Raw genomic sequence first — 72089 nt, 5'->3', positions numbered from 1 at the left:
AAAGCAGAATATAAACTGGTGCTTATAGATTGCATCACGGAACATTTAATCGAATGCGCAAATGTGTGCGAATATTCTTCTACTCTGGCGTAATCTGAAGCAAACCATTTTTAATGATCATTCCATGCGACAGCAGAATAGAAACTGAGAGAGGTTCGCTTCGACATCATGCCTCAAATTCAGTCCAATCGCGACTGAAACGATATTTCAGGTGATTGCTATATTTATAGTGATTTCGATAGTGTTTTCGAAGCAGTTTTTCAGCTATTGAAACGATTTTTTTTATCAATAAGTAACAATCATATAAATATTGGACATTTTATATTTCGAATGAAGTGTTTTTCAAGTGATACCTACGCGGGCGACCGACAGACCGTGGACTATCGTTTGGCCATCCCTGCTCTATACAGTGCAAATTAGTCATCACACACTTTGCTTTTATCCAAAATCAAACTTAGAACAGTTCTGCAATTTCATGATTATTTGGCTCAAAATAGCATGAACTTGTGAGTGTTTTGAACATTTCCTTGTTTTTCCATATAAACTGCATACTCATAAGTATTAGTGACGACATAATTTTTTTCGATTACCAATTCAAATATAAGTTACGTGCTATCATACCCCTATGTGTGCCACTGTGTATTACAGCCGGTTTATCGCGACTCTCGTGTGTGTGAGCGAAATAAGCAAAATCATACTGAACTTTGTACCGTACTTCGATGAGACTTTCTCATAACTTCATTATTTTGATCGGAAGGTGTGCGGTACTGCGCCAGAAGAAAGCTAGAAGTCATCATATGTGGTGTATCGTGCAATTTTTAAGTTTATTTATTTGATTTGATGTCAATTTTTTATGTGGTCGAGTTAGTTTCATTAGTTTGAACCAAGTTACAGAGCATACACAACATGATTAATACAGGGTTTGTATTTCTTATCGAACATGGGATGGAATGTATTATTACTCCTTCGGAACCTTCTTTTACATTGAAAATGTTATCATGTAATATATCATAGATAAAAGTGCTTTCTGTTTAATAATCAGTGGGAGGCACCGTCGATTTGAATATATTTCAAACTTCTGATCCTCTCGTTTCGTTTTGGTTTATTATCCAACAGCTTGAATATGTGACACGTCATATACAAAATATGCTTTGAAAAGTAAACATAATTGTTTGTCTTTGGGGTTTGCCTCTTCGTTTCATTCATGTCACGAAATACAAAGGAAATTCTCGAATTATAATGGATACCTACCATTTGGCAATCGTTTTAGGAAATTGGCTGGACGCACTATTTTCATCACCGGCGCTTCAAGAGGGATCGGAAAAGCAATTGCGCTCAAAGCGGCACAGGATGGGGCAAATATAGTTGTTGCAGCTAAAACTGCCGAACCGCATCCGAAACTGCCGGGAACAATATACACTGCTGCAGCTGAAAGTAAGTAGTTTCAATTTTAATGTTTGATGAACAATCTAGTAAATTTACAACGAAATTGAGCCATTAATCAATTTGCAGAACTTGGTGATGTATCTTTGTTTTGCGTTTTGAATTTTATGATTTTAAATACAAGACAATATTATGATATTCTTTCAGTCGAAGCTGCCGGTGGCAAAGCATTGCCGTGTGTGGTAGATGTCCGCGATGAGAATGCTGTCCGAGCGGCAGTCAGGAGCGCGGTGGATAAATTCGGTGGTATTGATATTCTTGTAAATAACGCCAGCGCTATATCGCTCACTCCAACCGAACAAACCGACATGAAACGTTATGATTTGATGCACAACATCAACACGCGCGGTACCTTCCTGGTGTGGGTATTCACAAGCAACCTATTGTACTTAACTCATTAAGCAAATGAGACAAATTTCAATTACAGCTCCAAGGAGTGCATTCCATATCTGAAGAAAAGCAACCACGCTCATATACTCAATATTTCTCCTCCGCTTAATCTGAATCCCGTCTGGTTTGGCAATCACGTGGCCTACACAATGGCTAAGTATGGTATGTCGATGTGTGTCCTGGGCATGTCTCGTGAGTTCAAAAACGATAACATTGCGGTGAATGCCCTGTGGCCAAGAACAGCTATTTACACAGCGGCTATGGAAATGCTCACCGGTAAAGAAAGCGATCAGTTTTCGCGCAAGCCAGAGATTATGAGCGATGCTGCGTATGCAGTGCTCTGTAGGGAACCGAAAAATTGCACAGGCAATTTTCTTATCGATGATGAGGTTTTGAAAGCGGAAGGTATTGTCGACATGAATCAGTACGCTTGTGTTCCCGAAAATGCTGACAAGCTTATGCCGGACTTCTTCCTGGACGTCGGTCCAGAAAAGTTAGTCGAATTCGCAGCCGAAGGAAGCCATGCTGCGTCGCTCAAGCAATCGACTGCTGCTGTGGGGAAAATTGAGGGCCTGTTCCAGAAAATCGAATCATTGTTGAGTGAAGAAATTGTTAAGAAAACAGGAGCAATCTACGAGTTCAATGTGAAAGGGGACGAAGCAGGGTTGTGGTTTGCGGACCTCAAAAACGGAACCGGGAAGGTCGGAAAAGGTAAATCGCCAGTCAGTGTGGATGCCACGCTCACCATGGACTCCAAACACTTCTTCGATATGTTCAGCGGAAAACTGAAGCCGGCTAGTGCATTTATGACAGGGAAGTTGAAGATTTCGGGCGATTTGCAAAAAGCGATGAAGCTTGAGAAATTAATGGGTGGTCTAAAATCTAAGTTGTGAATTTTTTGTTTTTCTGTTTTGTGACGGGCAAAATATTGAAAATAAATATAATTTTCCATAAATGTCATGTTTTATTGAGTAAATCCCCCTTATTCCACGCGGCGAGTGACGTTAGATAGCAAAGTTTCTCGTTCCATTGTGGAAGCTACCTTACTTTTCAACATCTTTTTGATACCCGAGTCGATAACATATGAGGACACGACTTCAAATCTCACCTAGTGATAAACTATAGTCACGCCATTCGCCTACGAGAATGCAGTGACTTGAGCCATCTCACCTCATTCGCCGCGCGGAATAAAGGGGAATGTTATTACATCAATTCGTCTGGGGAGTACGGAGGATACTCGAACACAGTCCATTTGATTTTTTTCATTTGCTCTTGAGTTACGCGAGCAGAATGGGGCCGCGCATTATCGTGGATGAGGAACACTCCTTTCGTCAATAAACCTGGCCTTTTTTCTTAATCTCGGTTCTTAATCGGTCCAAAACTTCACAATAGTACGGTGATGAAACAGGCGTTCGGCGGTCAACGATTCGATAACACTGAAGAAATTCGTGACGCAGTTACATCGTACTTGTTGGACAAAGTTGGACGCTACGCACTTCGCGCTCGGAATAGAAAAATTCGTGCCACGCTATGAAAAATGCCTGAACGTCACGGCGGTTATGTTAAAATAGAAAATAATACATAGATTACGAAAATCACCATGTTTTTTGTCCTAACTATATTTTTCCGCGATTTCTGAGGCACTGAAACTTATTTTTTGAACGACCCTCGTATAATAGGAGTAATGAAAATATCAAAACATATCGTCGGTTTAATTGATTTTAAAGGAATTTCTTAGGTGACCAGGTTGAAAAATATATCGTTGATTTGAGTAATGTTGAAGCAGTGTCTCGGAGACCTTCTTAGAAAATAGCCTCAGTCGTCGCGAATGAATAATATTTTGAAAGATAATACAAGTGACAAACTTCGAAATACATAGTTAATTCTAGCGAGTTTAAAAAAAAGTCGACGATTAGAATATATCAAATAAATTCTCAAGTTAAGAATATATCGCCGATTAGAGGAATACTAAAAGGGTTTTTCAGCGACCTTCTCAGGTTGCCAAAATAACCTTGGTTTCCGCGATTGAATAAAAATATACAGGTCGAGAGTTTTCATATGAGTTTTTTATGACCTTCTCGATCAGGAAAAATATCTATGTACTACGCATGATGAAAAACGAAATGCTGACCGATCCGATAAGAATGTATATTTTCTTTAAATCTGATTTCCCCGAATAGTTCAGAGTTCACGTTTTTAGAATCACATCACTTATCGCAGTGAATCCTGATTTTTCTTAACCATTCCCACTAGCAACTATCCCTTCCATGATAAACGCTAGGGAACCACGCTAGCCTTCGGGCGGCGAATATCATACTAAAATTCCTTTCCTTCCCCTGTTGACTGTAAGGACGTGGCCGGCGCCGTTATTGACCATTTAAAGCTCGAATCGCCGAAAATTGCACAACGAGAATGATTTGCTAGTCCCAAGCGTCATTCTGTGTGTTCTTTGTACAATTTGGTTGGTTCAGGTCAATCACGGAGAGCAACTACGAATTGTACAGTCTACCCAAGATCAAGCTCAAGCTCTAGCTTCGCTTGAACTTCTTTTCAAGTATATCAAGTTACCGGCCTACACATAATCCATCAGCGAGTTGCAGTTTTGTGTCTTAGGCAAGGCGCAAATTGAGACGCGTATAGCGCGAGCATCTAGACGCGATCTAGCACCTGTTTTTGTGGCTAATGAAAATAGATAGAACGGCGCAAATTGTCCAGATGACGCGAGGTGGTAGAGCGCTCGTGAGACACGATTCGCGTGACGCTGTGGCTGAACCACAGTTTCTCGTGCTGGTCGTGTCAGTTGTGGTGGTTGTGTTGGTGAACAATCATAAACCAGTCAGGTGGTTGAATTAGTAAATAAATATACCGCGCAACTCTGTGTGAATCAGATATTGTAGACGAGTGGCACGTTATTTACACCAAACTACGACTCAATATGCGCTCCACCATGCTACGTCTGTGGCACTTATGAGTCGTGTTGGTAGTCTCGCGTTCGCTTACGAGCGCTATACGCTTCCCAATTTGCGCCTAGCCTTAGACCGAGAACATAGTGGGGTCTATTCCGAAAGTCGCTTCACGACGTGACAGTCAATTTGCGCACGTGTTTGTATTCTGAGAATCGGGGTAATTTAAAAAATGCCAGGTGCAATGAACTCTTTTCATTTCTCATTGTACTTCCGAGTCACTCGACTCTTAGAATTGGGTGAGAATTGTCATAAAACTCCGAAGGGAAAAATGTCACTTATACCGACTTGACTCTCAGAATAATCCCCAGTAAACGCGGTGCGGTGCGATGCGAAGCGATTAATTGGAGTTCACCGCATACTACACTCTGTCCAACTTCTATAAAACCACCCTGAATCTATTTCGTTGCAACACAAAGAGTTTGAATTTCAACAAGATACATTCATACTTTTTTTTTTATCCAAAATATATATTTTTATTAAGGCTCATATGGCGTCAACCGGACGGGGCCGGGAGTTCAATATTTCGACAATGTTTGCCTTATAACTATGTTAGTAATATGTAACCGATTACTCGCGGTTGGCTCGAGGTTAGTATTACAAGTGTTTTCGTAATTGTGATGTTGCTGTATCCAATGCTCTGTACCTGTGCCCGACACGGGATACTTCCTTTTGGGATGCAGCTGACCATTAATCAGCAACGCCCCCTAGTCTGTACCCCATATCTAGCGTGGTGCGTCTTCTCGACTCGAGGAATCCAGGATAGAATGGTCACTAGCCGGCGCAATCATCAGTTCGTGTAGAGTTGTCATGAGCGGTACAACCTTTGGCTCTTGTTGAATGATCAGTGGACTGCACAACCTTTGGCCCGTGTATCTGTAAAGAGTGTGTGTATGTATTGTCGCGACTAAGTAAAAGTTTATATATCGGATAGGAGGGATATGAAACAGGGACACAACGAAGGAAACATCATTAAACGTTGACATCGGCGTTTCTGAGGAACAGGTATAGATGAAGCAGAAGATCAGGATCACGGCTACCTAAGATATCCCGGACGGGGATATCCAATTGTCTGCCTTTTGCTCTCAGTGCTCTAGAGAGCTGAGAGCGAGCAGCATGGAACCGGATACACGACCAGACAATATGCTCGATGTCGTGTCGTGTCGTGAACATTCATACATTGTTGAATGCTTAAAATAAAGTATATTTAACGTCAATTTCGTTCAAAAGAGTTTAATTATTGTGCTTAAATATGACAATTTCAGCTGTCCAGTTTCTATAAGACCATTTAAAAAATCATAAGTATTATCAATGAAAAATTCAAAACGATCGGATGATTTACTTGTCTATAATTGGCAACCTTTCGTCTGATGACCAGGAAAATTCGTGTTGGAATACTATTTACCAAATGCTGCTGAACAATTTTCTCGATATTGTTTCCATGTTTCCGAAATTGCGACCTTGAGCTCTTCAATCGTGGTATAATGAAAAATTCAAAACGATCGGCTGACTTACTTGTCAATAATTGGCAACCTTTCGGTTAATGACCAGGAAAATTCGTGTTGGAATACTATTTACCAAATGCTGCTGAACAATTTTCTCGATATTTTTTCCATGTTTCCGAAATTGCGACCTTGAGCTCATCAATCGTGGTGTACCGTTTTCCCTCAGTGTAGATTCTGCGTACAAGGATCCCCTAAAGATTTTCAACAGGATTAAAATCTGGAGGGCGAGCCGACTAGTACAAAAAATTAAGTTTTTGATCTTTAATCCATTGCTTAGTTACATTGCTGATATGAATATGGTATGATATGTGATTTTTTTGTGACGATATCCACGCAAAAACGGTAGGAGAGGGAATTCCAGAACATGTATGTCATCCTTGAATGATGTGAAAGCTATCTTGAACTTTCCAGTTACACAGAATCCCACCCAAGCCATGCACGAGCCTCCACCAAAAAATCTGGTTGGAAAATACTTTTCCTGTTCCGCCGCCTAATGTGCGATTCACATTAGGATTGGGCGATCTCGGATCGATTCTTAGAAGATCGAGAAGATTCGATCTTTTTTTTTGTACTCGAGGAAATCGAGAAAATCGATTTTTTTGCTTTCGATCTTTTTTTTTGTAAATTTGTTTTTCAGTATATATCGATTTTTTATCTCACCAAATGTCACCTAACATTAATTTTTTTTTTAATGTCAACATTTGGATTGCTTCTTCTACGATTTATTTATGTTCAAATGCTGACAGAGACGGAACTAGTGGCAGCTACTGAGGGGATGAACTGTAAACGATTGCGCATAGGATCACTGTACCTGATGTTGACATCAATTACAGATGATGTTGACTAGAAGACAGATGTATGGCACGATTGGCTCTTATTGTCAGCTAAGTTTTGGGCGGTTCAAATCAAATCAAATCAAATCAAAACAAAAGCCCAGACACAAAGCCCAGACAAAAACCCAAGGAACCGTCCCTCTCCGTCAATTATTCTTTTCTACAAATCCTGCCGGTCGTTTTCGTTGAACGGTTGCCGACGGGTCGTTACGTTGCCGGTGTTTGTGAATGTTTCATAAGAATTGCATGATAGATTAATTGACGTAACGTGACGTTGTATGTGAATCGCACTTAATCCGACTTTTCCTCAGTCACGCACACAGGGGTGCCAAGCGTTTTTTTTTTCACCCAATCTGGAAAAGGTGAATCTAACAAAAAAGGATATTACGGAAAATCGTAATTGCGATATATGTTAATATATATTATACGCGAAATTTATTTACTTAAAATGCAAACAGTGGAGAAAGCAAAATAAATAAACAATTGATCGAACAAAATGTGTACTTGAAGTGAAGTATAAAAAAGACGGGTGGTAATGTTGGAAAAAGACTGAATTATGCCAAACATCTTGTACTCTGCTGTAACACCCATCAATGCGAATACGCTGATGAGTTTGGCAAGAGCGACCGCCTTCACCACCAGCGTGGGGAGCTTGATTTTGGTTGCTGCCTGGGTAACGACGTTTATATTTTCGACCGACGCGCCGAAATCGCTTATTTCGCTGTTGTGCGATGCAGTGTCACACTCGCGAAGGCTCGGTTCAGCGCGAGCACTTTTCACTGCACCAACATCGCGTGCATCTTTAGATGACGCTTGCCTCGAAATTTTATTACCCCTGACAATGCGTTTGTTTTTTGCAGGGCTCGAGCCTGTCTTCCTCGTCTTCTTGCTCATCACACACTACGCGAAGCGTCCAATTTATAACGCGGGAAGAAAAACACACGATACGAATAACGCAAAAAACGAACAGAAAAACCAAACGACGATATCCAAGTTGGATTACCACTGGTGGGGTCCAATCTTAGATCGAAGCGCAGCGAAAGCAAAGTGAACTGGATTGCTTAACAGTCCGATGCCGAATGAAAGTTTGCCTCAGCGAGATCCACTGTTTATACTCTAGGCGAGTATTCCCCTTCATTCTTGTACTTTTCCTTTGTACAAGTTTAAATCCTACGATTTCCCCTTCGTTGGTCGTCGATAAGTTGCTCGTTGTTGACATCTCTGTTCGGAAAAGCACACAAATGGACAGAACAAATGTATGGGAAAATGGAAACGCTTAAAGTTTTCATGGATTTTAACCATTTACAAACCAGGGGATTCTAATGTATAGCATATTGAACAAATTTTACGGAATTTCCGGTTCGTTTAGTATGTAAATCGCCAAAATCCGTTCACGGCAAAAATAGTTATTAACGTTAACTTTATTTCATAAAAAAGTGACCTGTTTTCTGATTTGGCACCCTTAATGAAAGACGTAGTTCTACGTGAAAAATCAAAATTTGTCGTGCAAGTGTCGTGCGGTGCAAATGTCATAAGGGTTATTGTTCAGCCGGCAACGAACACATACTTGATGGCAAGCATATCGTAATAGGTATTTACCATCTGGTATCGTGACATAATTGGGCTTTGCATTCCTTATGAATAACTGTATTCCACTAGTCAAGTCCTTCATTTGATACCCATATTGATGGGGTTCTGAAAAAATATGTAATCCACTATTTTGTGGTGGCGGCCATTTTGGATTTTCAATATCATGAAATACCCAGTTTTATAATGACTGCAGAGATAAAGGTCAACAGGAAAGGGGTCAAATTTCAATTAATGTGGTACAGCGTCATAGACAAACATGTTGCATACAAACATACAAATATGTCACAGCTAAATAAAACCGTTTAAAAACTCTAGCATTCTATCAACTCATTCACCCGGCGCGACGCTTCCGCCACTTTTAACACACTTCGATAGGCTCTCCTGCTCCACATCTCATTGAAACTCCTGCCTCTCACTCTTGCGGTATCGCACCGCATACATCCCCGGCAAATGCAGCGATATCTTTATTTCTTTATTTCTTTTCTTTAAACCATCTGACTCACACTTGGTCTTAATGATTTTCTTAAAACTAAACGACACTACTAAATCAAAATACAATGGTCCAACAAAATAAAACAATACAAAGATTTCATCTACGAGTGAGTCGTCTGTAAAAGGTGTCCGAAGAGATATTAAAGTCAAATAAGTCGAACACATCATTGAAACGGACTGACATAAAACGAACAGGATTGTGCAACGCATAGTTCACACTGCGTCCCTCAAGATACAAAAAGTTTCTGGTACGAAGAATACGTTCAGGCGCATACATATTAATTTGCTCCAACAGTGCAGGGCAGTCGATTTCTCCGGTCAAAAGTTTGGCGACAAACATAGCCTGAGCGTTGAAACGTCTCCTTTCCAGCGTCTCCAGTCCCAAGAGTTGGCAACGAGCCTCGTACGGATGCAAGTTTAGTGGATCCCGCCACGGAAGATTCCGGAGAGCATGTCGCACAAATTTCCGCTGAATAGACTCAATCCTACAAATCCAGTTAGTTTGAAACGGGCACCAGACAACTGCACTAAACTCCAGTGTAGATCGAACTAGCGAGCAGTATAGAGATCGAAGACAGTGTGGATCACGAAATTCACTTGTAATTTTATGAACGAATCCCAACTGCCGGTTGGCTTTAGCAATAATTTCGTTGAAGTGCAGTCGGAAACTGAGCGCATTATCAAGGGTCACTCCAAGGTCACGGATGTGGCTCACTCGCGACAGAACTTGACCAGAAATGGAGTAGTTAAACACTATTGGCTTGAGCTTCCGGTGAAACGAAATAGTGGTGCATTTCGAGATACTGAGCGACATCATATTCCTCAAGCACCATTCTTCAAAGCGGTTGACCAGATCCTGAAGCCTATGGCAATCTAGTGCGTTCCTGATTGCCATATAAATTTTCACATCATCAGCATAGAATAAGCGGCACCCAGTTGGAAGTATCAAGGATACTTCGTTGATGTATAGTGAGAACAACAATGGACCTAGGTTGCTTCCATGAGGCACTCCCGAAGGATTAGAGAATGTCGCAGATTGTGCAGGTCCGATTTTGACACACATCTGTCTATCTTTCAGATACGAGTTCAACCATGTCGTTAGTCTTGATGAAATCCCGAGTTTGTTCAGCCTTGCTAGAAGGATTTTGTGATCGACGCGATCGAAAGCAGCCTTGAGGTCCGTATACACTGCGTCCACCTGTGTACCTTGCTCCATATTGCGCAGACAAATGGAAACAAAGTCGACCAAATTGGTTGCGACAGACCTTTTTGGGAAAAAACCGTGCTGATCCATTGACAGATAGTTCTTGCAACAGGAAAACACAGCATCATTGACAATGATTTCGAAAACTTTTGAACAGGCGCAAAGTGATGTGATTCCTCGGTAGTTTTCTATGTTACGTTTGTCTCCTTTCTTGTGTACTGGAAACATCACTGACTGCTTCCATAGCGAAGGAAACATACTCTGCTGTAGAGAGGTGTCGAATAGAACCGATAAAGGGTAGGCAAGACTTGACGCACATTTTTTGAGTACACAAGAAGGGATACCGTCCGGACCGGGAGTCAAAGAATACTTCAATTTGCGGATCGCAGCCTCCACAACATCGCTGGTGACTCGGAAGATGTCAAGATTCAATACGTTGGTTTGAGTGTCTCTAACGGCGGCAGCAACTTGCATTTCGGAGGACGAACGGTAATTGAATGCTCGCTTGAAGTGAGTAGCGAAAAGATTGCATTTCTCGAGTGCAGTGTTAACCGAGTGGTTCACCAGAAACATGTTCACGGGCAAGCCTTTTTCCATTCTCTTGGAGTTGACAAAGGACCAGAAAAGTTTCGGGTTTCTACGGAGATTTTTCTGCATACGCCTCTGTCGTGACCAGGTTCGCAATACTTAGAGGCCATCTTGGTGTATTTTTCTTTTAGCTCGGGAGACACCTCTCGCTCCAGAAATCGTACACAGAATGAACTCGATACAATGCATTATCCAACATCTTAATTGGAGAATCCCAATATCTACCTTTCAATTCTCTCTCTGGCCTCTCATTCTCTTGAAGTGATGCCATATTCATTTGCGTATTCCGACACTGTTATGTAAAGTGCACCAGAACTGGGTTGATTTTAGTGCAAATTAAATTAATCGATAATTAAAACATAGCATATAGATGTATATTTTCTCATGCCTGCTTTATATCCCACAATACTTCCCTTCTCTACTCTCCCCATCAACGTTCAACAAGTTATCATTGAACACTAAAAAAATCAATCATTGATGATTACTTCAACAAGTAAATGAGGACTTTTTCGCACATCAAACATCTTACAGATTTTCCTTTTGATTAATTTTTTTATTCTAGGATCAAGCGATTTATTGCTCCTCGCTACATCAACGCTCATCAGAAACTCCGCATCTCAAGTACATTTTATTAGCTCCCTTTTCCATAATTGCACTGAACGAGAAATGTGTAACCACTGAATTGTATTCGCTAAGTGCGCTTCTTTTGTCGCACTAAAAACATGTTTCCATTCGGTACAAATCACAAATCATACAAATCATCGCATTGGCGACCTTCAACTGAAAATTTGTGTGACCTAGCGGACTTCCAGCTAAAGCATTTGTGGTAAGCATCTCCCAATAAGCGAATATCTATATATATAAAAATGGAGTGATGTCTGTCTGTCTGTCTGATTCTTATAGACTCGGAAACTACTGAACCGATCGACCTGAAAATTGGTATGTAGGGGTTTTTGGGGCCGGGGAAGGTTTTCGTGATATTTTGAGACCCCTCCCCCCTCTCTAAGGGGGGGCTGCCATACAAATGAAACACAAATTTCTGCATTACTCGAAAATTAACCAAGCAAACGAAACCAAATTTGGCATGTGGAGGTTTTAAGATGCAATAAATGTTTCTATGATGGTTAGACAGTCCTTCCACCACTCAAAGGGGGGGCTGCCATACAAATGAAACACAAATTTCTGCATTACTCGAGAATTAATCAAGCAAATGAAACCAAATTTGGCATGTGGAGGTTTTAGGATGCAATAAATGTTTCTATGGTGTTAAGATACTCCTTCCCCCTCTCTTAGAGGGGGCTGCCGTACAAATGAAACACAAATTTTTGCATTACCCGAGAATTAATCAAGCAAATTAAACCAAATTAGGCATATGGAAACTTTAGAGTGCAATGAATGTTTTTATGGTGGTTAGATACCCCTCCCCCCTCTCTTAGGGGTGGCTGCCATACAAATAAAACACAAATTTCTGCATTACTCGAGAATTAATCAAGTAAATGGGCGGGACGAAGTTTGCCGGGTTAGCTAGTCGCATATAAAACCATAAATATGTTTTCACAACTTTACTTTGACTCTGTAAAATCTTGCATCCATTAAGGTATCCCATTTTGGAGAATTATTTGTCTAGAAAAGAGTAGCTCCTTTTTAAGAAATATCAGCTATTAATCGTGTATCTCTATTCTTGTCTTTATTTGACTCGTATCGTATTGCACCAACAAAGCCCCGAACCAACTGGAAATGCATCGACAAAATGTTCTGTCTTGTCAATATTACTAAAGTACTTCAACGTTGACGTGAACTCAAACTCGGCTCCCTTAACATCGATCCAATGGAACTCCGCAGCACTGGTCAATCTCCTTAGATGTTCCGTTTTCGTCGCTCGGTGGATGAAAAATTTGTCAACAAAAGTTATTATTCCTAGAAACTTTTGTCGGCACAGATCGGAAGCCTGAATATTTTGATAACACTTAGACTCTCCCGTTCAATCCTCTAACAAGCAGTGCTTCATTCGAATCTGAGAAACTTGCCCTTTTGGCTCCTCAAAGCGCATTCATAGTTTGTCAGCCCTTCCGATCTCTCAGTCTGATTTGAACTATTTCAAGACTCTGACCATGTTCTTTCTCTGTTCTCCCAAAAATCAGTGCATTGTCCCTACAGTTGCACACTCCCTCGTATCCCACCAAAATACTTCGATTCAACACCTCTTGAAAAACATCCAGAGAACTGCATAGTCTAAAGGCAGATTAACGTAACGAAACATGCCGAACACGGTCATGAAGTCTGTCAAACGTCGCGACCCTTCATGACCTCTGACCTCTGAATGCTTTCTCACTCCTTCGTGTTTCCCCTTCAAACAATTTGGACCGATTCGTATACTTAAACGGAAGTCGTTGGAATGCTTCGGATCAACGAGCGTTGACGAACAGTAGGAGATGTCCATCGGCTCCTTGTTGCGCTCGACAACTCCTACTGCTGTTAGTTCATCTAGTCGTTGGCCGACCTGGCACTGTGACGGAAATGCTCATAAAAATGACGAGACACAATCACATAGAACTTCTCTAAAAATACCTGCCGATCATCCGACACGTACAAGAATACCAATTCCCTGCTGAACATTCCATTATCCTTCACTGTACTGAACATTCGCAATCAACCGATCAAATACAAATCCGCTGACTGTGTTGACTTTGCACTGAAATTGATCAATCCTGGCACTCGAATCAATCGAAATCATGGTTCATTCCTGCAACACTAGCATTCACGACACCGTTATCACCTTGCGTACATATCGCAAAAATTTCAGTGTTCGAGCTGCACAAGTTGCAAACCTATTGAAGTTCACCTGGATGGGCCGAATGGCAAAGAATAATGAAATTGTCAAACATATCCGCGAAGTAATTCCCTCAAACATATCCGCTTAATTGTTGAATTTTAAAATACCGAGTGCAAGAAAACTTAATTCAAGTGAGAGATTCGGACTCAGTTCCATGACATGACAGGTATCTCAGTGTTCTCCTTGTAGATATTGCATTTGGTTTGGTGTTGACTACCGCTACTTTTGACGATTCACTTAATCGCTTCCAGGAATCAGACAGTTGACTGGACACACTCTCAGTAAACGACCCTTGACGCCGCAATTGATACAGAACGTTTCGATTAAAAAACATAGTTCAACAGGATGGCAGGTGGTGCTGTTTCGCCGCGTCGGATTTATATTTTTTTTTCTTTGTACCTTACACATCAATTCTTCGGGTTCATACATATTTTCATTCGCTGTTAACGGCCATTTTGTGATTGCGGTGTACCATAGCAAATGCAGTTTCTCAAAAGGCTTTCCCATTTTTTTTTGCCATTTTCTCTTCCTGTTAGGCTTATCTTGTTTTTTTTGCCTTCTATGCTATGCTGGTGAAACTGCTCTCTTTCGGCTTACCTCAATTTTTTTGCCGACTACGATCTTGGCTTGCCATTTTTTTTCCAACCTGTATTTTTTGATTAAACACAAACTTGTTTATCTCATGCTTGTAAAAAAACTGCACCGCAATCATAACCGTGTCACATTTTCACTATTTAATTCCATTTCCTTCCTATACTTACTTCGGAGGAGCGTCGACCACGCCATTGTCGTGACCAGGTTCGCAATACTTAGAGGCCATCTTGGTGTATTTTTCTTTTAGCTCGGGAGACACCTCTCGCTCCAGAAATCGTACACAGAATGAACTCGATACAATGCATTATCCAACATCTTAATTGGAGAATCCCAATATCTACCTTTCAATTCTCTCTCTGGCCTCTCATTCTCTTGAAGTGATGCCATATTCATTTGCGTATTCCGACACTGTTATGTAAAGTGCACCAGAACTGGGTTGATTTTAGTGCAAATTAAATTAATCGATAATTAAAACATAGCATATAGATGTATATTTTCTCATGCCTGCTTTATATCCCACAGCCTCGTATACTGTTTATACAGGAAGCGATTGTACAAACGGTATTCGTTGCTCGTTCGGTTCAGCTCTTGCTTAGCAAACGGACAGCGCAACCTACAGAAACGCCGGAGAGCAGAGGATCGCAATCTTTTGAGTTCTCCCAGTCGTCTATTGCCCCAGATTGGTCTCCGTGCAGTCCTCCGCACAGGAACGCAATCAACGATGATACGGGTCATGACATCAGAAAACATGGCAACGGCAGCATCCATATCTCTTATGCTGATAATCAATCTCAAGATAGCGTCTTTCCTGCTTGGCGTCCGATGATAGAATGTGGCCAAGCCCCACCATCGCTCACTTCATATAGCCATATAGTTAAGGTTGTAACGACCGCCTATATTTATTTATAATCTCTTTTTTGTCTCCCTCCTTCACCTTGTCTATACGTTTCGCCCGTACCCGTGGTTGCTTGTAATGAATAGCTGTTTGCTGCGGAAGCGCAGACAAAATGAATGGGAAAGTAGGGAATTCTTTCTTCCAATTTTTCATCAATTTGAACTGTATATGAGCTGGAAAACCGTAATGTGTAGCATATAAACAATTGCTGAGGATATTTCCTATAAACGTGTATATTTGGAACCAAAGTTCATTCATTAATTGAGGAGGTATTAGCGTTCAAAAACTGAACACTTTGTCACACCGAAATATTGAAATGGTATAGGGGCCCATTGAAAGGTTAGACGTAGTCCTACGTCAAAAAGGGGTATACCACAATAGTTCAAAATAATGGACGCAGTGGTTCACACCCAACAGGGGAAATGTGTATGTTTTCTCAATTCTACTCGCCGCTCGGATTTTCCCACAATGGAAGTTGCCACATTCTTGCATATAGTTCGCGTTAGCATTCATGATACAGCTTCTTTCTTAGTTCTTTATTTTGATATAATTTCACAAAATTAAATATTTTCACAGTGAATAAAATGGAAATAAAATAAAATCAAAATGAAGGCCTGTAACCAAATGTAACGACATTTGGCAACCCTCATCGCACATGCACGCAGTTATAAATTATGTCACTACTACATACAAACATATGCAAGAGAGAAATGGAGAAGTACAAATATCGCCGGCGTGGAGTGTTTTCGTTTGCACGCCAGCAACACGCCAAAAGATGGTGTGAACACATCGGTAAGAACACACACGATTAATCTTTAGCGTCACACGTTCCGCTCAAGCCACGCTGACGCCCCGCTGTAGTGAGAACATGGCCTTAACGTAACGTTTTCATTATATGCATAAAGTTATATAATTCAGCGAAACAAAACGAAAATAATAATTTAACAACTCAACTTTGTTTTCGTTCGACGAGTTCGATTGTGAAGATATTTATGAAAATCGTCTGGCAACAACCACTTGCGTTCTCTCGCGGCAAAACACTCCACACAAAGTTGCGCCGCATTGGAATCGCGTTCGCATCGCGTTTACTATGTCAGGTCCGGACGGTTTGCATTTGATTTCCACAGTCATAAACAAAAGAGTTTCCCGCAAACAATCCCGCACCCACGCACGCATCGCATCGCATTCACTATGTCCTCGGCTTTAGTGTGAACGAACCCTTAAGGTGAAGGTGGAAGGAAGCCTCAAATGGCTGACACAATGGCGCTCATTTCTTTCGTCGCCTTCCCTCATCCTCTCATAAAAATCAATAATTTTGCGAAACAGTGTGAAAAAAATGATCGTTTTCGCACACTCCCCATCAAGTAATATCAATCAAACTCTAATCGATTACTCACAAGATATTAAATTTTCATCTGCCGCCGCAATGTATAGCGAAAAACGTCGGAAAACTCGAGCTAGTGCTCTGAAAGTTAAATGTTCATTTTTCAATTTACCGCAATGGTTTTGTTTGTATTGGTGACGGCATCGTTATTTTTTCGACACTAATGTCATACAACATCATCGAAACAGCTATAAAAATCACTCCATAAAATGTTATTCCTGATTGCGGTGGAACAATATTTAAACACGTTAAAACTTCTAGAGAAACACTGTATTGCAACCAACCAGAGATGCCCATATTTTCATATTTTCAGGATTTCCCAGACTTTTTGGCATATTTCCTGATATCCTCAATTTTGCCTGATTTTTCAAAAATGATATTGATTTTCCCTGATTTTTGTACTTTGTACTTACTTTTTCAGAATGAAAGTTTTCCCAAAAATATCCCGAATTAAGTACGATTCACATACAACATCCACGTTACGTTCATGCCACGTCACGTTACGTTAATTATTCTCCCATGCAATTCTTCTGAAAACATTCACATACACCGGCAACGGAAACTTCGACTTGCCGTTAATGGTGTATGTGAATGCTTCCATAAAAATTGCATAGAAGAATAATTGAACGTGAACGTGACGTGGATGTTGTACATATGTGAATCACACTTTATGCTTTCGTTTTCCCAAAAATCGACATGAACTTTTCGGACAACCCAATGTAAGATATCCTGGGGTGGCATTGCGCATTTCGAAACGAGTAACTCGTTTCGAGAAAATTCAAACTCAAATCGAATTGGATTTAGTATTATGTATCTTTTTCAAGTTAATACTTTCAGTGTACTAGATTTAGAGCAAAATTTGTTTCGTAGAGAAATGTAAAATTTTTGGGTTCGTAAACAAAGCTAAACTAAAGTGGTCGAAACGAAATCACTCTTTTCGAAATGCGCGATGTCACCGCTGATTTCTTCCTGATTTTTGCTTTCATTCTTCCTGACTTTGAAAATTGAAAATTCTACCCTGCCACCATAAAACAATATTTTTTTCGTTTTTTGGGGTTAACGGACCGTGTCAACTAAAATTCTGTTTCGGATAAAACCATAAATAAACTGAGTCCGAGTCACGAAAACATTCGTTTCTTCGATCGGAGAAACATTGACAGATAGGAGGTATGGCTATTAAATAACGAGACTGCGCGCCTGGCGCCCTAGAGGGGTGGGGGGAAAACGAATAGTGCGTTCGATAGCTTGAAGTGTCTGCTATAAAAGTACGAAAACACATTTTTGTCACTATAGTAGTTTGCAGGCAGCAGTGGTTTGAATGGAACGTGGTTTGTAGTGCGCGTCAGAAATCATGTGTGACGAAAAACACGAACAACAACGCACCTGCCCATAACGCGCTGTCGGTGAAGCCGATAAGGGCATTCCAGTGCTCGAACATGCCCCGTACTCGCCAGATCTAGTCCCATGCGACTTTTATCTATTCCCCAATTCGTCGACTCCGCATGACCCATCTCAATACCAAAGATATTAATAACACAGACCAATGTACCGACAATTCAGCAGTTTGTGGTCAAACTTACTAAGATAAATCCTCAGTGTATGGAGTGTTGACGAAATGTTACCCTTTTTATCCGTGATCTGAAAATCTGACAAGTGGCAATTGTGTGTTTGTTGTGATTCGCACAGGAACAAAATATTCGGACGGTGGTTCTTGAGCGGAGAATATCGGCATATTCGGTTGATTTTGGGTTTCGCCGTGGAAGTTTCAATATCGGTGTTTAACAACTGTGTCGTGGCATTGAATATAGTAAAAAAAGTGTGGCGTTTTGATGTTCTAGTGGATACTGAGTGAATAGTAGTGGGTGGCTGGATCTCCATCAGTGCAATACTATTCTGTATGTTGTGTATGGGTGTTTTTGATATTCGTTCAGATTAAACAACGAAAATGAGTGGTGATAAATTGTTCATACGCAGCACCAGTGAAGAGGATTCGATAATCGGAACACCAATTAGCAAGTCTCCCTCGCTGGCATCAATACGAGAGACATTCCAAAGAGCGGAAAGCTTCTCGTCTTTGTCGGCTTATGTTTCTCCTTCAGGAAACGATCGTGGATGCAGGAAGCGGTCGGGTAAGTACTTGGCTTTGCGTGTAGTTTACTATCCAAACATTTTGAGGATATCCGAAAATTGATGACTGTAAGAACTGAACTGAACACATATGTTATACTTAATTATATCGTGTTCCCATGTGTATTAATTGTAATCACTTATTAATATAAATTAGCATGAATCATTGAGATAATTGTGTAGGCAAAATCATGTTTGAAATGGGTATAAAATTCTTCTAACGTGAGCCTTATTGCTATATATTCTGGTAAGTCGTAGATTAAATTTAAGTTATTCCAAAACCGAAAGAAAATCATACATATCATTATAAATATATCCCTAATAATTACATTTGGAAGAACAATTCAAATTTTGTTTGTTGTTCGTCGCGTTCGAGAGGGACTTGATTCTATTAATACTAGGGGGCTAGTTTGTCAAATGTTACCGAAATTAATTTGAAAAATAGGTTCCGTATGAAACATATGTAGTCTAGGAAATGCGAACATTGACCCTCGACCGATTCTAAAGAAGAGGCTAACAATATGCTAGTTATCTCAGTTAACTAAAAGGCTTTTTTTGCTCGTTTTGTTCGAATATTCTACTTGCGATTCAGAAAATCAATGTAACTTCGAGGAATCGAACTTCATCAGCGATCTGAAACTTGGTACACATGTTGGAAGTCGCTCAAAATCACAATTGTCATTATCAAATTATGTTATGACTGATTTTTTTTTAAATGGCGTATTCAAAATTATTGATCTTTCATACAATGAATCGTAATTCAAAATCCAGATGTACGATTAAAATATGATTTTTGACAAAGTTGTTAAAAACCAAATGAACCATTTGGGAAAAATGCTTGCTTACAAATTGAATTTAATATTGAAAATTTTTATATCTCAAAACACCTCCTACAATATTTTTTTTGTATATTTTTATCACAAAGTCTTTCCAATTTAACGATTTTTGACGTACAATGGTACCGTGGTTATTTCACCAAAATTAGAGGCGCATGAACTGAAAAGTTTAGAGCCTCTTATAAACAAAGAACTGAACTCACCAAAATTTTCGAAACTTTAATACTTTGTGAAATAGTGACCATTTAAGAAAAGTAACACCAAAAATGGAATCTAAATGGGATTCCACGTGAAAAACTATGTACAGGTCGGACTCGATTATATACAGTTTTTTTTATCCCATTTGTTTATTTTTTATTTAGGCTCATTAGCATTTTAGGTGTAACAGAGTCGGATTTTAATCGTGAACATGTAACATGTTTTGTCGTATCTATAAATAGCACATTACACAGTTTCCGTTTTCATTCGACCGTGGATCGATCTCCATCGCCGATGATTGTTGCGTGGACGTAGTTATTCTGTAACAACACAAAGATGATCAATTGAGGACCCTAAGGGCCCTCATGATCGATCGCACACTAATAGCGAATTCGTTTTTGTTCAGTTTCAACCCCAGTGCCGCACTAACTGCTGTCAAAACGTTTTTTTATTCACTCAGTTTCGCACTCAGTGTCGCACTAGTTCGCCCCGAAAGCTGTTAGTTTCGCACTGAGATGTTTCACGGGTTGGCACTCGGGTCCACCAATACAACTATACTGAACTGTCAAGTTCCGAATATTGTTTTGGAAAATCTAAAAATAAAGACTATGAAAATGGAAAACCTGCTGCTTTTGCTTTTGTATTATTGGAATCGTAATCCAATTCGGATTCTGATTTTGAAGAGTAGAGTAGACGGCATTAAGCTACGTATGCTTTCATTGGGAGGTGAAAATAATGATGGATATTCAGGTGGAATAAATTTCAAAATCAAAATTATGAATGAAAATGTACTTTAACGTATCGAATATTTATTTTATGTGATTAAATAAAAGTTTTTTTCCGATATCGCAGAATATTGAACGAAAACTGTGTCTAATGATGGTTTTATATTATAATAGTAATTATTTGTGGAACAAACAGGAAATGCATCGACAAATGGTTAAGTGAGTGTCAGAACTACATGTGTTAGGTAATCAAACAATATTAAGTAAAAATTTTCATTCAAACTTTTATATGTTTACACTGCACTTGGCCCTTCTGATCTGATGGAGAACAATTTACCTCCCAAGCACTAATATCACCACCAGACGTCGACACTGTACATTTGCCGTCGTAAATATAAACAAATCAGACTATATAACGCACACCAACAAACCACCGCATTCGTGAAACTGAAAACGTTTTTTTATTACAGAGTCAAGCCGGGTTCAGACGGTGCGAGTAAGCATACGAGTAGGTCTAGTCAGTTACTGCAGTGCAGCTACTCACACCGTGTGAACACATCATGCCAGTTAGTGTCATGTGTAATCCGGCGTGCGAGCTACTTCAAAGTTTTTTGAATTCACTCGCACTCGCAACTCTCAAAACGTCAAAAACAGAATTTAGCCTCCGAATCAGGGATGCCAAATGTAAAGACATGTCTCTATTTTTAAGGTATTTGAAAATATGCGAAGATATTTATAGACTTGAAAATTATTGGAAAAACAAATAAAACCCTCATAGTTTCTAAACGAAATCGTTGTTATTTTGATATGCACGCTGGCTGGGCACGCTTTCTTTTTGAGATAGCTTTCTTGAGAATCTCTAATATAGAATCATTATCAGGCATAATTTTAATTCAAAATTTACTCACAACTTGCAAAGAAAGTATTGTTCTAAAAACATAATACACATCCGATTTTAAAAAGTACATTTTCATTCATTATTTCAATTTTGACGCGTATTTATTCCACCTGCAAATCTACCATCATTTTTATTTCAAAAATTGGTACACGAAGCTGCTGGCAAGGCAAACTAAATAAAATTTAAAAAAAATCTTTTAGGTTGTCATTTATAGCATCACATACTTCCGGAATTATCTTAGCTATGAATGCTTTCGAGATTCTAAAAAATATCGACAACAATCTGAACGATATTCCAGAAGCAAGGCACATCAATGTCGTTTTTTAATTTCACTCTTGCAGGTATAGCATCCCTCATGAGTGTATCTTGGCGTTGTATTTTTGGACCAATGGAATCCAACAGTGTTTCCTCTAATTCAGGTGTTTTTCTCAACACTGCTCTGTACTCCAGAGGATCATCATCAAAGAGTTCCTTCCATATTTTTTTTATTGCTCCTTTTCCTTGCATTCAATTCCTGGCCCAAATCATTTCGCCTTTCTGCTTTTTCGGATAGTACCTTCAGTTCGAAGAAATTCAGCACAAAGTATTTTTATTATAAAATTGTGCAACTAAATAAAATATATTCATCTGAAAACCTGAGACGAATACTGCCTATAGAGAAGTCGAATTCAGATCAATCATCTGTCAAATTCGGACCTGATTGCTGTTTCTGACTATTTGATGGACATTTCAAAAATCATCTGGCATCCCTGGTAAGCCAATGCTGCAGTATCTAGTTTCGCGTCAGCATCTCACACTGTGTGAACGGACAAGGCGAGTCAACCAATTGTCAAGCGAGTTCACCGGGTCAGTAGCTACTAATTCTCAAGTCAGCTACTAGCAACGTATAAATGGGCCTTCAGTTTGGCACTGACTCAGTTTTAAAAACGAATTCGCTATAAGTGAACGCGCAACCAATGTAGCTACGAAGACCCCTACATACAGTAAAAAAATATTTTTTTTATATTTCAAATATGATTTATTTCAAGCGATATTGGAATGTTTCAATTTATTAAGTACTGTATGAAAAAATTAAAGCTTGAAAACCACTAAGTTTGAAGTTTTTCACTTCTAAAATACTTAAATCCACTAATTTGGAAGTTTTACAACTGTATCGAGTATAAAATTTTCTCATCTTTTAAATGGAAGCAACATAATTGTTCTATGTAGCGTAATTTTTTAATTAGAACCAGTTTAAGGCAAACAGAGCCCGAAACAGGAAAAAAGTTGATGGGTCTGAGCCTAGGGGCACGGACGCATTTGGATTAAATTTTCTCATTGTTCAAAATCTGCAATTTTTTTCTATTTTGATACATCAAATGGAAGCCCTGAAAAAAAAACCGTTTCCTGTATGAAATTGTATCCTTTAACGGATTAGATGAAATAACATGCTAGAATCCGGAACTAATACACACAAAAATACCATTAAAGCCATTATTACCCTTTTCTTCTTTTGACTCAATTGTGCAAAAGAAGGCGAAGATCTAACAAAAATATAAGCCTAAGTCAAATAAATCTATCACTACAGAAATATATTATAAATAAAAATAGTATTTTCTCCTTCGTCGCCACGTTGTCCGGAACGTTATTTGTAATAGACGAATTTCAAGCCAACTCGACTGGCCGTTGGCAGCACAATCTCAGACAGAAGCGAAACGTTGTGGGTGTAAGCGCATGGGTCTTTTAAGCAACTTTGCATACTTGAAATATTCAAAAAAGAATTAGACTACTTTTTTAGAAGGGCCAATTTTTTTTTCTTAATTTTTTACAAAAAAAAAATAACTCAAAAACTATGATATCTAAAAATTTGGGTCAGAGAATGAAATGTTCGGGATTGTTCGAATTTTCATAAAATAAGCTAACATTTTTTGAAAAAAAGTTACGCTGAAAACTAATTATTTTAAAAATTAAAATTCATTTTTCTCAAAAACGTATTTTTCTGAAATTCTCAAAAAATTATATGAATAATTTTTACAATTTCCAACCCGTCGTCCATACATCGGAAGAAGGGCACTTTTACAGGGGAAATTTTTTTCTAATGACAACTTTTTCATGATTTTCTTTTTTTTAAAAAAAATTACAACCAATCCTAATTTTGTTGAAAGTTAAGATAACAATATAGTGTATTCGACAAAGTTTCAGATCTTATTAAAATATAAACTTTCGTCGAAGACGTCAATTTTCTATCTTATCTTTCTTATCTTTCTATCTTTTATATATCTGCTGGAATATAGGGCATTTTGGTATGGAGACCCCTGAAAAAAAATAATGTTTTCTCGTTTCATTTTTGTGTGTAAATTCTCGTGTTTAACATGTTTTTGACGTGTTTCTGAATAGAAAAAAATCAAAAAAAAATTTTATAATTTTTTTATACAAATTTACACAAATCTCTCTTTCATCCTTTGACCCGAATTTTGTAGGTATTATAGTTTTTGAGTTATATTTTTTTGTAAAAATTCAATTAAAATTTTTTGGCCCTTTTAAAAAAGTAGTCCAATTCTTTTTTGAATATTTCAAGTATGCTAAGTTGCTCAATGAACCCATGTGTTTACATCCACAACGTTTCGCTGCTATCTGAAATGGTGCGGCCAACGGCTAGTCGAGTTGGCATGAAATTCGCCAATAACTTTAAGCCCGGTGATGTATATTAAGTATTCCATGAGTGCTCTCTTGGGAAGTTCGTGTAGCTGCTGTAGTGAATTGATTTCATTGGGTGTCAAGTTTTGTTTATGTATAGGTAAGGGAAGGCAGAATGGGCAAACTTTGAAAACTCTTAATGAATCGTTACATTTTTCTTAGAGTGACCCTCCCATATAGAAATCAAAGTCATAGTCCTATGTCAAAAGTTCAATAGCTCTGTCATCATTGAAATTCTAACATATGCGTATAAGAATTTTTTTCATCAATTATGATCCTCTGTAACCTCCTGAAAGAATTCGGATTTTCTCTATGAGAAAGGTATTTTATGACTTTAAGGGGATGAATCGAAAATTGAATTCTACTTTTATATTCTAAAAACGAAAAATATGTGTATGAAAAACAAATAAAAAAAAATTTTTGACTCGATTATATACAGCAGGGGTGGCCAAACTTTTGGGCATTACGGGCGACTAATTGTGTCATTACATCTAGAACGGTAACGGTATTGAATTAAAGAGACTTTAAACTCTGAGAGTTCATTCGTCTCTTATTACATCTAGAAGTGCGATGGAAATGTTTATATACAGCCATTCCATTTCAAACCGATATAGTAGTTCTCAGATTTTCGTGAAAAGTGATGGTTTTCTTCTTTATCGCAAAACATTAGACCCTTATTTTTTACCATTAGGGTGATCATTTCCATTTTTTTTTAAATTCATAACTTTTAAACCACCGGGCCGATTCAGATGATCGATATATCAATTTGAAGCCACATGAAATACCACATATGCATGAAAATTAGATTCTAGTCGCATAGATGTTGTCTAGTCGCATAGGAATATTGAACGAAAACTGAAAACATGTTAACTGATATTCGGTATTGTTATGTAGAAAAAACTCAGCTTTCAAAAAAAAAAAAATATAAAAAATATGGTGACCTTAGTTCCGAAAGCATGTAAGCTATGAAAAACCATTACAATCAATAATTACGAAAACAAAATCTGTTTTTTTACGTGTAAAGTTTTTCAAACAAAACTAGCGTATTGGCTTTAATTTGATATATCGATCATCCGAATCGGTCCAGTACTTCAAAAGTTATGAATTATTGAAAAAAGTCATTTTTAGAAAAAAGGGGGGGAAAGTTGATTTTTCGCCGACCACCATAAAATGATCAGTAATCAGTAATCAGTAACTCATCTGGCAAGATTTGAAAGAATAATTCTATCCAATGTTTACAATTTCAGTAGTTCTGTGTAATGCTAGGCATGAGATTTTTTCTGAGGTGTTATTTGATGGCAGACACATCAAACTTTGATGAATTATTAAATAATAACTATTTGTACTACAGTTAAGTATTATGCATTGGAAGTTGTGGGATAATGTCTGTATTAAATGGCTCACAGCTTTAAGAATATTCGCAATATTTGTCAAGATATTACTAATAGTAACTTTCTTCATTTTTGACCCATAACCCATTTTCACTCCCATCGACGGTACTTCATTAAAACTACCATTCACAGTCTTCAAAGGCGAAGTATCTCCATAAATTTAGGTACTCTTTATTTTCGAAACCTTACGCCGGATGTTTCCAGCATTTTAAATTGGTCATTTAGCAAATGATATGCCTGGAGAAAACATTGATGAAATTGTTTCTAGTGACTATTTTTCGCTTTATTACAAGTTATGATCGAACAACTGGAATAACTAACAATCTTAAAAAATATTAAAACGGAAACTTTGATGAAGAAATATATGCTCTTACAACTAATATATTTTATTGAAGCTAGCACAAAATCCATTTCATTTTAAGGTTGACACTGTCCTAGAACAGTTGGCGAGCGCCTAGGAATACCTACGTGGGCGACCGGTAGACCGCGGACTACCGTTTGACCAGTCCTGATAAACAGGATTCGATTATATACAGTAAAAAGAAATCGGAAACTGTATACACCTAATCCCCTATTTACACGGTACCTGTTTTACACGATTTCGCTTTTACACGTTTTACGAAACAGATAATTTAAAAAAACTTGAAAAATGTATTTATGTAGTTCATATGTAAGAAAGTAGAATAGAATCATAGTTTTGACTACGTACGATTTTATGTTCCTGAACTGGCAAGTTATCAATTTACTATCATTTTCGGAGTCTTGATGTGTAATTTGTGTCAATTTTTCAAGCTCTTAGAATGCCAAGAATATCGATAAAAATGAAAAGTAAAGGAAAGTTATATATTCAGCTTTCGGCTGGAAATATCTTCAAGAAATTTAAGGATAAATGAAGCAATTCAAATCTACACAGCTCTTAATTGAATCTTTTATCACTAAGTCTGCAGTCGAATCTGAGATCTTCCCCAAGTCGTCGACTGTTGAACCAGAATCGCATCAGGAATGCTCAAGTGATAGGGATGACTTTATACTAATCAGAATAAAAATACTGGTAGTTCCTAAAATTGGTGATAACGAATAAACTTATTGCAATTTAGTTTCTTGAAGAATTCTTTGTTTATTTGTATCCAGAATCTATAGTGAATTTCATAAGTACATTTTTATAATTGTTTTACTTAAATAAATGATTGAATATATTATTGAATATATTATATATTGAGAGTTTATTTCGTTTTACACGGTTTTACATACACGGCAAATTCGGAAATTTCATTCTACACGGTTTTATCGGGAACCTATTTTCAGTGTAAATCGAGGGATAGGTGTATAATCAAGTCCGCCCTCTATAACATTTTGTCCTAGGACTAACCGTTCATATTTTTAAATTGAAAATAATACTATGTCGGAACCTTAGTCATAATGTCCAGCAGCAGTATGCATTTTGTAATATTTCACGAACATGATTTTAACTTTATTAAATTGGTTATATCTCGAGAACGGTTAGTCATAGGATAAAAAATTATACAGTGTCGTCTCGATTATATCACTGTGCGTTTTTATTACGTCTCGTGTATATCACTCTTGAATTTATCACTGAAAATGTTTCATTTATATCACGTTTTTCGAAACATGAGAAATAATGTGAAAAGTTCAATTCTTCGTTAAATCATAGAACAAAACAAGAGAATTAAGCAGAAAAGAATAGTTTTAAGTATTCATTCCAATTGTCATGTTCAGCCGTATTACCGGTGCTTATGGAAAATTTTCTTATACCACCTTGTATCAACAATACCACCAGAATCAACAAATAAGAGTTATTTTGAGCGACTTTCTCTTCGATTGTGTCAGGTGAGAAATGCCGTTTCCCAAATTTGATCTGTGTAAGAGGCAGTACTGGAGTTGAAGTCGGTCGTCGGTGATACATTTTTTGTGGCAGCTATTCATTACTGTATATCGTCAAGTAGACAAGACAAGTTGGGTAAAAAACACCATAGCGCGAATAGGATTAATCGGTGGATTTTTTAAAATAGTGCTGTGAGTTGTTTTTTAGCGGTGTCCAGCTATTCGAATGTTACAGGTGACCACCTATTGGCCAAGATTTACTTGACCGAAGTAGAGGTGAGCTAAACGATTCACTTTAATTAACCGTTCAGTGTTCAACCGTTCACTTAAGTGAACTAGTTCTTTTGAGTAATTCACTCACTTTTTCGTACAGTGGAGGCCCAGTGAAAAATAACGACCGTTCGTTCGCTTTCTTTTTGGTGAACTAGTTCTTTTGAACAGTTAATCTATCTCTAGACAACAACATATTTCTACATCATTAACATTAGAATTAATGAAAACTGTTTATATGTATTTGTAACAACACAGATAGGAGTTTGGCTCCTTTAAACTTATGTAACTGAGCCTGTAAAAATGAACGATTTAATAAAGAAAAACAATTTAAAGAGCGGACTCGATTATATACAGACCCAGATTTTTTTTTCTCGAGTCAAAAAAAATTTAATTCGTTTTTTATGCACATATTTTTTGGTTTAGAATAAAAAGACGGGTGGGTAATGTCGGGGACATAACCGGAGTGACGTAGGACTATACAAAGGGGACAGCTTTTGTTAAATATATATTTTAAATATATTGTTTTATTTTCTTCTCCTACGTGAATACCTACCTATCTACCTGAAAAATGGATTAGTTTACTGTTTACTCTTTATGAATATGTTGATGGTTCTGAAAAGAACCTTTGGTGTTGTGTTTTTGTTATCACTCGATATTCCCATCTTGTTCGGTTAAACCTTCCTGTTTTGCTATTGCGTTTGCCACTCGCCACAGCTTTCACAGTTGGAAAATTTCTTCCCATCCAGCTTGTGACATGTTGTTCAGTAAATTACATTTAATGCGACGTGCCGGAGAAACACTTTGCCACTCACTGAAACTAATTGTTGCCTTGATGAGCGCCGAACCGAAGCTGCTCTGTTCTTGATGCGGGTTTTCTGATTGTCGTGAGCAGCTTTGCAAGCCAACTCGAGCACTCCGAAGGCCGAAACTCTATAATCGCTGTTAGGTATACTGGTGCTCCGGCACCAATCCGTTCGGCCTAGTTACCCTTGCGGAGCAATCAGTGAATGCGACCAACAGGGAACTGGAGACTTGCACGGTTCGAGTGAGACTTTGCCTTTCCCTTAACTTGTCCTCCTTTGTTACGTCCACGATGCCGATGCCTTACAACCACACGGGTTTACGGTTTGAAAGAAAATAAGATATTTTTTTGGGGTCCGCGTGTTTTATACTCTAGCGGTACACACTCACAGGATAGAGACAAATTGGCAGACTCAGCCAGAGGGGCGAGTCCAACGAGACGAACGAATGAGCGTTAAAAGGGAGCGATGGCAAAAAAAATACATTCATTACGATTTGTTCGCTCGTTGGACTCACATGCAGGCTAAAAAGGGTCCTTTTCAGGATCACAAAATTATCTTCAATCTAAAGAGTTTATTGTTTTGTTTTCACTCGATATCCCCATCTTGTTCGGCTAAACCTTCCTGTTTAGCGATTTGTTGCCACTCGCCACAGCTTTCACAGTTGGAAAATTTCTTCCCATCCAGCTTTGTGACATGTTGTACAGTAAATTACATTCAATGCGACGTTCCGAAGCGCCACTCAGTGTCGCACTGGAGGCGATTTTAACCTGTAATTGAACATTTGCGATGACAGTGGTACAGTGTTACCTTTCAATGTGGGGTCATAATTTGGATCTCTATGTTTACAAAAATGTCCAACTAAATAAGTCGCATTACATGTCCGTCCAATTAGCTAAATGTCGAACTAATTGTAAATTACTGTACTTTCAATCTGGAAACAATTTAAGAATTGGTGAAAGTTGAATAATCAGGAAAGTCCCCAACTATCAATAAGCTCAGAACAACTGCCAAATTCACATACTCGTCAGATCCTGTATTTCGTAAACTCTTTTTTGAAAGGTTTAATGGCCCTGATAAGCGCCGTGTTTTATGGAATGGTTCCAATTTTGAAAACTTAGTACTCGTGGTTTTGAAAAAAACCATTTCAACGCCCTCGATGCCGCCTTGTTCTGGATTTGCCACCAAAGCAGTTTGTATAAAGAACAAACTTTTTTCTTCTGCTACCTGATGCCGTTTTGCGATTGCGTTTGCCACCCGCCACTCGCTGCAACTGCCTGTTGTTGTCTTGATGTGTTCTGTTCTGAATGCGGGTTTTCTTATCGTCGCGAGCAGCTTTACCAGCCAACTCGATCACTTCGGCGGCCGAAACTATATAACGCCGGCTAGGTGGACTGGTGCACTGGTACTAACGCGCTCGGCCTAGATACCCTTGCGGGGAACTCCAGATCAACACGGTTCGAGCGGGGTTTTGCCTTTCCCTTCACTTTTCCTCCTTTACCATGTCCAGACATGGCTGCTTGGGTTGGTTTGTTGATGTTCACTTTTTTTTCACTTAAATTCTTTTTATTTCTTAATTTGGTTTACATTATAATAAAGTACTACATATCAAGTGATCAACCTAGGGTTCTACATCTTTAAGTTGCAATGTCAAGTTTTGTAATGATTTGTATCATACACATTATTCGATTGTTTCATATTCCTATTGTAAAATCATGCCTAAACTTTTCTAGTTTTTTGTTACCTTTTTTTTTACCTAAACCTAACTTATAAGATCCCCAAATTATTTACATTACCCCAACTTACACTACTTATCTAACTGGAAATAAATATAACTACCCAAACCCAAAGCCGTTACCTTGAAAGGTAACGACTATGAAGTCAGGTAGCATAATCATACAGATTTTGTATTATTCCGTGTGTTGAGAGAGCGCAACTCTGTTCAAATTTCATAAAATTGTTATTGATAATTTCATCCAAGGTTTTAATCCCGGCCAGCTGATGTATCTCCGAATTTCGCGTTCTGGGTGGAGAGTTTAGAATCATACGAAGAATTTTGTTTTGTATGCGTTGAAGTTTTAATTTGTGAGTTGGAGCACAGCACTCCCAAATGGGCATCGCATATGCGATAACTGGAAATATTATTTGTTTGTATACTGCAAGTTTATTCGTTAGAGATAATCGAGAGTATCTATTGATCAGGGGATACAATGACCTGATTAAAATGTTGCATCTTGTGTCTGTTTTGTCAATGTGTGCTCTGAAGGTAAGCTTTCGATCGAAAGTTAGACCCAGATACACTACTTCTGAAGACCATTCAATACTATTGCCATTAAAGGGTGTGTCACATCAAATTGCATCACGGAAAAAACGCTGTAGAAATTCGCCCAGTAGACCGATCCTTTTGAAAATTTTAGACAGTAAAATAAAAACTATTAAATAACTTTTGGCATTTTCTTTTTATTCATACTTCGAGCCCAAGCCCGTATGCTCGCACCTTCCTCTTTACCCCGTCCATAAGGTTCTGTACAACATCAGGTTGTAGTTTTTTTTTGAACAGAAATCCATTTTCTCTTGAAGTCCGCCTCCGATTTGACAACTTTTGGGTTCTTCCGGAGGGCCTGCTTCATAATCGCCCAATATTTCTCTGTTGGGCGAAGCTCCGGCGCGTTGGGCGGGTTCATTTCCTTTGGCACGAAGGTGACCCCGTTGGCTTCGTACCACTTCAACACGTCCTTTGAATAGTGGCACGAAGCGAGATCCGGCCAGAAGATGGTCGGGCCCTCGTGCTGCTTCAATAGTGGTAATAAGCGCTTCTGTAGGCACTCCTTAAGGTAAACCTGCCCGTTTACCGTGCCGGTCATCACGAAGGGGGCGCTCCGCTTTCCGCAAGAGCAGATCGCTTGCCACACCATGTACTTTGTAAACTTGGATAGTTTCTGCTTGCGAATCTCCTCCGGAACGCTGAATTTGTCCTCTGCGGAGAAGAACAACAGGCCCGGCAGCTGACGAAAGTCCGCTTTGACGTAGGTTTCGTCGTCCATTACCAGGCAATGCGGCTTCGTCAGCATTTCGGTGTACAGCTTCCGGGCTCGCGTCTTCCCCACCATGTTTTGCCTTTCGTCGCGGTTAGGAGCCTTCTGAATCTTGTATGTACGCAGGCCCTCCCGCTGCTTGGTCAGCTGGACGAATGAACTTGACAAATTCAGCTTATTGGCGACATCCCGGACCGAACTTCTCGGATCACGTCTAAACTGCTTAACTACGCGCTTGAGATCTTTTTCACTGACGGAGCATCCATTTTTGCCGTTTTTCACCTTCCGGTCGATGGTTAGGTTCTCGAAGTATCGTTTTAGTACTCTGCTGACCGTGGATTGGACGATTCCCAGCATCTTACCGATGTCCCGATGTGACAACTCCGGATTCTCGAAATGAGTGCACAGGATTAATTCACGACGCTCTTCTTCGTTCGACGACATTTTTCCAAATTTACGAAAAATTGACAGTGAAGCATGGCCAACGTGATCTATACACTCTTATCTGATTAGAAGCGAAAGTTGAAGATATAATTCCTAAAAATTAAACTTCTACAGCGTTTTTTCCGTGATGCAATTTGATGTGACACACCCTTTAAGACTGACTGTCATATTTTGAGGAGGAACAAGCTTTGGAGTGTTCTTGTGGGGAAACAATATAACTTGTGTCTTTGCGGCATTTATGCATATTTTCCAATTATTGAAATATCCAGACAAAGTGTCTAACCCTCTTTGAAGTTTAGATCTTAGTTCTGTGATACTTCTGCCCTTGTAAATGATGGCAGTGTCATCTGCAAATAGTGACAGCTTCCCATCAGATGGGAGTGCGGGAATATCTGAAGTATTGAAAAGAATTGGTCCCAAGATGGATCCTTGAGGAACACCTGCATTCACAATGAATTTCTCTGATGAAATATTGTTTATAGAAACATTGAACGCTCTATCAGAAAGATAATTTTTGATAATTTTTATCAAGTATGTAGGAAAACCAAAGTTCTGAAGCTTGTAAATGAGACCATTATGCCAAACATTATCAAATGCTTTTTCAACATCAAGAAGTGCCATGGCAGATGATTTTGAAACTGACTTGTTTCGTCTGATTATGTTGTATACTCTACGAAGCTGGTGAATGGTAGAGTGGCCTTTTCGGAATCCAAACTGCTCATCCAAAAATATATTGTGCTCATCTGCAAAAGCAAGAATGCGCGTTAATATAATTTTTTCGAATACTTTCGAAAATGCTGGGAGAAGGCTAATTGGTCGATAGCTCTTTGAAGAAGAAGGATCTTTTCCGGGTTTTAGTATCGGGATCACTTTTGCCAACTTCCAACTCGAGGGGAAGTAGCCAAGTGATAGACATCTGTTGAAGACAGAAGTCATAATTTCATATAAGTTGTTACTAAGATGTTTCAACTCAATGTTAAATATACTATCGAAGCCGGGGGCCTTCATATTCCTCAACGAGCGTATAACCGAGATAACCTCTGCAGTCGAGATGATTTCATTCTCTTGAGGTACAGAATGAATATTGTCAATAGCCCTTACAGTATCATTCGCCGAAGCTTCAAATGGACTTGTATTGTTCTGGCCAAGATTGTGTGAACTAGCGAAATGGTTGCCAATTGCATTAGCCTTTTCGGCAGGTGTTATCAATCGTTCTGAATTGTCAGGTTGTAGAAGAGGAGGAATAGGATTAGACTTGGTCTTGAGAATTTTAGCGAGCCTCCAAAATGGCTTGGAGTTATTCGGAAGTTTACTTATATCTTTTGCGAATTTTTTGTTACGGAGATCAATCATTCTGGTCTGGATAACCTTGGTTAACTGATTATACTGTTGTTTCCTCTCTCGAATACCAGTACGTTGGTACTGTCTTCGATAGAGGTTCCGAAGTCTAATCAAATGTTTAGTAATTGGATCAATTTGAACAGAGTCACTCACCAGAATCGTTTCTGGGATGTGGTTTCGGCGAGCCTCAATAACAAGCCTCAGTTTGAATATAGCTGACTGTTGTTTCGATATCTTCGGGAGATTCAAGAGGCTGATCGAGATCAATATTGTTGTCAATAAGCTGCTGGAATTCCACCCAATTCGCACGATGATAGTCTCGTCTACATTGTGGCCTCCTGACTACGACATTCACTCCCAATTCAACCATCACTGGGAAGTGATCCGAACTCAGCTCGTTAAGGGCAATAGGATCACCGATGTGGTGATCCATGTTGGTAATGAAGAAATCAATTATGGAATGTACTCCAGAACGAGAAATGCGAGTGGGGGTTGCTGGGCTAAGAATCCTGTAGTGCCCACACTGTAGATCATCATTTAGAGTCACTCCATTTTGATTCCTCCTTTGGTTTCCCCAGGACTGATGTCGAGCATTAATGTCCCCGCCGATGACGTATTTCGACTGCCTTCGTGTTAGCTTGATGATATCGTTTTTAAGAAGTAACGCCGAGCCGTCTCTGATTGACGTCTGTTTGGGATAATAGACCGCAATCACGATAATAGGCCCAATCGATGTTGTGATTTCGTGATTTAGTTTCGATGATGTTAAGTTTGAACCACAGCAAAAGTCGATATCTGATGTTATTTCTGATGGCTAGGGCAACACCTCCTCCACCAGAACCAGTACGATCCATTCTCAATAGACGATAATTCGGAACTCGAAGGTTAATATTCGGTTTAAGATGCGTCTCGGTAACGATAGCTACGTCGATGCTGTTTGTCACTAAGAAGTCAGTGAATTCGATGACCTTACTCTTGAGAGAGCAGGCATTCCAATTAATTAGCCTGAGAGATGACCGATCCATGATTATAATAAAAATGTAGCATGACTTGCACTTGTTCCTGTTGGTTGCGACAACTTCTAGTCTGTCGATCTAGTTCAAGAAACAGGGTTGCAAGTTCTTGCATGCTATAAAGATCCTCACTAGAAGAAGAGTGAGGTGAAGATGTTGGCGTAGGTGGTAAACCAATAGCTGCAACTTTACTATAGCTCGGTTGCTCCTTTTTTGGCTTTTCGCTAGAAGAGTCCGTTTGGGGGCGACCTGTAGGAAGTGGAAGAGGAGGAAGAACAGGAATCGTACGAGAAACCATTGGAGGGAACTCTTTGTCAGTAAGTTCTGGAACCTTCTTCCTATTCTGCGTTTTATCAGTAGCTTGCTTCCGGATGCGTTTGAAATCCGTACGTTTTGTACAGCTACGGCTAGTGGCTTGGTGATTTTCGCCACAGTTGACACACTTGCGAGATTCTTCCTCTGGAAGGCTACAAGCGCTTGTTGGATGGTCAGCAGCACACTTGCCACAACGAGTTTTCATGTGGCAATTTTTTGTTCCATGACCGAAACCAAGACAATTAGTACATTGAGTGACGTCCCAATTTTGGGTTTGTATCGGTCCCATTGTACCGTGATGTTAAAAATGGTCTTGATTTCCCTCAGACGCGTGATGTTGGTCGATCCTTTTTTAATGTGGATCAGATACAAAACATTGGAAAAGCCATTGTCTTGTGATTTGTGTCTTGTCATCCGATGTACAGCCAGCGGTTGTAGACTATGGGATTGCTCTAGTTCCTTTTTGATGTCCTCTGTTTCAATGGCAGGAATACCTCGTAGTACAACCTTAACTGGTTTTTCAGAAGGTATATCATGAGTGTAAAACTCATGATTGTTCTTTTTCAGGTACGTTCCAACGATCTTGTATTGTTCCAAATTGGGACAGGTAATCTTAATCCCTATGCTGCACATTTTGAACACCGGCTGCAATTTCTGCGCCAGTAGCTCGGATCTCAAAGTACCGATGTCCTTTGATGTAGTGAAATAAGGCGGTACCTTCACCTTTTTATCAACATTGACTGGTTCCTCTCCAGTGTGGCCATCCAATAAAGCATAGCGGTTTCTTTCTAATATTGGCTCCTTGCCGGTATCCGATCGATGTCGTTTGTTGGTTCCATGTGGTATGCCTGGGTCGGTTGACCGTGTTTTCCCCATTATCGCAGTCCTCAAGGGCAGACAGGTGGTTGATGAATCGCAGGTAGACAATCTGAAAAGAGAAATAAATAACTTTTAAAAAACAGGTAGTAAATAGAGCTCCAAACACGTCCGTCTCTGTCGACGGTCGGTGTGGAATGAATGTTTGTTGATGTGTTGTGATGCGAACCGATGTGGTGTACGGTTTGGATGAGAATGATCGTTACGGCAGCGGAGCGGGGATTTTTAAGCTGATTGGCCGGCTCGAGAATAACGCATGTGTGAGAATGTTTCGTTCATTTTTTTTCTTTTTCTTTTCCAATCGTGCTTCATTCTATTTCGCTGCTGCTCTGGTTGCCCGTTTTGGTCGGTACGATTTGAGGAGCACAAAATGGACCAATCAAAAATGGGCACATAGTTCATTTGGACAATGCTTGATATTTCACTATTATTCAATTATTTATCTCAAGAAAAATGAAATGTTATTCGTTATGATAGATGCGTAGATATATTTCCTATCAATTGATGCAAAAACCTTTGCGATCTATTGAGAAATGCTCGAGCTATAAGCGTTCCAAATCTTGCATTTTTTCCTACTTGTTCAGTGCCTAGATTTCCATTTCACCCCCTATATCTTCCGGTTAGACGTAGTCCTACGTCAAAAAGAAGAATTAAATTTTTGATTCATCCCCTTAAAGCCAGAAAACACCTCTCTAACAAGAAAAAAATTAATTTATCCAGAATCTCTCAGGAGGTGATAGACGATCATATTTGATGAAAAACAATCCTTCTACGCATATGTTCGAATTTCAACAATGAAAGAGTTATAGAACTTTTTTTTTGTTTCGGACTCTGTTGCCTCAAACTGGCTCTACATTAAAAAAAATCCATTTGAAAGATGAGAAAATTTAGTGCAGAATATAATACTAGATCATCTAAGTTAGTGGATTTAAATAATATTTTGGAAGTAACCTTAACGTTGAAAGGTTACATTTTTTCTCGAAATAAGTCATGTTTAAAACATTAAAAAAAATCAAACTGTATTTAATCGAATCCAAAATCATATATAATCGAATCACATATAATCAAGTCTGTATATAATCGAGTCCGACCTGTACTAGAAAGTAGAACGTAAAAAAAATAATATTTTTTCTATTTGTTAGGTTTACGAATAGGCTGAATATTTTGAAGAAACACAAAAAAAGTGACAAAAACTGACGAATAGAAAATATGCTATTCAAGATAGCATTTCTCAGGTTTCAAATGGTGAAAAAAAAAATTACTTTGAAAGAAACGACATTTAGCTAGAAACGGCTGTATGGATGTGGTTTTATAAACAATGTGAACTTAAAATTATCATTTCTTCTATAGATATGCAGGCCAAGAATGTAGCACCTAATTTTGCAGTACCGTCGTTCAGTTCGTCGTTCGTAAGTTCAGTGGCACTTCAATTTTTGAAAGTGGTTCGGCATTCGAAAACTTAAAATATTGTATATGGCGAAAAGTTTTCGTTCGATTTTTTGGCAATAGCAAAGTTTCAAGATCTGAAAATTTTGATTTAACTGTTGATCAAGTATAAATTTGCGACGAATCTGGTTCATTTGTCAAAACATTAAAATATTACATTTACTCATTTGGAGGAAAACGTCATCCTAGGAATCAAAGCTTTTGTTGATCCAAAGATACGACACATCCTGAGATCTCGAGGATCTACTATTACCTGGATGAACCGGAATCTATTTTATGAATGGTTCCAAAAATCAGTTTGTTCTGGAAGTGCCGTTATAAATTTATATAACTATTGTGGGGGTTAAAATTCCTCTAACAAGATTGATAAAAACTTTTTTTTCTGCCGCCGAATGCAACAACTATTGCTTAATGAACCTGGTAACTAATTTAACGGGTAAAACAAGAAATAAGAATCATGGCACTCATGGACGAATAAAAAAAAATTCATTAGAAAAAAAAAATAAGTTTCGAATATATCACGTTTCCATTATATCACGCAAATTTTTTCTGAGCGAGACGTTACTGTATATTGTTTTTATGTAGATTTCATTTCTATGTTACTTTTCCGAAATTATTAGAATTTTACAAAGTATTGAACATTTCAAATATTTTCAAAAAATCATATCTCTACTTTGATGAAAGAATCACGGCACCACTTGTAGAGCAACTTTGTGAAATTAAAAAATCAAAAAAAAAATACTAAAAATATCAAACGGGAGTTGTTTAGAGATACAAAAGTTTTTAATAATAAATTCAAATTTTAAGTAAGATTTTTTAACAATACACTTGAAATGTTATTCTTCCTAAATAGTTCATTAATTTTGTAACAACCTTGTCAAACGTTTTATTCTAATCAGACATCTGGATTGTGATAATATATATTATAATGTATGATATATGATAATGTATGATATATGATAATGAGAATGATAATGAAAATTGTGATTTTATGCAGTTTTCAACATAAGTATCAAGTTTCAAAAAAAATCCGTGAGGGTCGGGCCAGCGGTCGTCTAATATGGGAAGGAATTGTTCTATAGTAAAAAGCTGCACAAAAAAACATCCCAGAGTAGCATTAGTTTTAATGTATTGAGAGCAGTGAAAACACGAAAGTATTTTTATCATATAAGACTAAGTGTGAATATCGTGAATATCTCACAGGTTTGACTCTAAGAATGAAGGGATATGGAATACCTAACAATCGAATCGTTTACCTGAAGATGATTTCTTGCCATAGAAATTGGATGACAAACGCTACTTAGTTATCCTCGAACATTGTTTTTCTCAGGGAAGTGGAATAAAGCTATTTCAATAAGAATTAAAGAATTGGAGAGAAGAAATTAAAAGTCATGACATCGATATTCCACTAAACCAAAATTTCAGAGAAGAACTCGATCTTAACATAAGAAATTACCTAGCCCTGGTCTTGGAACTCGAGGTTTACTGGAGTCTGAGAGAGGTCCCAGGAATTGATTCAGTTGTTCTCTATGAAACTGAAATCGTCCTGAAAATAATGCTGGAAGCGCTGAGAGTGTTGAACAGGGAGAAGGAATTGACAGACTTCCAAAAATTGGTCCTCCTTAGTACCTGCGCGATAGACCGATAATTTCTTGGTCACGACTAAAGAGCCGGAGTCATTTGAAGTGGATTCGGTGTATGAAATCGGAATTGTATTCAGAATCATTATATAATTGGATTCGAAAATATAAATTGAAGAAAAAGATGGAAAAAAGTAAAGGGGAAGGAGCAAAAGGATAAAGAAGGGAGAAGATGAAAAAACTAAGATTTACAGCCAGTGTTTTGACTCTCCTCTATACAGTGTCGGATAAAACATTAAGACCACTGCTCAAGCAAAAAAAGAAGCTGACAAAACTTTGAGAAAAAATAACTCAATCCAGGGCTTCAATCCATTTACAATAATTTATTTGCATTGTTCGAAGAAATTCGCAACAAATGTAGTTAAAACAATAGTCATTCATTTAAAAATGCGTTTCAAGCATACTTAACAACTAAAATGACGCGACAAAAATTAAGAGCGGCTTCAACCCTTCGCGGTCGGAATTATTTTCACTTGAAAGAGATCGTCTTATCCTTCCACGCAAAGAATCTTCTGTTTATATCGAGTACTGTTATCTATGATTCATTGAATCGACGTATTAGTCCTTGAACAGCCACACTGGACATTAAAATTCGTTTAGAAACGACTGCAAAGGGTTGAAATTCATGTTAAAAAAAATAAAAACAAAAAAAATCATACCGTGAAAAGCTTCCAGGGTTAGTACTTGGTCGTGTAACTTCTGTTACGCATCACTTCACGCACCCGGTTCGGTATGGATTCCACCAGCTTTCTGGTACCGACAAGCTTAGATCCTATCCCACAGTTGCCGCTTATCTCCGTGTACACCGACCTTTTCACGATCTCCCATAAGTTCTGCATAGGGTTCCGATTCGATGGCTGGGCTGGCCATTCCATGACGTCGACTTTGTTATCCTGGAACCACTTTTTGACGGTCTTAGCGGTGTGATTGGGATCGTTATCCTACAAGAATTGTCATTTTAGGAGCATCTCCCACTTGGCGTGTGGAAGCATTACTTTTCTAGGATTTGGGCGTAGAGGTACTGATCCATGACCTTATCCACCCACTACAGGGGGCCAACACCGTACCAGGAGAAGCACCCCCACAACATAATGTTCCCTTCTCCGTGCTAGAATGTCTTCGAAGTATACTGTGGCATGTAAGCGCAGCCTTTTGAGCGATGGATCCAAGTTTTTCCGTCCAAGCCGATGAGGTTTACCTTCGTCTTATCTGACCACAGTATTCGCCACTGCTTTTCCATCTCCGGACCGATCCAATCGACGTGGTCTTCAGTGAACTTCAGCCGGGCTTTTACCGCCTAGCCCCTGCTCCACCAGCCACCGCTAAACTGTCCGAGAACTCACGGACAAGTTCAGTTCGTTCCGGATCTTTTTGGAGGCCTTGAAGAGCTTGTTTTATGGCAGAGTCATCACGGTCGTTTTCCTTGGGCGAAGGGCATTAAACACGAAGGTTTTGGATCGTCTGCCTGCCTTGGACTTTTGCAGATGACCATCTGATGTGTTTCCGTTCTTTTCTTTCGAAAGTCGAAAATGAGCTTTCGGAAAATTTTATTTAGATAAAGTCATAGTGTCATATGAGAGTGAAAAGGTTTGCTATCTGTTTTCAGAATGATTATTTTTTATTTCTTTAAAAATGACGAATGTATGAAAATTGACTCAAACTCATATTCGTACGCTGGTTGAATTTTCATCTCGGCTTCGAAGGCGTTCAACAATTTCAAAATTCCTTTTGCGAGTATTCAGAAGGAATATTCATCCTTTCATTCATCAAGTGGTTTTTGAATTGGTAATTATTGGAAATCTGATGGTTTCTAACTTTCCTACCGAGATTCTCATTGGCTTCAATTTGATATGTCGATCATCTAAATCGGTTCAGTGATTCAAAAGTTATGAATTTTTGAAAAAAGTCATTTTTGATAAAAAGTTGAAAAAAATGATTTTTCGGACCCCCCTGAAATAGAAAAAAATTGAAAAAATACGGGTCTAATATTTTGCAAAAAAGAACAGAACTACCACTTTTCATGGAAATCTGAGAACCGCTGTATCGATTTGTCATGGAATGACTGTGTAGCGATGTGTTTGAATTTCTTATTCTACCACAATCACTCGCATATAATTTTATCGGCCGTAACCATCAAAATGCGTCATTCATGAATTACAATGCCCGAGTTGTTATGACCTCGAAATTAGAATATGTGCAATCCCAAATGAAATCGAACTAAAAATGCCGATTTGAAAAACTTGTATTTTTGATTCGAACGAAAGTTCGTATTCCGTTCAGGTTGGAGAAAATATGAGTTTTCCACAGCATTTGGAGACGTCCACGTAGTCCCCATCAATCGAGGATAAAGAACAGAGACGGCCCTAAGCCGCCTGTGGCGTTCATACTTAAATACCGCAAATCATAAAATCGCATTTTCGTAACGATAAAAAATGACAAAACACTACAAACAACAAGGCAGCAACAATACAAAACATATCTGAGTGCCAGTGTGTACAATAAAATTGCTATCTATTGTATTTTGGCTACGGAGACGCTAATACGAAAGTACCAATAGTTTTAACATCTTGTACCCATTTTTGCATTTTCTACATGGCTTCTATTTTATATGAAAAAATTAAAAAACATATGTATTTTAAATATTCCAAATAAAAGTTTTTTTTGTAAATGAAAAAAGGAGTACTCGTTTGTTTTTCTCATTGTATATATTTTTCACGTTTGGACATCTATCCTTTATAACTCTTTCTAAGACATTGTTTCGGTAGGACTCATAGTTTTTGAGATATAAATTATCAAAGATTTCTCTTACAGAAATCGATACGCCCTTTTCAAAAGTCACACTTGAGTCAAAAAACTCCTAAATGCTGTGGAAAGCTCATTTTACCTCCAACCCAAACAAATTTTCATTCGAATCGAAAATACTCATGTTTTGTCATTTGTCGATTTCATTTGGAATTACTCATATAGCGTAAAACAAAAAAAAACGAATATTTTCCACTTTCCTCGATATAACCAAAATTTGCTTTTACCAGATTTGTCAAAATTTCTCTCTTCTCATGAAACCGGTTCATCGAAACATCTGTCTGTATACTGAAGTGATTCTATTTTTATAAACAATTATTTCACTTACCGTTAATAAGTAAAATGCTACTCAAGTGTACGCTAACATGGCTGTCAGATGCAGCCAAGTGTTGAAAACGGCAATGTGACACATCACCGGGTGAACGGTTTATATTTACAGTGTTGCAGCACAAACAACACCACCGCCTTTCACCCACTCGAAAGACCGAGAGACCGTTGCGAATGGTTTCATCAAAACAAACCATACCAAAACAGAAAACCGACCGACGCGACGGTGGGTGGTGTTGGGGCAGTACTACCGGCGAACATTCGTGCATCATGTGCCATTTGGGTTTGTGTTCGTGCAGCTTTTCCGTTCCTCTCAGCGCTTCATCTGCCGTTCATCGGTATTGGTGGAAGGTATGGGAAAATCTGTCTGTCAGAGGAAAAATCGATAAACGATTCGATCAAAAGTTCCGTCGTCTGGATGTGTTCCGACAGTTGTGGAATATTGTTTCATCAATTACAACCGTTTCGGGACCGTTTTAAGAGCTGATAGTGGTACTAATGTGAAGTGTAGTGTGTTTGGAAACTGTTGGATAGAAGTTAAATTCAACGCATTTTGTGTGGGAGTAATCTATTGCGTACTGCATGATAGTTTTGGACGGAAAATTTCTAGTTGAAACACAAGCTGTACGGAATTGTGCATTTTACTGCCGAATTTTATCGAAATATGCTAGCTTCCTATCGATGAATTCGTTTAATCATCGTGCTATTATTTTATAAACGAGAATTCTCCGGGTAATGCCTCTGTCAAAATCGATACTACGCTAGTCGAATTACTGCATAAGCTTCGTGTGTATCGAAACCGAGTGTATGAGTCATAGTGCTGCGATCAAAGTGCATCCAACCAGGAGAATCATCACTGTGTGTGCTCCGTGTGCGGCTTGTTTCCATTAAACTTCGATCAAAACAAACAAAGGATATTGAAAACGTTGCGAGGCTAGCGAAAAAAAAGAGGAAAACGTGAACAACCAATTTTGTCGCCGATAAGCAACGCAAAATTTTCATCACGAATCGAAACGTAAGTATGGAAGGAAGGAAGGTATTGAATTAGAGAGACTTTAAACTCTGAGAGTTCATTCGTCTCTTACGGACGTAAGTATTTGTTTGTTGTCCTATATGTATTTTCTGATTTGCTTCCATTTGTCACTTGTTCCCAAGCTGATTTAGAAGAAAAAACAGGAAGGTTTTTATCTGCATTCAAATATATATATATATATATATATATATATATATATATATATATATATATATATATATATTCATTTCGGTATTGCAATGGGTTTATCTTCTTATTCTATTTAAATTCCAAAAAATAAATTTAACGGTGTATTTAGTATGTTATTTTTCACAGAACCTTGTTGTTTTCCGACAACTTTGTTGGACATTATATTGCAAACAAACAACTAGCCTTCAAATATTCGTTTAAATTATGAATTTAATTATCATATAACTAACATTGATTACGACTGATTTTTATACAAGCTTATTCATATTCATTAGCCTTCTTTAAAAAATCGTAACTCGAAATCCAGCTGTCTGATTAAAACATGATGTTCGATAAATTAGTTATAAAAAAAAATAATACAACAAGATAACATATTAAATATACTATTAAAAAACTTGAATTTAATATTCATAAGTCAAAATACCTCCTAGATGATTTTCATGTAGGAATATTGTCATATATATTGTGACTGTGAATACTGTTTTATTAACATCACAATCCGCCTTTCTATGATAAATTAAAGTGGTATTCTAATATAATTTACGAAAAATATCAAAGTGCTTTAACTTAGTCGAACACCATATTTCAAGTTACGTATTAAAACAAATCAATGATTTTGGAGACGTCCTTATGAAAAACCAATCGAAATTAAAATTGGTCAGATGATGACGATACTTGTAATTTTGACTAGCTGTCACCGTATGTAGGGGAAATCAGGATAAAACCGACAACCTAAGGATTTCCACATATTTTCAAGATCTACCATGTGTCTTCGACTTCAAAACGTTACAAACCTCTCTTCAACTGTTCATGAGCCCTTCTACAGTATCTGTTGATCATTTTTTGATTTGTAACGAAATTTTTGATAGAATACAAAAATTGATGTTTTCAGGTGAAATAATTGTGAGTGTGGGTGAGATCGACACCCTGTCGGGTAAAACCGACATCTTTGAAGAAACGAATGAAAACATGTCATAATAATTTGAAAGTATTAAGAGGTTATCTATATATTATGTGGACATTTTGAGACCCCAGTTTAGATGAGCATCCACGTGAAATGTGCCAATGGGCGTTGAACGAAGGGATACCATGAGCTCTGCCAGGCTTATTTGTTGAAATGCCCGAATCAAAGTTGGTTTTGACTGTTTTATTAGTTCAGTTCTGCCGTTTTGTCCGTCGAATATAAACACGAGGCATCTACAAAATATAAGAACGCATTTTTCCTGTCTGTGAAACACAAACCAGATGTCTGGAAAGTCCAGAGTCCAGACTGGACTCAAAATTTCAAAACAACGTTTTCGAGAATTGAAACCACCTATCGTCTCACAAACTACATTGAACAATGATCTACGATGAATTAGGCTCATAAAAGTATCGAATTTTCCACAATTTTCCGGCTTAAACACTTAAGTTCCTCGAGCGAAATTTTACACGGACTGTCTTATGTTTGCTGGCCGGTTCTGTTTTGTTGTTTGTTTTGACAGCAAAGCGACTTCCGCAGATGTGAGGTACCTCGAAACGTAAGAAATGACAAGTATGTACAAGGGACATCGGAATATTTTCAAAAAATTGCTTCTAACTGAAAAAATCAGGGGGTGTCGGTTTTCCCTGATTTTCCTGAAAATTGGAGAATGTCGAGTCAAAATTGGCTGTTTTCCGGCTAGTTTAGCGTGGAATTGTTCGAAATGGTAACTAATACACAGGTGTAAAATCAGCCAAAAAATGGCTTCAATAGTTTTTTTTCTGCAGAAAGGAATTCCCGTTTTTTTTTGGAATACTTCATTTGGAAAATGGAAAATTTTCGATTTGGACAAAATTTTGCGTGCGAGTATATATTTTCCGCGGATAGAAAGATTATTTTGACTAAAGAACAATTTATGAAGAGAGGATTGGATTTTACGAATAACTACAAGAACACTAATCTTTTTTTCCCCACATTTTGTATATGGAAACTTCAAGTTGTAGCCTACATTTAAATTATTTTTCAAGGATAATGAAACTTGGACAAAAGTATATTCACACTGATATTACAACACATGTCATTTTGAATTTTAATAGGAATATTGCAAAACCAAATTTAACGCGATTGTGCTGCAATTAAGATAAAATAATTTTAATGTCTGTGTCAGTTATAATTTGGTCGCATAAAGTAGGACATTTCGTAGGACATTTAACGTACAATAAAGGAAAGGATGTCATTTTGGAGGTTTTTAAATGAATTTTAGAAAATACATGAAAATTATTCGTCTGCTGTTTGGGTGAATTTTCGAAATTTGAGTTTGATACCACCCATTATTTGTCTGCACAGTACAGATGGTAATCGTATTTGCTATCTTGTTCCACCACTTTTCGCTATTATGCTATCCTACTATTATGTCCTTTATGCTTTATGCGACATAAACAGGCTTTATTCATGCGAAAACTCCAATAAATATAGATATGGTAGCACCAAGAATGTCCCGATCCCGTTTTCCCAACGTTTTCTCAAAACCTAGAATTGAAAAGTAGCCATCCGCAAGCATAAACGTAGATCGCAGATGTGATATGTGATTATTTTAAATCATAAAGCATGAGGCTTCCTAAAATATTCATATTCAAGATATTTTTAGTTTGGTTATTTAAAAACATAAAACAAAAAGATTCCTATTTTTTTTTGTGTGGTTCAATTGTAATTTTAAAGAAATAAAGTTTTTTCCAATGTATTCTAAAGATATGTTATTAACGTTCCACAATTCAAAAACAAAATACTTCTTACGAAACATCTTACGAAATATGAAGAAAAATAGAAGTAATCTGAAACTTTGTGTTATTTTTTATTTATTTTTTTTTCTATAGAAAATAGCACTTTGTTGAGCGATATTTTTCCTTAAATCAATTTCCCGCAACTCGTAGCCATCGTTTGCTCGGCGAAACTACAAAGAATATGCTCAAACTTTAAGCGTGTGTGAAAAGTGATTCATGCTTTTCTGAAGCAATGATTTTGATTTGGATAATAACAAACATGGATAACTGCAGAAAAAAAATTGAAGATATGATTGGAAGCACCGTCTGAAAATATCTCACTGCGGGTCGGTGGTCGACTCGGATCGCGTCATCTTGATGGCTAGGGCCGTCTCGAATGCTTATACTCTTTAAATGGGGACCTCGCCCCTATTCTATTGACCTCAAAATAAAGTTCGAAAAACGAAAACGAAAAAATTAATTTGTAATAGAAATTACGCTTTTCTCTATGAGGCATTTATACCCATGATGCTTTTCCCGCGTCACAATATTTCTAACCTGCTTGTGATGTTATACTTTTTTCTGAGCGGTTGTTTCTGTTGCAGTTTTTTTCTTGGCGATTTTTCCGGTTACGATTAAAACAGAGCTCTGAAAGAAAAACGACCGAAATGGGACAAGATACGACAAGATAATTTGACAGCATAACAACGCCAGACCATGTATCTGTCAGGAATTATCTAGAAAGAGAATGCGCCATATTCCCTTAAGGGAATACCCTTAGATTACAGTCTGTTCCGATTCAAGTCGTCGCACAGTGGCACAAACCTGAAGAAAGACATATTAGGTTGATCAAACACGAACAAAGCCTAAGTTGAGAAAAAAAAATATAAACTCATTAACGTAAAACTCTTCGAAAAATCTCGCAAATCCTTTGTTAATTTTGGATGGCAGGGCGTGAATGTGTTAAGTAGCTCACATTCCACAAAACCAATTATATCTGTTCAAGCTCAGGATTTTAATACATAGTATCTTCGACCAATTTTCATACAATTATTAGCTCTACAACTTAATCGAAGACAAAAACATGATATCTCATAACTACAAAGAGTTAGAACTTTGAAGTGGAATGCCGTTTTAATTAGAATTGAGGTGTATTTTTTCATAAGATGCGGGATAGCATTTCGAGCCACTTCTCTGGAAGACACCTAGGCTCTAAAACGTAGGGATTCGAAGAGCGGTTCCGATCAAGGTTGTGGCTTTCAATGGAACATATTGTTATTGAAGTAACAGTAAGTTTTATGTTTCAAGCAAATGCTTTTTTTTTTCTAAAATCCGTAAAGTCATACTTGTGCACCTAATTGATATCGCTAAATTTCTACAATCGCTAAAAAACAATAATCAATATTATCAAATTGACGCGTGTGACGTGTTTTTTTTTACCTAGTGTTACCAACTTTTTCATTGCATTATGCATTGCAGTTTGCTGATGTAATATATGGTCATTTAATTTAGGCTTCTCAAAATTTTCAGTTGTAACATTTAATTTTCGATTTCATCAAATTCAAATGTCTTAAGAACATACACTTTTTTTCAAAGTTATTCACTTCTTCTGCTATTGAGAATGGCGTGAAAAATACTCCTATGGTGAACCATATAGGATTCAAAAAAATAGCATAGAATTTCTTATTTGGTAACCTATACAATATTTGCCATGAGCTGATGATAGGAAGAACATGGGGTCTTAAACCAAAAATGGTAATGTGGGTCTACACTGCCATTGTGCGGCCTAGAATAACCTATGCCTCATTAGTCTGGTGGCCAAAGAAGCAATGCGAAGCACACCCTCGAAGGCACTGGAGGCTATCCTTCACTTGCTACCTCTGAACCAACATGTTCAGCTAGAGGCTAAGAAAAGCGCTCTTAAGCTTAAACAATGGAAAAAAATACTAGATGGAGACAAAATTGGTCACTTGAGCATCCTGAATCTCTTACCCGTAGGACCATCCTCAGAGATGAACAGTGATTGGATGGAACCTAGGACTAACTACGACATTCCATACAGTGTAATCGAACCTTCTCGTTCAATATGGAATGAAGGCGGTCCCAGTGTTCGTAATGGTTCAATCATGTTCTACACTGATGGGTCAAAAATGGGAATCAGAAAAGGTGCTGGAGTGTATGGTCCCAGAACAAAAATCTCTGTAGCTATGGGAAACTGGCCAACAGTTTTTCAAGCAGAAATAGCTGCGATAATAGAATGCTCAAATGTCTGCATTAAAAGAAAATATAGACATGCTAACATCTGCATATTCCCAGACAGTCAAGCGCCACTTAAAGCTCTAAATACTTTTAAATACTCCTCAAAAATTGTCTGGGAATGCATTCTCCTCTTACGGCAACTAAGTCGGATAAGTTCGGTACAACTGTACTGTATTCCTGGCCATTGTGGAATAGAGGGAAACGAGCGAGCAGATGAACTTGCCAGGAACGGCTCAAGCTCACCTTTCACTGGTCCAGAACCATTCTGTGGAATATCTGACTGTGTGTTGAAAGGTGAGCTGAAGAACTGGGAAGACCGGGAAGTGTTAGTCAACTGGTTGGCTGTACAACTTAACCAGTCAAAAAAATTCATCACGCCGACTATTAAAATTACTCAACAATTGCTGAGTCTTAATAAGAAAGACTTAGGCACAATCACAGGCCTTATAACAGGACACTGTCCGAGTAAATACCATCTCAAAAACATAGGTTTAGTGCAAGATGATATTTGTCGTTTTTGTAATACCGAAAGCGAAACCTCGGAACATTTGCTCTGTAATTGTGGAGCTCTAACTAGACGCAGACTTCAATACCTTGATAAGGCTATTCTGGAGCCCAAGGAAATTTGGTCTGCGTCGCCGATCAGGATTATAAAATTTATCAAACAGAGTATTCCTGATTAGCACCTATCTCACTATAGCTTTCAGTCTACTTCTTCATCAATAAGCAGTAGGTAAGCTTGAAGCGGAGTACAAAAAAATGGGATATACCACAATAGTTTAGAATAATGGACGCAGTGGTTCACATCCAACAGGGAAAAAAATTGCCATGAGCTGGTGATTTGGTTTGAGGGCACTTTTAGCTTCCTGACCTAGCCAGGCCTTTCATTTCAATATTTTACAAGTATTTTTTTTTCGACTTTGTATTTTATTTCTGTTTCCAAACAGAACGGAGCGAAGATAGTAGCAACGTTCGGATGTTTCGAAACATTTTCTAATAATTTTGGAGTGTGAGTTGAGCATGGATCCGTACTATAATCAATGTTAGCATGTAACTTGACGAAATTATGGTGCATATAATATTGGCGTTTTTCGTGATTTTGTCTGAAGATAGTATTTTGACTGCTACTAACATCTCTAATTTGTAACATAAGAAATGTAGGAAAAGTTAAAATACATAAAAGAAGAGTGGTGTTCAAGACACGCCCGAATTGTTTACGTGAGATAACAAAATTATTTTATTCAATTCGCCTGTTTATCAGTTTTGTCGCAACTCTCGCGTAGTCTACAAAAAGCCAAATTGATTAATTTCAAATACTAGAATAGAGATCGCAATGACATCGCAACACCCATGTTCCAAACATTTCGCTTTACGCAAAGGATTCGCACAGCAGCGAAGCATCCATTTAATTGTGCCTCGCCGCCACGCTAGGTACTCGCTTTAGGCGGCAAGGCTTGTGAATAACAGAATACCAGAGAATTGATCATCATCGTAATATAATTTTCAGCGGTTTAAATTTGAAAGCTGAAGATGGCTCGGAATCAATCAAACATACCTCATTTAAATGACTTTTCAATTTTAGTTTCAAATCGACCTAACACAACCATAGAATCTTGAAGAAACTGTAACGTTATTACAAAAGAATTAGAATTATATGAGATTTATTAAGCCGATTTGGTTCCAGTCCAACGGAGAATATTATAGAATGGGAACAAGTGCATTTGGCGAAGCATCAAGAAAAAATAATATAACAAGCTTCTTCATTGCAGACGAAAATGCGCGCGCTGGGCATAGCGCAGCCCAACAATCACCACCAGACCGGAGGAAGTCTGGGCGGACAGCCTGGTGGCGCCAGGCACGGGGATACCATCACACTGCCCAAGGCTATCCTCGGGAGCTCCGGAAGCAACTCGTCCAACGGGGCCGGCTCGGCCGCTGGAAGCCTTGGAGGTAATGGAACGGGCGGTTGCAACGAATCCAGTGCGCAGGATACTATTTATCTGTGCAATTTCCGCGTGTCGGTCGATGGCGAGTGGCTCTGTCTGAAGGAGCTGCAGGATCTCGACATTAAAGATGGCAACCCGGTTTGCAGCAGCGGAAGCGGCAGCGGTGGAGGTGGCGGCACTGACAGCGGCGGCAACGGTGACGGTGATAGCTCGCTCAATACTTTCGGTATAATCGAGAACGCAAAGTGCGAAGAGAAGATTTGCGAGCGCGATTGGGTTAACTACTATTGTAGGTGCTATTTATTGATATGGTTGTTGTTATTATTTGAAAAGAGAACTGTTCTGTTTCATTTCGTAACATATAATTTGCGGTGTCAGATACTGAAATAGCACAACTGGAATCAGGCGGTAAAGTAATGTTTTTGAAATGCATTCCAAAACCACTCGTCTCCTCTGAGGAGACGTTCCAATGCTTGCACGGCGCTTGTGCTCAATACACGAATTTTTAATTTGGCTCTTGGAAAACCATCGATCGATTGTTCAAGTGTACTTTATTGGCAGAATTCTATTAATCATTTTCTTCATTATCGTTTCTTTATTCAAGCTAACGTCGTATTATGCTTCAAAACACTCCAAATGACGGATTTCATGCTAACTCGTCTTAGAAGATGGCTGCACCATATCAGATGTGAGACGTTGTGAGTGTAAAGACATGGGTCATTTAAGCAACATTGCATGCTTGAAATCTTCGAAAAAGAATTACACTACTATTTGAAAAGAGATGATTTTTTTTTCTTTATTATTCACAAAAATTTATAACTCAAAAACTATAATATCTACAAAATTCTGGTCAAAGGATCAAATGTAGGAAATTGTTTCAATTTTCATTAAAAAAAAGCCAAAAAACTTTTATTACACTGGAAAAAAAAAATTAAATTGAATTTATTTTCCCCAAAAACGTAATTTCTTCATAACCATGTTTCTAAATAGAAAAAAGTTAACGGAACATGTAGATCGCTTCAATCTTATATATAAAATTCTCGTGTCACGATGTTCATGGTCAAACTCCTCCGAAACGGCTAGACCGATTTTAATGATATTATACTCAAAAAACTTGGTAGGCATGAGAATGGGTCGTAAACTATATATGATACCGCTAGGATACCTATTACTTTATATTTGATACCGATTAGGGTGGTACCATGCAAATAAAATCTGAATAACTTTGCTTTCGTATTTTTTTGCATAAATTTGGCTTGAAAAAAAAGCTTATACTATATATAACCAATTTTCACCCTCATCTCCTTTTTTTTATCGCGATATATGTATTTTTATATAAACGATACCAAATAATTGATTCGTCGTTCGTTTTTTAAACAGGACGAATTCATTTACGTTGTTCAATGCCAGATGGCACTTCGTCCTCTTCATCTAATTTCACCCTACACATACGCAAGTAACCTCAATTCGACTAAAACTAGGAATATCGCCGGCGAACTGGAAGCCTTTTTGGATGAGCACAATGAATTATTGAAATTATTCTAATCACACCCATGCTCGGAATGCAAAATAACAGTCACGCTATTGTCGTCAATCCTGATAAAAAACTGATTGAAGAGCACGTGTGTAGATCCAATGCGTCACAGTTACTTTAATAATTAGGAACATCATTACTCATTTTGAATTAATATTTTAATATTATGTGGTTGGAGGAGACAAAACAAACAAAAGAGTGCCCTCGATGGATTCTTATGTGTGTCGTTTGATGAATTGGCGCAGTCAGGACAACGTCATTCTAGGATGTCTTGAGCTGTGTCAATAATCCATGGTCAACATATTCGCAAAGGTAGAGAGCGAACGACTGCGATTCCTATGAGACAATCAACAGAAGCGGTTCGAGCAATGATAGCGAGACGCTATCATGAGTAACACCTACACAGCCTTTGTTCAAACGACAGCACGTGTGTTCAAACAAAAGAAATGCAGTCTTTAATGGGCTCTATTACAAAATTACACGTATTTCGTCCAACATGTTGCTGGATGTATACAAGATTTATAGAAGAATCGTTAAGCTCGGACTGTTTTCTAAGTATTTAAACAACATCGAGTAATGATTTTCATCCAAATTTAAGCAATTTAAAATTATGTGCGTGTCTGCTAACCTGATACAGATTGAATTGCTCCACGAATACGGATTACTTATTTTGAAGTTTATTTTGAGCCGAGGCAAGGATGTTACATTTCATAGCACGAATGATCAGATTTCTTAATGCAAAAGACGAATCCTGAGATCCGATCGATCCGGTGCATTCTCTGTACATCATAGATCTCATCTCCATCTCCACATCACACTTCGGAAATGTTCCCACGGTCCAATGTAATATACGGTAAAATCTACACGTATCTGCTCGATATCCGCGTGGAATCTATCCTTCATTGATCATAATCAATTAATTTGATAGATCGTTGAAACATTTGAACACACATGTATTGCAATACATGTATGTACATGTATTGCAATACATTAGTTATTTTTCATTCAACAGTCAAAATATTCACTAGAAGTAATTTATATGGCAGAACAACGTTTGCCGGGTCAGCTAGTTTATACATAAAGTTAAATATTAGGCTGTCCACATACCACGTGGACAGAAAAAGCACGATTTTAGACTCCTCCCTCCCCCTTCGTGGACAAGCATGGACATTTTCATACCCCTCCCCCTGTTGTCCACGTGGACATTTTTCCTTCTTTTATTAGAATAATTGAGGAAATAACTGAATCGCGCATAAATTAAATTTTAAGTTTATTTTGTTTCAAATTTTACTAGCTGTACCATGGCACACTATGCTGTGGCACATTGAGGCTTTATTGCAGAAAAATGAGTAGCAAAACAAAACATGTTTCATATGAGTTTAATTTTGAAATACTTGTAATACTTTGTTTTTCTATTATCTGCGAAGATATAAAGACTATCTGATTTTCCAACACGGAAGTTGAACAATCCGCATCCGAATATAAAACACATGTGTAATTCCAAAGATACATATTCAATATCAGAAATTTAATTTACGTTCACAGCTTTATTTCAGAAGTGTGTTTCTTCTATCTGGAAATCTCAAAGCTTCCTGAGGTATAGGCAGTAACAACAACAACCCTTGAAGTGGATTGTATATTGTATATGAGCTTCATCAGTGCCGAATTTTTCGAGTTTTTGAAGCGCACCAAAACGAACAGAACAATTTTATATGCATAGATTTTTTTATCCATTAAAAAGAATTCCAGGAAAAGAAAAGATGAAGTAGGAAGCATGTACTGATATCTATAGATCTTCACTTGACAAAGGATTGAGGAGTAACGGGTCGAAATTTTAATGCGATTTCGGAACGCTGTAGCTTCGAAAATTTCTAGTTTAGGGATATCGTACTCATTGATTTTTTACTAACCTTACCCGAAAAGTTATTTGTATTGCTCTTTAGTTTCTCCCATTTATGTTATTTTGATTTTCTTCCGCTGAAATCCTTATCAAAACATCACTTATGACATTCCAACAATTTACTAGAGAGTAATTCAACGCCAAATTAATCAGCCACTGCACCATTTTAAATTTGTTAAATTTTTCAAAAAAAATATAGCTCTGCCCGATTGAAATAAGTTTTTGAGAGATCAATTAATTTCCTATTAAAATTTGAAGAAACTTTCTCATAAGTTGAATAAAATATTATCATATACAGGTTGTTAGGTAATCGATCCGGAATATTTCAGATGATAAAGGATCATGTTTGATGATAAAAATATTCCACGCTTATGGTCAAATCTCGACTACGAAAGAATTATTGAACATTTCTTTTTTTTTGGCCTTAAACTGATTTTAATTCAAAAAGTACGCTGCTTAGCACGATTCAATTGCTTCCATTTGAGGAAATTTGGCATAAAATTCTGTTGTGAAACATTTAAATTCGGGGAAGATAACAAAAAGTAAAACAGTGTGGCATCAAGGAAAGAATTGTAGAGTGGTTGGAGAGCTTCAATTTGATTGATAAAACCAATTCAGTTTATCATGCATTTTGGAAAATTAATAGAAACCCATAAAAGACACAATATTTTAAAGTTCTTCTTTACTTCTTAAGGTTTCTTGGTTACAAAAAATCCATTTATTGATGAATATGGAGAGTTTTGAAATTCGTGAACATGTATTATTTTATTTAATTTTGAATATATAGATGATTGTATTTAAACAAAATAATCTTCCTGTCCACGTGGACTCAGTGTATACTCAGTTTAAAATAATTTTTTTTTCAGTGTAATTTTTCTTTATTTTTTTTTTGTATTTGTACTGGAATTTTGTAGATATTATAGTTTTTGAGTAGTAATTTTTTGTAAAAAAATGAAGAAAAAATTGAAATTTTAAAAGGAGTTTATTTTTTTTTCTTAGATTTCAAGTATGCAAAGTTGCTTAAATAACCAATATCTTCACACCCACAACGTTTCACTGCAATCTGAGATGTTGCTGCCAATGGCCAGTCGATTTGGGATGAAATTCGTCAAATGCAAAAACCATGTTACACATAATACACTATTCGAGCAGCAACATTGGATCAATTCACGCATTGTGCTTATTTGTGTATCAACGCAAATTATATTCCTTCTACTCGTATGTTTTTGATAATCTTTGTTCGTTCGTTCTCTAGATTTAAGCTTCATATTTCACACACGCAGCTTCACATTTATCATTCTCACGGTTTACCACGAGTGACATCTTTTTCCGCAGCCTTGCTTTTACTTGATCCCTTCTCCTAGGGTTATAACTTTTTGGGAAAAACTCATCTCATCTGTATTTTCGAATCAGAACTACACTCAGGTAGTTTGATCGATTCATTTAAAAACTTTGGTCGAAACGCGTAGTTCTCAACCCAGTTTACGTAACTGCAACTTTCTCGCGATTTGTTGACGTAGGTTTTTTAAAAAATCATATGTACTCGGAATCTATTTTTGCAATATTTCAGCAATTTCATGAAAAAGCGATCAACCGAAAAAAATGTTCTGATTTCGCTCAAACCTCGTATAAGTAATGTTCTCCGGCTGTTTGATAAATACACCAATTTTTTAAAATCTTCTTACTTTGAAACCGCTCAATCTATCTACGATTTCTTAAGTGCAAATGGCCGGTATTGGGTTGAGGAATAAGTTCGTTGCTTAGTTTTTTTTGAACAAAAAACAATAATTATATCAAATTTTATATTCACCGCAGTTAATTAATTCCGCCAATTCACGACTCGCGAACCATTTCTTTGCTATAAACCTTCTCCATACACGTCGCAACTGTCCCAGACTACTTCGGCAGCTTTTTGGCCTCGATGATAAACAAAAAAGAGCGGGTGTCGAAAATATTGAATTTTTCATCCCGGGTATTCGATTTCTAAGCCTCAAAACTGATGTGAAAGTTAAATAACTTAAAAATACAATTACCATAGTTCTGTACAGCAGAAAGAGTCCTATCCTTACCCATTGCCAAAGAGCGAACAAATGGTTGTAAAAATAAGAAATATAAAAACACTAGAACTTATTTCCCAACCCAATATTATAGTAACCTTCAGAATTTTTTTGAGGCGGAATATATCCAGCACTCGACCGCATGGTTGACGAGCGATTGCGAAATTATTTTCTTTCATATCACTTGCCTATCGCCTTGCCTATCGTATGTTATTTTAGAACTTTGAGAAATTTTAGAATTAACTTTTTAGTAAAATGTTTTGGTCAAAAGGGCCGATTGGTTATGTTGATTCATCAGAGAATGGTTACGAAATACGAAATTAACGTAAGAGGTTAGAGTTTAAACAGTCGACACACGAAGCAGTCTCGCGCACTCATTCGCACTAATGTAGTGAAGCAAGAAAAAGGAACATTTTTATAGCAATTCATTCTTGCCCTCGCGAAAACAATACAAGGGCTGGCCATATTTCGCAATTCGTTTTCTCATGTCAATGCCAGCAATCCACGTGGTCTTGGCGGTCTTTTTCTCAGTTGACACATACTCGGTCACACGCGATTATAACAACAATGTGTGCATGTGGTGCAAAAATACTCTAGCAAACTTTACCAGAAAGCATGCTCTGCATGCACCGATGACGTCATTCCAAAGCGGTCGAATGGGACGCATATAGTGCTAGTTCTCTGCACTGATTGCACTAACGATTGATATACAGTGCGCTATAAAAATAGTGCATTCTTTCTATCTACTTTGACGGAGATCTCGAATCCGTCGGTTCATTCGTTCCCAAGAATAATTAGCAGCAAAAATAGTTATTGACGTTGAAACTGTTCCATGAAAATGTTACCTGTTTTCTGACTTGGAACCCTTACTGAAAGGAGTAGTCCTACAGCATACGGCACCTCAAATGCCTGTTTCTAAGCGAAAACTTCAAATGCCACAATGCTTATGATGTGTCGAACTAGGAGAGATCCTAGTTGTTCATATTATTTTCGGAAAACTGAGACATTGTTTCACATAAAATATGCAAGCCTCAGGATGGCTTTTATTTTGTTATGAGATGTTATGAGATTGATTAGAAAAAATATACTCATTTTCAATAATTTTTAACTTTTAAATCCACCGATCCGTAGACCGATTTTCGATTTTTTTCCAACAAATATAACGCATTTGAATGCAAATTCTGAGAAAATTATCATTTATAATATTCTTTTCAAAACTAAATTCAAAGCTCTGCCCAAACCTATACTTTTAAATAAACTTTTTGAAAACAATTTTTTAAGTGATAAGTTTTTAAGTGACAAATTTTATAAAATAACTGTTGTTCGAAAAAAACCGTTTTTCAATTTAGTTCTTTTGAAATTCGTAAATTGAACCGATTCAATATTCCAAATGGTGGTCCTGAAAGGAGTCATTAGTTACCTGGATTGGTATTCTTCAAACGGGTTGCATGAATTGAAGTGGTAGATAAATTTCGGAACCATTAGCAAAGAAAAAATACCAACTTCACTTCCCCAAACATTTGTTTCTCTGATAAAGACATATATGGGGAACATAAAATTATCATCGCGAACCGTTAAGATATCACGAACTGGTATGCATAAGTGTACATCCCAAACCTCATAGTTGACAGTCAACGTGTACAACGAGGGTACAACGACATCACTATCTTGATATTCTTGATAAGAATTGCATAAAATGATAGTAGCAACTGGACATCATTCATTGCACCATTTGAGATCGATCTAAGTCGATTCCTCAGGTGTTCACACTTTCCCAGTTGAGAACTCGATTGGAGAATTGAAGAAATAATATCACAAACCAGACATTGTCACTTGGCTGTAAACATGCTTCTCCAAACCTAATTGATCCACAATAGCACCACTTTCAATAAATTCTACATTGATCACTTTTCAAATAACTTGCAAAATTCCACCTCAACAAACCTTATATAATCTACGAAATCGACGACGAATGTAGTTGTTATACATTGACAGCAACAAGTGTCATTTACTCACCCTAGAATCCACACCTGCTGGGTCCATGTTCGATGCGAGATTTTGAACGCAACCTTTCGAATCGTTATTTTTTTTCTCTTACAGCCCGTGACCCGGCTTCGATCGAGCGCAGCAATCTGGTCAATATCTGCAAGCTGGTGGTGAAGGAGCTGCTGGAACAATCGATTCGCTTCGGACGGATGCTGGACTCGGACCATCTACCTTTACAGCATTTTTTCATCGTCCTGGAGCATGTACTTAGACATGGGCTGCGACCCAAGAAGGGATTGTTGGGTCCGAAGAAGGAACTGTGGGACATTCTACAGAGTGTGGAGCGGTACTGTATCGAGGCGCAAGATATTACCTCTTCCGTGCGGGATCTTCCCACGGTTCGTACACACATGGGTCGCGCCAGGGCGTGGCTGAGGCTGGCTCTGATGCAGAAAAAGCTAGCCGACTATTTACAGGTGTTGATCGAACATCGGGACGACACACTGGCGGAGTATTACGAACCACACGCGCTGATGATGAGTGATGAGGTAGTTGTGGACGGGGATCATCGGGGCTTTGGAGGGTTGAATCAACGTCAACACATTCCATCATCATGAAAGCGATAACAAACAGTATATCTGAACTTATAACAGGGAGCAAGCTAGCGAGTTGAAGTTTTGGAAACAAATTATTATTTATTCTAATAATAATCTCATCAGCCGTCTCCGTCAGCTCCATTAGATGCTTCTTACAGTATTGGAGTCGGCACGACAAAAAATCAAATTTCTTCTTAAGTTCTTCAAAAAATTCATTTGTCGGATTCAAGTCGGATTGGAACCACCTTCCAAAGGGAACTACCTTCCCTTAGGAAGGTAGTTCCAATCCGTCCGGTGATTCTGAACCTACCCTCTCTGTCATAATGCTGACTGTTTGGTTTGGTTTTTCCTGCTCCCTCCATTCTACTGTTTTGACGCCAATTGTGGTTTTAATGCTATAATAAATAGAAAGATAGAGCTTTGATCTGTACGGAAACTGAGTCAAATGTTCTTTTAGATGCTTTATAAATTGAATGTGTTGCCTGTACTGCCCAAATATGCATGGTTGACGTAAGCGCCACCTTTTTCCAAATGAATTAAAACAATAATAATCACCAAACCACTCCGGCCCACTTTTAACCGTCAATAGTTATTAAATAGAGCCAGCTTATTATTTACAAATTCTTCACAGTCATGATTATAGTTTTCCATCACTGAGTTGTGTTGGTGGTTACGTCAACCATGCATATTGAAGCAGTGTAGTGTAAGGAATCCCGTTATTTGAGAAAAAATCAGAGTGATCCTGAGTCGACCTCAAAAAGGCGGTATAAAACCAAACCCCTGGTTTGCTTCACCATTATTTAAAACGTTCACTCCGGCGCTCATCATCAATGGCTCACACAAGTCTGGCGGTGCGGGCGGTACTCACTACCAGGAGAACGTATTCAATTGTGCTATTTGACGTCTTTGGTAAACTCCCGTCCACCGCCAACGCACTATGGTCCCTGAGAAAATTTAGGCGGCCAAAACTCAGATTTTTGAGCTAAAAATCCAATTTTTGGTAGACTGGAGGTTTCGGATACGCTGAGTTCATTTTTCAACTCTGTTTCACCAAAAAACCAAAAGGGGGAGGGACAATAGGGCAAAGTTCAAAATTCACATTTTACATTCTTCGTAATTTTGTTTCCTCCGTGTTGTTCCGTGTTGTTTCCTCCTAGGGATGAACCATTTTCACTACTCGGTGCCGCAGTCCCTAAATAAGATAAGAAATATTGTAAATATTTTTAAAGCACCATTTACAATAAGAAAATACTACAGTTACCAGTTTCTGAGGGAATTACAAATTCTAACATCAGCCATGCATCTTCTTTATTTGAAAATCGATCCACCATATTGTTTGCAGAGCCTCATTTCTCTAATAATTTACTAACAAATCTCCCAATTTTCCTTTGTAGAAGCTACAACCAACCGAATTTTAAAACTAACAACAAATACAAATTCTCCGTTAATAATGATTCAAGAAACAAGTGAGCCAAAAAAAGTGTTTCTACGCCTTGTCTAGGGATGTGTGATTTTTTCCAGAAATTTAACATTGTTGCGTGATACAAAAAATATATTTTTATAAAATATTGCCTTTTTCCGAATTTTGAGATTCAGTACTTGTTTAATTTCTATCTTAATACGTTCGCATGTTTTTATGAAATCGATGATTTATTAAATCGTGGATTGAAATTCATGACACTAAACATCTATCAATCTATCAATATCGGATCTATTTAAAGAATTATCCAATTTCGTATTTAAAAAAATGGAACAACCCAGAAATTTGAATTTTTGGAGGTATTTTTATCATAGTAAAATGCACTATGAGTATTTTATCAATATTTTCTTTTTGAAGCTATTGAGAATGTCTTGCAAAAAAATAAACTACGTTTTTAACCATAATTCTTGTAGTGAACCATTTTGGGGGTACAGAAAAACTATCTAATTTTTTAATTTGTAACAATACTTTTCATAACGCTTGTGATAAGGTTTTGGATTCTTCTAACGAATACACGAATATAATACAATAAAAGGTTTTAGGAAAATTTTAAACAATAGTTACAAAAGTTACAAAAAAACAAAAATAAAGAAAAATATCAAAAATTTATTAGATATTTTCGTACCGCGTGGTTTTCAAAATATTCTGAAAAAAGGTCACCAGTATCAAAAAACATGTACACGAACAAAAAACAAACATAATGAAATATAAATTCAACCTGTAATTCGTCTCAAAATTCTAAAAAAATCAAAATTTAGAAATATGTTTTTTGTACCGTGCAACACTTAAAATTCTGAAAAAATCGCATATATCCGGAATAGGCGTAGAAACACATCAAAATACGAATCAGAATAGTACTAAATCTCTAAATACACCATTCCGTTTCTCGAATTGGATACGCCGAATTCCTATATCCTATTTGAGCCACCGTGTGTGTTATATTGATTCAACCCGTTTCCAAACCCGACGATCCTTTGGTTACCGACAACAACAATAGCACTAGAAACGCAATTTTTCCCCCAGGTCATCATAGTTATTGGCATTCTGGTAGGATTGAACGTGATAGACTGCAATCTGTGTGTGAAAGAAGAGGATCTCGACTCACAGCAGGGCGTCATAGACTTTTCGCTGTACCTAAGGTCCAGCTCCAGAAACAGTCCAGATGACGAAAACAATGGTGGGAACGGTACTGCCAACGCCATTGAAGGAGCATCGAGTGGAACGATGACTGCGGTGCTCGACCAGAAAAATTACATTGAAGAGTTAAATCGACACCTGAAGTGAGAGAAACTCGACCCCCTGTCAATCTATTGCTCGAAGATATATGATCTTCTTTTACAGCGCAACCGTTGCCAACCTGCAGGCCAAGGTTGAATCGCTGACCACTACGAATGCCTTGATGAAGGAAGATTTGGCCATTGCTAGGAATAGCCTGTTGGCATTGCAAGCGGAGAACGCTGCCCTGAGGCGTGTATCGCAGCACGGCCAACAACTCGACGATAAGACCAATGTTTTGGATCGATTCGATCCAGAAATGGCCGAAGCACTCGCAGAGGAACGAAAGAAGCGCCAGGAGGCAGAGAAGGAATTGGAATTACAAGTATGATCGCCAAATCATCAACGGAACAAATTTTTTTTCTATCATAATAGTCTACCTTCAGGTCTCACTCAAAGCGGAAACAGAAATGGCAATGAAATTATTGGAAAAAGATATTCACGAGAAGCAGGACACAATCGTATCCCTCAGACGTCAACTAGAAGACATCAAGTCCATCAATTTGGACATGTACCGAAAACTCCAGGTAATATGATCCCAAACTAGAGTTAGTTTATTTTAAGTTTCAAACTTTTAAGTTACCGTTTAATGAAGTATCGCACAATCAACCTTAATCAAACTTAAAATTAATGAAATAAAACTAGGAATGTGAAACAGAACTCACGCAGAAAGGCGAAGTGGTGACCCGACTGCAGATGAAGGCATCTCAGATTGGGAAAATTCTCTCGAATTTGGAGAAAAAAGGCAGCGATGCGATGACGGACTCCCAGATCAGCACAATCAACTCCTTCACCGGCAATAGTTTCTCTCCGCCGAACAGTGCCGGTGCAAGTGGACCTCCGAGTAAAAAAGCGCACTTGAAGATTGGCACCATTCCACCGTTCAATGCTAACAAACTGCGCAAATCTCCTTCTGCCGGGGCTACATCAACAACGAACCGCACGAGCGCAGCTTCGAAGGAGAACTCCAAGACTGCAATAAACCCCGCTGAGAATGACAGCGGTTCCGTCAGTTTACCACCACAACAAGCAGTTGAAAATTTTCCTCCAAGTCAAGAGGAAGACAAACAAATAAATTCCTCACAATGCCAGGATTAGGTTTCTAGTTATTCCCTTCGTCGAAATCAAATAATCAACAAGTTGTAGACATTTCTAGCTCATGCCCTTAATAACCACAACACAAGATGTAATCAATAATTTTGTAAACATTAAATAAAGCCGTATATCATATTCCATTCTTAACAGGAATGTGAAGCATCACTGAAGCACAAAACCGAGCTAATGTCGCGAATTGAAACACAGCGAGAATCGATGGCTAACGCCATAGCGCAGTTAGAGAAGAAGTATGATGTTATTATTATATTTTACTATCGCAGGTGGTATATTAACTAATCATTCATTATCCAAGCCAATTGGTGTTTTGTTTTGCCGAGAAAAATGCTAACCGCTAGCAGTTATTATGATTACATTGATTTCGAGATGTTTGTTCAACTCTAGTCGCGAGATGCTACTTTGTTTGTATTTCTATGAGCCACATTTATTTAGAAGGAATCATTAAAAAAATAAATAATGAAGATGATGTTGCTTGGTGAGAACCAACAATCATTCCCGCAGTCAACTAGGCCCCTAGTTGAATTTCTCCATGCTTTGAGTGTGTAAACACTGTATTTATTGTATCAATAGAATATTTAAAAGCATTACGAAATTCTAATAAACAAGTTTTCCATAATGAATATGGAATATAACAATCAGTTTCTGTATGAAAAATATATTGAGAAACCGTATGTATCAAACAATGATTATTGCAATAAACCTACTATTTTGTTTTCCCAAATCTTCTGTCTCTCAAACGTAAGCCCCTATTTGCGTTAACGGCACTGAGTTATAATGAGCATATCTGACCGGTGTCAAAACTTTTAGTTCGGATTATTTTTATAGTCACAGTTTCGTTTATTTCATTTGTTTTTTACAATACTTGTTTCAGCTCTAAAAATATTCTCATTCATTCATTCACAATTGAATGGAAATCTACGGCATTCACATCAGCGTTCAACAACAGAAGCGATGTGAAGAAGAATGCTCACTTGCGAGTCGCTATCACGAGCAACGTCGACACAGTCTTTGCTATTGCCAGGTCTAAACGCAATGCATTGTCATGACATTACAGCACGTGTGTTCAACCAAAAAATGAAGTCTTCGTAATGAGCTTCATTACAGTGTTATACGCTTTCAATTCCTCTTCTTCTTCTTCTTCAATGGCACTAACGTTCTTAGAGGAACTTCGCCGTCTCAACGTAGTATTACTTGCGTCATTTTTATTAGTACTTAGTTGAGATTTCTATGCCAAATAACACGCCTTGAATGCATTCTGAGTGGCAAGCTCTAGAATACGCGTGATCACAGTGCAAGTCGGAGGAAATTTCTTTGACGAAAAATTCCCCCGACCAGAACGGGAATCGAACCTTAGAAATGTTTCTTGCCCCCTAGAACCTCCACATCCCAAATTTGGTTCCGTTTGCTTATTTAGTTCTTGAATTATGAAGAAATGTATACTTCATTTGTATGACAGTCCCCCACACCCCCTCAGAGAGAGGGAAGGAGTGTCTATTCACCATAGAAACGTTTCGTGTCCCCTAAAACCTTCGCATGCTCCTCTCTAAGAGGAGGCTGCCATACAAATGAAATACAAATTTCTGCATTGCTCGAAAATTAATCAAGCAAATGAAACGAAATTTAGCATGTGGAGTGTTTTGAGCGCAATAAATGATTCTATGGTGGTTAGATACTCGTCCCCCCTCTTACGGGGGGCTGCCATACAAATGAAACACAAATTTTTGCATTGCTCGAGAATTAATCAAGCAAATGAAACGAAATTTGGCATGTGGAGGTTTAAGGGTGCAATAAATGATTCTATGGTGGTTAGATACTCCACCCTCCTCTCTAAGAGGGGGTTGCCATCCAAATGAAACACAAATTTCTGCATTACCCGAGAATTAATCAAGCAAATGAAACCCAATCAGGCATATGGAAGTTTAAGGGTGCAATAAATGTTTCTATGATGGTTAGACACTCCATCTCCCTCTCCAAGGGGGAGCTGCCATACAAATGAAAGACAAATTTCTGCATAGCTCGAAAACTAATCAAGCAAATGGAGCCAAATTTGGCGTGCGAAGGTTTTAGGGGACACGAAACGTTTCTATGGTAAATAGACACTCTTCCCCTCTCTCTGAGGGGTTTGTACTCCTCCACCTCTCTTTGGGGGCTACCATACAAATTAAGCATAAATGTGTGCATTACTCAAGAACTTATCAAGCAAACAGAACAAAATTTGGCATGTGGAGGTTTTAGGAGGCAAGAAACGTTTCTTAACCCTTTCATTACGGCAGTGTGCTCCGTCAAAATGCTACCCTGTACGGAGCACTGCGCCGAAAAGTATGCACATCGCACTGGTGTTACCGAAGAGCAGTATGAATTTCATGTCGTCTAAAGACGACGCTCGTACACACAGCTCGTCGCGCGGATGTCGTCTATAGACGACGCTCGTAATGAAAGGGTTAAGTGGTTTGACACTCCTCCTCCTGATAACGAAAAATAAATTTTGGGCCGGACGAAGTTTGTCGGGTCAGCTAGTAGCTTAATAATTTCTCCTGATTAGCTTGAACAGGGTTTGAATAGAGGTTTTGGTAACAAATAGTTTAGGCATTATAGAGCATAAAATTTAACAAAAAATGATACGTAATTCGAATTTCGAAAAAAAAACGTACGAATTAATGTATTGAAACTGTAAACAAAAGCTTTTCACGATTAGCGATTAGATTTTTATCTGGCAGCCTTTTTTTGTTGATATGCTCTATTCAACCTTAAATTTGACTGTTTTCATCTGAACCGAGTGTAGATTTTACCCTGACTTAAGGTGTCGGTTGTACCCCGAATGGACTTAACATTTCAGAACAACTTTTGAGCATCTATAAGCATTCTTCCGAAAAATACTTACATATGTGTAAGCGATGCTCAAATTCAATGTTTTTGTTGTACATGAACATGCTTTTCACTAGTGTTTAGTGTATCCCAAACACGCCCAACGATATTCAAATATGACCATGTAGAGATGACACGCGTTTCTCACATCATAAACAAACACGATGTTTATAATTCAGGCACATCATGTACAAAACATATCACCCGTTGTCGCAGTATACATTGCTCTTTGTTTCTTTCGTTCTTTGTAGAATACTTTTCACAGAAACTAATTACAAATTCAGTTCGTATTGCAAAAATTGCATACACATTTTGCAAGTCTAAATAATCCATACTTTATTCCCGTGAAAAGTAAACATTATCTGAATAGAAAGAAGCTTTCTATGAGATTGGTTTTCCCGTGCATGTTGCCAGTTGAAGTCTGGGGAACCGACTGCACAGCGGGGTGACGTCATATGAATGCTGGCCAAATAAATAAAGAAAACCCAACAATTAGTTCATATGCATGTTCCCAGGAAAGTTTACACCTATTCTTGGTATTTTGATTTAGTAACTAAACATTTCCGCCACGCTCTATTCAGTTGTAGCACTTGTTAAAATAGCTAATAATAGCGGATGTTACATAAATTCTATTTATACAGGGTTTTCCATTTCGGGCTTCCGAAAGTATACAGCCCTGCGCTGACAACCGTTTGACATAGCTGTAAACCAAAGCGTCATATCGTTAGTTGAATGTCTGCCATTTTACAATATGGATCGTTTTAGCATCGCACAACGTGTTAATTTTGTTCAATCTATCTATCTATCTATCTATATATATAAAAATGGAGTGATGTCTGTCTGTCTGTCTGATTCTTATAGACTCGGAAACTACTGAACCGATCGACATGAAAATTGGTATGTAGGGGTTTTTGGGGCCGGGGAAGGTTTTCGTGATATTTTGAGACCCCTCCCCCCTCTCTAAGGGGGGGGCTGCCATACAAATGAAACACAAATTTCTGCATTACTCGGAAATTAACCAAGAAAACGAAACCAAAGTTGGCATGTGAAAGTTTTAGGGTGCAATAAATGTTTCTATGATGGTTAGACAGTCCTTCCCCCACTCAAAGGGGGGGCTGCCATACAAATGAAACACAAATTTCTGCATTACTCGAGAATTAATCAAGCAAATGAAACCAAATTTGGCATGTGGAGGTTTTAGGATGCAATAAATGTTTCTATGGTGTTAAGATACTCCTTCCCCCTCTCTTAGAGGGGGCTGCCGTACAAATGAAACACAAATTTTTGCATTACCCGAGATTTAATCAAGCAAATTAAACCAAATTAGGCATATGGAAACTTTAGGGTGCAATGAATGTTTCTATGGTGGTTAGATACCCCTCCCCCCTCTCTTAGGGGTGGCTGCCATACAAATAAAACACAAATTTCTGCATTACTCGAGAATTAATCAAGTAAATGGGCGGGACGAAGTTTGCCGGGTTAGCTAGTTATACTATAAAAATGATGAAAAACCGGCAAATGTTTTTCGAGCATTACGGACGGATTTTGGTCGTCATGGGCGGCCTACAGAGCACACAATCGCTAATGTAGTGCGTAAATTCGAACAAACTGGATCCGTAGCGGATATTGTGAAACCTGTGCATCATCGTAATGTGCGTTCGGCCGAAAATATTGCTGCTGTTGCTGTCAGTGTGGAGGATGACCCGAATGTTTCGATTCCACGGCGTGCTCAGCAATTGGGCTTGTCAAACACATTATTTTGGCGAATTTTGCATTTGGACTTGCACCTACATCCATATAAAGTCCAACTGGTACAAAAATTAGATCGTGGTGACCATGGAATGCGTCGGGCATACGTCGATTGGGTGAACGAACAACAGCAGCAAAATGCTGAATTTTCGCATCAAATTTACTTCAGAGATGAGCCACATTTCGAGCTCGGTGGCTATGTGAACACCCAAAATTTCCGTATATGGGGCTCAGAAAATCCACTCGTGATTGTTGAGAGGTCATTGCATCCGCCAAAAGTCACTGTTTGGTGCGCATTATGGTCTGGTGGAGTCATCGGGCCGTATTTCTTTGAAAATGAGGACGGCGAGACGGTAACTGTGAATGGTGAGCGCTATGGCCGCATGTTAACCGATTTTTTGGCACAAATTGAAGATATGGATACGGATGACATGTGGTTTCAGCAGGACGGCGCCACGTGCCACACAACACGACCGAACATGGCCATATTGCGAACGAAATTTGAGGGACGCATAATTTCGCGTTTTGGTGATGCCAATTGGCCGTCCAGATCATGCGATTTGAACCCGCTAGACTTTTTTTTGTGGGGTTATGCGAAAGACCGTGTCTATGCCAACTCTCCGCAAACTCTTGAACATTTGAAAGACAACATTCGTGAAGTTATGACCGAGATACCGCCCCATATGTGCCGAAAAGTCATCGAAAATTACCTGTTCCGGATCAAGGTGTGCGAGGAAGCCCTAGGTGGACATTTGAATGATGTTGTATTTCACACATAATGGCATAAACCAAACTTTAATTTGAAATAAAAGTTTCATCGAAATTCGAATTCTAAGTGTGTTTTATTTCAATTTACTTTCGGAATTTAAAGTTGGAAAACCCTGTACATTGATGCGTGCCGAAAAATTAAAACTTAAAGTGTTACATAAGGGTTTTTGAAAATTATAAGAATGGCGGCCATTTTTGTTAAAAATGTTTGTTAAAATGAGCTATTTATCATAAAAAACGGCTATGTGACGCTTTAGGTCATTCATTTTTACATGCTGATAGAACATTTCAGCCAAATCGGTCGATTAGATCCTGATATATCGATATCGCGCGCTGAAAAAACATGGTTTCGAGAAAAACGCGATCGAAAACCTCATACTTTTGGCTGTAACCGACAAACCAACGAAAGCTGTTTTGACCAACGAAATCAAATATAGAAAAATCCTTTTAGAACAACATTTCTGAGGGCATGAGCTTCGCAAAAAATGCAAAAAACAAATATTGATAATTTTTTCGACCTTCCACACCGGGGTCCCCCCTTAAACGAGGATAAGGAATCGAAGCGGCCCAAGCCGCCAATATGATACGATCCGAGTCGACCGCCGATCCGCCATCAGAAGCGACGGTCTCTCACACGCAAACCTGTGTTCCACTGATTGCCCGCATAGTTCGAAACACAGAATACGATCCTTTAGCAAGGTCGACATACATTTTTCTGGCGCATTACGTTTGTCCGGCTATTTTTTGTTCTGGAAAATAGCATGCATTGCAATTCAAAACTATTGCACCACGATCTCAAGAAATTTCCGCAATAGGTATAGGTAATAGTTATTTTGGTTTGGACATTTGGCGCGCAAAATCATAACTCGTATACTTGCGCACGGTATCACAGACCGTCCCATGATTTTCCGCGTCAGAATATTTCTAGCCTACCTGTGACCTTACATTTTCTCTGGACGGTTGTTTCCGTTGCAGCGGTTTTCGGGTGCGATATTTTCCGGGAGCCGTTCTCAGCTATATCTTTGATCATCAATTTTCATGTTCAATCGAAAATTCCCAAATTTCTTCGATGTTTTCTCTAGTTTTTGATGGAAGACCATCGACATTCACGAAGATCGTCATTACCATAGCCTCCCAAATTCATCGAATACCGCAACACATTTGCAAGATAATGTTATTCTTAGAGCTAAATTTGATGCAATCCCGTAATGGAAATGCGGCATCAAAGTTTATGTAAACAAATTACTGTCCCGAGAACTAATGAGCAGCTGATGAGCTTTACCCTGGCATGTTTTTCAATTACGGTGCCCTCATCATGGAATACAAAAAATATAAACCGATAATTTCATGATATAGAGCAAACATCTCAAAATCAAAATGTAATGCATGTTAATAACTGTAGTTTTTCTAATACCTGTCATACGATAGATTTAGACCACCTAGAAATCAATCGAACTTGTCCAAATTGTAATTCTAATGAAGCTATTTCCAATTGACCATAGATTCAACACAGAAAGTGCCAGTTTCAGTGCACTCCAAGATACCTCTCAAGCATTATCCCTCCAAGTGATATCCTGCGAACAGCGAGCAACGCGGGCTGAGGCAGATCTTCGTATCGAACGCGAGTGGCGAACGACGATGCAAGAGAATGAGGTCAAACATAAGGAGCAAATCAGCACTCTCCAGTGTGAAGTTCGGCAGCTCACTGATGAATTGAAGGTTCTCGCCTTTTGCATCATGTAGAAAAATCATGAATAACACTCTTGTATGTTTTTTTTTCAGCAATGCGATCGAACCAAATCCGAAGTTATCAAACTGCGAAAGCAGTGGGAGGAAGATCAACGAACACTTGAAGAGCTAGGAGTGCAGTTGAGTGTAAGCAAGCTGCAGATCTCGGACCTGAAAGAAAAAGTGCAACATCACAACAGTGATGGAAAGAACAACGCAGATTCTACGAGCAACGGTGGTTCTTGGACGCCTGATGGGGTCGTATCTAATTGCAAAAGTTGTGGTAAAGAGTTTGGTATTACTCGCCGGAAGCACCACTGTCGCCATTGCGGTAACATCTTCTGCTCTAACTGTTCAGGCCACGAGGCTGTGATACCGGGCGAGTCGAATGGAAAATCGGTACGCGTTTGTAATACATGCTGGCAGAGATTGGCGAGCAGTACTACTCCTGTAAAGTAGTGGTTCCGTGTGTGAAGTGTATTATATTGTGCAAAATGCTGCACCGTTCGTATAACCGAAACTGTTCTGAAACAGACGTGTTATGTCGTTTGACTTTCTAGTGCAAATATGTCGAAATGCCTTATTGACAAAGAACAAAAATTTAAAACAAATCAGCGATACTCATTTGGCCGATAAATCGTTCATAGTTTGTAGAGGCGAACGGATATTATATTGTGTTATATGAATAATATGTAGAAATATAGTAGATGATTACCCTGTTGAAACAGGTGTATATTTTAACTGAAATAAACTTTTAAAAACGCTGTGTAACCAGCACTGATATAATTGTACACTGATGATTTGATGACATTCATTTCGGTGTGTAGCTTTCTCCACAAAATAACGTAGACGCAACATTATTCCCTCCAAATGACATCAACAGTATTCCCTTCAATGGACATCTTGATCTAGCAATTGACGAAGTATCGATGTGCCCCACAAGTGGTACTGTTTTTATCAGTATTTGTGCAAGTAAACTCCCAGCAGGAGGCAACACCATGCGAAATGAAATGCATTACTACGTACATGCATAGCGTATATGCTAGGCATATTTTCGGACGTACCTATGGTTCCTACCATTCCAACGAGATCAAATCTCTGCTTTTATTTTCCAAGGGAACCATGACAATTGCTCCCGGACCATCGCCATCCAGTTCATCCGCAATTCTAAATGTTCTAATTTTATTCAACAGAAATAAATGAATGAAACGTAATTCTTTGTCTTTCGCTATTGTTGCAAGAACTGAAAATAAATAATCATCCGCTATCAATGGATTGAGCTATTTTGAAGATTAATTGATATTAAATGTTCAAAAAAAAAATTTGCATTAGTTTTTCTCTGAGTGTGATTAGAGTAGCCACATTTTCTTCTGAGTGTAAATATCGTAAATACGGTAACACTGACCAGGGATGCCGGATGTTTTTCTCAAATCTTTTCACACGGTATAAAAAAAGGTTAAATTTCAACAGAGGTTAAAATTTAAGCAATGATTTTTTGTTCTATTTTGATGAATATTGTTTTGAAATGTATGTCAGATGAATGTATTTTATGATAAATAAAGAAAAAATAAAAATAAAAACCACTTGAATATGGATATGGACATTTTCATGTGAAGTAGTTTCTCATTTACCAACATGAATAACACTCTGTGCTGCATTGAAGTTAGTGTCTATGACATATTTCTCCATATTTTTCGCCAGATCCCAGATGGCCAATTTTGGTGGATCTGCTGCCTCGATAGCAACACGACAAATGTGATTTGAAGATTGGTTTTGAATTATTTGAGTGAGATGTGTAGGAAACACTTGCGCAGTATTTGTCAAGCAAAGAAACTTTGTTGGTGATTTTTCTATTAGTGAATTCATTTTTGTTCAGTTTCAACCTAGGTTCACACGAGTTGAAACTCGTTGGAACTAACTGCTGTCAAGAAGTTTTTTATTCACTCAGTTTCAATCTAGTTTCGCATTAGGTTCAACCCGAAAGCTGTTGGGTTCGCACTAAGATGTTTACCATTACATCGCACTCGGGTTCACCATTACAGCTATATCGAACTGTCAAGTTCCGAGTATTGTTTTGGAAAAGCTAAAAATAAAGACTATGAAAATGGAAAACCTGCTGCTTTTGCTTTTGTATTATTGGAATCGAAATCCAACTCTTGAAGAGTATATTCGCATAGACGGCATTAAGCATCGTGTGCTTTTATTGGGAGGGTAAGTTATTATGGATTATCAGGTGGAATGAAAAAGCTCTTCAAATAAAAATAATGAATAAAAATTTACTTTTACTTATCGAATATGTATTCTATGTGATGAAATAAGAGATTTTTTTTCGAAATTGCAAAAACATATTCAACGAAAACTGTGTTTGATGATGATTTTTATATAAAAAGGCCAGTTGTTTGTAGAACAAACACGAAATGTATCGTACAAATTGTTAAGAATGTGTTAGGTAATCAAACAACATGAGGTAGAAAATTTCATTCAAATTTTTATAATTTTACACTGCACTTGGTCCATCTGATCTGATAGAAAATAATTTATCTCCCAAGTACTAATATTACCACCAGACGTTGACACTGCACATTTGTCATCGCAAATAAATATAAACAAATCTGACTACATAACGCACACCAGCAAACCGCCTCATTCGTGAACCCGAAACCGTTTTTTAGTCCGTTTTTAGTCCGTTTGGAACTAACCCAAGTTCGAAAACGAATTCGCTATACGCTAGATTTGTAGAAAAGAATTACTTCGATATCCTCGAAATGATGATTTATTAATAACGCTTTGCACTTTAACTACAGCACTCCATTGTCTCAGTCACGTGCAAGTTGTTGCATGGGAATGCGTTCATGAATTCTATTCCACAGAAAAAGTACACATTTTCGAGGTAAGGCGTCGTGCAAAAATTACGTAACGCTAAAAATCCAGATTTTCGACATGTTGAATCATCTGTCAACATCAATTTAGGTTTCGTCTGTAGTCTAACAGAGAGGTTTTTAATGGTGTAAAAAACCGTAAACGTTTGTGTTATTGATGCTGTATCCAATGAAATACAAATTGCTTGAAATACAAACAACCGGTGAAAAACTAGTCGAGAATGTTTTTCAAATGTGAAGTTGATAGAATGGAACCATCATTTAACACGTTGAGCCTCAACGGAGCAGAAAA

General features: G+C 38.0%; 2 protein-coding genes across 7 annotated transcripts; both read left to right on the top strand.

Annotated features, from left to right (window-relative positions):
- The first annotated feature begins 687 nt into the window (after nt 1-687).
- Nucleotides 688-2788, top strand: LOC129775962 (hydroxysteroid dehydrogenase-like protein 2). The gene is made up of 4 exons (XM_055781261.1): nt 688-920; nt 1271-1434; nt 1591-1804; nt 1871-2788. The coding sequence occupies exons 1-4, from the start codon at nt 907-909 to the stop codon at nt 2724-2726; spliced, it is 1248 nt and encodes a 415-aa protein (XP_055637236.1). The 5' UTR covers nt 688-906; the 3' UTR covers nt 2727-2788.
- A 15593-nt stretch (nt 2789-18381) lies between these two features.
- On the top strand, nt 18382-69689 carry LOC129761348 (RUN and FYVE domain-containing protein 2). Of its 6 annotated transcripts, none has more exons than XM_055759074.1 (9): nt 42058-42734; nt 49691-50069; nt 57459-57892; nt 60444-60700; nt 60762-61020; nt 61082-61222; nt 61941-62038; nt 68693-68909; nt 68973-69689. In XM_055759074.1, exons 2-9 carry the CDS (start codon nt 49697-49699, stop codon nt 69375-69377), a joined length of 2184 nt encoding a protein of 727 aa, XP_055615049.1. In that variant the 5' UTR covers nt 42058-42734; nt 49691-49696; the 3' UTR covers nt 69378-69689. The 6 variants fall into 6 exon arrangements, 5 of the variants coding, with proteins under 5 accessions (XP_055615062.1, XP_055615049.1, XP_055615042.1 ...); XM_055759067.1 differs by having other exon boundaries at nt 42059-42734; nt 49691-50156; XM_055759091.1 differs by having other exon boundaries at nt 42060-42734; nt 49691-49871.
- Nucleotides 69690-72089: the final 2400 nt, after the last annotated feature.

Source organism: Toxorhynchites rutilus, chromosome 1, assembly GCF_029784135.1.
Source record: "Toxorhynchites rutilus septentrionalis strain SRP chromosome 1, ASM2978413v1, whole genome shotgun sequence".
NCBI lineage: Eukaryota > Metazoa > Arthropoda > Insecta > Diptera > Culicidae > Toxorhynchites > Toxorhynchites rutilus.
The sequence above is the reverse complement of the archived record's forward strand: the minus strand, read 5'-3'. Positions and strand labels throughout refer to the sequence as shown.

Coding starts and splice junctions, on each gene's coding strand:
- LOC129761348 (XM_055759067.1), top strand. CDS start 49,697: ATGCGCGCGCTGGGCATAGCGCAGCCCAACAATCACCACCAGACCGGA. Junction 50,157..57,458: donor CGATTGGGTTAACTACTATT/GTAGGTGCTATT, acceptor TTTCTCTTACAG/CCCGTGACCCGGCTTCGATC. Junction 68,910..68,972: donor AGCTCACTGATGAATTGAAG/GTTCTCGCCTTT, acceptor TTTTTTTTTCAG/CAATGCGATCGAACCAAATC.
- LOC129775962 (XM_055781261.1), top strand. Junction 1,435..1,590: donor ATACACTGCTGCAGCTGAAA/GTAAGTAGTTTC, acceptor ATATTCTTTCAG/TCGAAGCTGCCGGTGGCAAA. Junction 1,805..1,870: donor ACGCGCGGTACCTTCCTGGT/GTGGGTATTCAC, acceptor TTTCAATTACAG/CTCCAAGGAGTGCATTCCAT.